The following is a 71,431-nucleotide window of genomic DNA, read 5'->3' on the forward strand; positions in this document are numbered from 1 at the left end:
TGAGTTTTAACTTAATACTAGAATTTAAACCAAGTAATTATTTTTACAATATGTGAGAAAAAACTGCCCTCACCTAGTTAATGGAGTGCACATTTCTGTTATTTTTACTCACAATACAAGTTAAAATAACTACTTATTTTACTATAGAATAATTTTAATTCTTGTTCCAATTCCCATGAACAAAAATCCTGATCTGATTAATTTTATGCAACATCAAAATGAATTCTGCTCAAATACATTTAGCATGAAAAGGACTTTATCCTCAAGCTTTGCAAAATGATGGTTGCATTAAAGTGAACATTTGCTTTAATAACACACAAGAGTCAGATCAATGTAACACAATTCCTTCTCTCTCACGATGCAACACAGGATATAAAAACCTGCTTCTAAACACTGGAAACACTCCTGCATTTTTCTGCTTTCAAATTTTTTAAGTGCTAAACTAAAAACTCTTGTTTATTCAACTCTTGGAGGTTTGACAGAATCAATAAAGAGCTAACACAACTTACTAGTGTAAGTTTATCTTTCATTAATTTACATATTTAGGTAACGAAATCTAAAAGTTGTAAGATTTATTTGACTTAAAGATAGTAGACACAACTAAATGTGGATCAAATGTTTTCATTAAAGCCAGTTTTACCTTTCTGTTCTTCTTTTGCTCGATTTCGACTTGAACTGTGAAACTTTCCCTCACTTGCCTGATGAGGAAATGTTAAAAACCAAATATCTTCTCTTGCTAACCAAAACCCCAGAGGGGAAAAAAACAACACACAGAGCTGCTTTTGACCAAATTAAGTAGTTTTGCAGAGACGAGTGTCACGTTGAGGAAGTTAAAGTGGGTAATGACCTCGTGTGTTTTAGGGAAATAAAAATGGTGAGAAGATCAGAATCTTGCTGAGACAGAGAGCAAAAAAGATAAAGATCAAAGGAATCACGGTAAGAAAATTTTAAATAAATTTTTTAATTAGAAATATATTGAATACTTTTAAGGCAGGAGAAGTTTATGCTTCTGAATTGTGGTTCAACAAAATTTAATTACCTAATGAAACAGGCCAGGAAAAAATGATTCTACCTGTAACTTCATGACTTCCAACAGCTTGACCTGTTTTGAATTTGTCTCCCTCTTGTGGTCATTTATGAGTGTACACCTGGCTTCAGAGAGGCCTCTTTGGTAAGAACACGGAAGAAGCGCCACCCAAGGTCGGAAGTTTCTAAGTAGAAATTTGTGTCTAAAATGGTAGAGTGATCAACATGGGTTTACAACCCACATCCCTCAAAAAACATTAAATGTTCTTTATCTCTGCGCCTAAGTTACTATTGTCTAATCTAAGAAAGGAAGTGTTTTAGATCAAGTAGAAAAATAAATAATTAAATAAATAATCAAAAACAGTACATACATACAGCAAATTTCCTTGTCATTTAGTTATTTTGTAATTATGTTGTTCATTTGTATTGTTTTTCAAATTTTAACATTTAAAATACCAGAATGTGCAAGTAACTTTCTACTTTTGCTAATTTTTGACATAATTTTTAAAAACTAAATCAGGTGTTATGATCAAATAGTTACTCATTGCTTGAGCAGTCTCTTTCTAACATTTACTTTTCATTCTTGAGTAATTTCTTGAGTGATACTTGAGTATTACGTTGTTGAAGTAACGCTACTTCTACTAAACTAGATTTTTGGCGCTTCTACCCCCATCTGTCTGTCTGACTTGGCAGTTTCATTGAAGCCACTGTGTTTTTTTTTGCTCTGAAAAGTGTTTTGGCTGTTTCTGTCTCTGTTTCTGTATCTTGATATATTTGAAAACATATAGTGACATTCAGAATGACCTAATGATGTTTTGCATACATCTATGTATTAATTGGATTGGCTTCATATTTAATTTGATATAATTAGGTATAACATATCCATCCATCCATTTTCTTTACACCCTTGTCCCTTAATGGGGACTGGAGAGGTGCTGGTGCCTCTCCAGCTAACATTCTGGGCGAGAGGCGGGGTCACTCTGGACAGGTCGCCAGTCTGTTGCAGGGCAACACAGAGACAGACAGGACACACACACACACACACCTAGTGGAAATTTAGAGAAATCATTTAACCTGACAGTCATGTTTTTGGACTGTGGGAGGAAGCCAGAGTACCCAGAGAGAACCCATGCATGCACAGGGAGAACATGCAAACTCCATGCAGAAAGACTGCAGGCCAGGAATCAAACCCAGAACTTTCTTGCTGCAAGGCAACAGCTCTACCAACTGCGCCACTGTGCAGCCCCAGATAACATGTATACTCTTGTAAATCCTGACATCTAGTTTCATAACACACTTGTAGACTGTTAATGAATTAATGTTATTTCATTCTAATGTCTAATGTCTCTGCACAGAAATTTCTACGAAGAAAACACACATATTAGCTGGAACATGGGCTTCTGAATCATTGCATTTCTTTTCTCCTTCATGAAGTTCCTCCTTAAATCTTTTCTCTGTAAGAAGTAAAAATGAAACTTTCTCATCTTTTCCTCTTACATTAACATATTTTTCTTCATTTTCATCTAGTTTTTCACCTGCTGCTCTTTCAGTGGTCTTCTTCAAATGTGATCCTCCTGGTTTCTCTAAAATTGTTCCTCTTTCAGTTCTTGTCTTCTCTTTTTTGTCTTGCCTGCATTTTCTGCCACCAAACAAGGTTGATCTCTACTTTTAAATCCTTTTCTCTGCAGTTTGTGAGTCACATTTTCTTTTTAAATTGCTATTTTATAAAAAAAAAAACCTATGACAAAAAGATATCAGACATAATTTAGCACATTCACACAATCACTTTTTGTCATTGTAGCCTATTTATTTCCACAATCTGACAATAAGTGTGTAGCATAGTTTAACTGTGTGACCACATTAATATATTGTTCTTATAAAGACATCGGTAAAGCAGGCCTAATTATTTTTTTTATATTTCAACAATTCTGTTGTGTTGTAAGAATAACTAGGGGAATTTGCTAAAGCTCATAAAAATTATGCTGTCTACAAGCCAATAAGGGACGTATTAAACTATGACTGTATGTCACCTTCAACAGACATTTAATTCATTGCAAACTTAGTTGGACTTTAACTTTGTGTATTAAAACATTACCTGGAGAACTTTGTGTGGCTCAGCTGCTCCAGTCTGCAGGGCTGCAGACAAACTGCCTTATTAATTTCAATGTGACTCAGCAGCGTGTGGGCAGAGACATAACTGAGTTTTATTCAGTACAAAACTTAGTAAAGATAAATTAATTTGAAGGCTATAAGGGACTTCTGGGGAAAAGGAGTTTAGTTTTTATTTATGGTTAAGAATAATTTCTATGACAAAAATTTTTAGGGGTCAACTTTCTAACGTCAGCAGGGCAGTTTCCTTCTTTTCACCCTTTGCAGATCTGCCCCTCTATAAACAAATACAATGTCTTTTTTCAGTTGAACAGATGACAGTAATTTATTTTAGATATCAATAAATGTAACAAATGCCTATTGGTAGCATGTCGTCAATACATCAAATATTTTTATATCCTTATTTTTCTTTTTATGTTCAGTAAGAAGACAAACCATTAACAAACCACCAACATTCAGAGATGAGTTGATAAAAGTGACAAGATGATTTACAAACATGATATGAACAAGCAAACACTCAAGGTTTAAAAAAGTTTTAATAGTTAATAGAGTTCAGTATTTATTCATTTATTTTACCACAGTTAAGTGAGAATTATTTATTTTGAACATGATAGAAGTATAAAATCACACACATGAATAAGGAATGAAAAAGACACATATTTTCATACAATAATAATCTTAACATGTTTGAAATGAAGTAAGAGACTCATGAACTCCTACTCCATAAACTCATAACATATTTTCAGATGGACCCTCATTGTTACATCAAATAATAAAAAATAAACATAGGTTAATAAATGTTCCTTTTTATCTGGGTTTACATGTCTAAACACCCACACACACCTACACACACACACTCACACGCATTAGCCTCGATTTACATAGACACATTTTGCTGTCACCCATTTTTCTATATCTTGTGAAAATGGCCTCCTTATATTTGCTTTTACATTTTATTAAATTTTGACTTTAACTTCTCATTTAACTTGTTCCATAATTTTACACCATGAATTGAAATACAAAAGCTCTTTCTTGTTGTGCGTAAACTATGAATCCTTAAGTTTGAGTCAGTTATATCCCCCGTCTCTTTCATAAAACATGCTCTGTATGAGCTCAGGTCGCCGTTTATTTGACGCCTTAAACAAAGTTTGAGATCTTCCACCAGATCTTCACATTTAAGATTCTAGATTTTAAGAAAAACGGTTTTGTGCTCATTATTACCAACATTATGGATGATTCTAACGGCTTCTGTAGGATAATCAATGGTTGTAAAGAGCTTTGGTAATTAATTCACCACACCTCTGAACAATATGTTAAATATGGCAAAGTCAGAGAATTACATAAAATACGATGTGATTTATTATTCAGAATACGTCGAGCTTTATTCAGGACTGATATGCTTCTACAAATCTTCAGCTTTAAAACATAAAATTACCCACATCCAAAATGAAGCTTCTGTCTGCACTTTGTTAGAAGAAATATATTTTTGGTCAAACTGAAAACGACTTAAAGGAAGTGTAAAGTTGTTTGAGAGAAGCTGTGCTGATATCAGATGAAACAGTGGAACAAAAGCTGTTCTAACACACAACCATCAAGACGAGTCCATGTATGGTGAACAAAAAGGAAACTTTACAGAAGCACACTGTCTATAGCGTACTGTCATTATTAGCAGTGATGTATTGGAAAACATCTTATCTCTATGTTCTTTTAAACAGAACTTCCTGCTATTTGCCTTTGAGCAAAAAAACAAAGAAAGTTTAAAGCAGCAGAATAAAAATGTACACAGGAGTTGATTATTCCTGGTTCTGCTCTGCGTGAATCATTCAGTTCTCCTGCTTCAGCATTATGATGGGCTACAGAGCAAAACAAAGCAAATTAATGACTGAGCATGTTCTCATATATATATAGAAGAAAAAAATAATGAAGAAAAAGACACACATACCAAGGTGTTGAAATGTTCTCTGCACACAGCTTTACTCAGCCAGTAGATCAAGAAGAGCGACATCATACATTCAAACACCAGCAGAGTTATGATGAGGCCAATTATTCCATGAGCTATCCTCAGATGATGCTAAATAATGTGGACAAACAAATACTTAGAATCCCGGAGAGCAACATTTGACACAATGAAACACGTTGATTTCACGCTGTACCTGGTGGTCAAGTTGATAATGTGAATTAAACTTGTTCACGCTCAAACCAAAAGCCACCAGGGACCAGAAGAAGCTGATGATGTTCAGGGAGAATGACAGCTTGGTCTGGAAAGTGGAATAAAGCTGAGTTAGCATGCAAGTAAGTCCAACACAAGATGCATCATAAGCTGCAAAGTTTTACATGAAGTTAAACCACCACAACATTTAGAAACATTACATCAGTTGAATTGAAATTAATGCATTATTCTCATGGAAGCTGTGCCAAAAACAATCACTCTTTGTCTTTTCTTAGAGGAACTGCTTTTTATGTTTTTTCATTATAATTCATCTGACTTACCACATGCATGTTTGGACATTTCCCTGCAGCAAAGGTCACCATGCCAGAGATCAAGAACTAACAAAACAAGACATCATATTAATTGGGTGGAAATATAGCCATATCAGATAAACAAAAATGGCTAAATATGTGGACTTTTCAAATATTTTTTTTACCACAACACTTGGAATTGTGAAATTGAGGATCCCCATTGATGGCAAAATAAACCCAAGAGCGAAAATAAACACACCAGCAATTGCTTGAGCTGCCTAATGAAAAATAAGATAAGAAAAATAAATAAGTAAAGAGAACAAAGGAAAATCTGCAGATTCTTTCGAGAGATGAGCGCAACATCTGATGTTTTTTTTTTTTAGAGAAAAGAATCATGGCTATGATTTAATCTACAGCATAAGTCGGTGAAACTCACCCCCAGAGGTTTTGGCTTTCCTCGAACAACAAACACCTTGAAGTTGTCCCTGAACACACAGTGGAAGTTCTCCGGCATCAGCTGACCCTCCCGAATGTTCTTCAGGCTTCCGATTGGGATGGTGATGATCATTGACTCATTGCAAATGAACGTCTTCCTCATTTTCCTGTAAAGCCATAACATGTTAACACAGCTCATGTTGCTCATAGCACTCAGTTACTAAAGTTTTCACTGATGCCAGTGTCACCTTTCCGTTGTTCCTTTGCCTGTTTTAGACATGAAATTTGCAGCTTTGTCTCATTTGTCCGGAGAGGAAATGACCTCGAAAGTCTCTTCTCTCGTTGACTCTCCACCTTCATGCAACACCCACACCATCTCTCACAACCACATGAAGGTTTGCAACCAAACAGATTTAAACAAACATATATACTTTTTAAAAGGTGAGACTGTTTGTGCAGAATGAGATTATTTCTGTAGAGTTCATCTTTTTCAGTAGGAGAAACATAAAAAAGTGCAGAGTTTGACTAAATGAAGCAGTTTTGCAGAGAGGAGTGTCAGATTGAGGAAGTTAAAGTGGGTAATCACCTCATGTGTGTTTTAGGGAAGTAAAATAATGTCTGCAGAGTGACGCCTTGCTTGAGACAGAGAGCGAAATACAGTGTGCTCGAGTGAAACGCGGTAAGTTGTTTTAAATGGATGTTTTTTTCCTAATAAAACGGCTGAGAGATTTCTTGAACAATTTTATATTACAAGCAGTTTATGAGTATAAAACGTGTATCTTAGTTATTTGTTTGCATGTTTAATTACAAAGCTGTGTTGCAAATTTCGTAACAAAATATTGTAGCATTAACAAGTTTCTTTCTACTGGTTAGGAGTTGTTTTGCTATTGCAGTTTTTAGCACCGTTTTTTTTTTTATTATCAAAAATGAGCTAAACTAGTGTGAGAATTTTAAGCATTCTTCATAATTATCCTTTTAACCAAAGCCAACAATAATATAAATGTCTTCCTAGTTTAAATGTTGTAAGAACTCCTAATGCAAAGACTAAATTTTCTTAGGACTAACTACTTAAAAGAATGTATCATATCAATTTGATTGATTGATTGATTGATTGATTGATTGACTGATTGATTGATTGATTGACTGATTGATTGATATCAGCCTTAAATAACAGGAAACAGAAAGTCACCATTATTATTCACAGTGGCTTTTTTCTAAAATCATACGCAGTCATTCTACGTTCTAGGAATATGTAAACTGGTCAAGTCTTTTTTCTTAAATCTATGTCACGCTGCAGTGAACGACACAGGAACATCTCACTGAACCAGAAAATGTTTGAAAAGTTTGTTGATTTTAATATTTCATTTTAAACAGCGAAACTCTTATATAACATTGATTTATCAGGAAAAGAGTGATATTTATCATGCAGTTTCTCAATTAAAGAGCAAACAAAACATGAAGTTTCATATAGAAATGTTGGCCTACATCTACATTGCTATGTTTGGAGTCTTTCTACTAAGCTGGTATTGGTACTTCTGACCGTCTTTCTGATGAATAAAATCAGTATCTTGAGAGGATTTGTTAGCAAAGTAAAGCATAAAGTCGTCTAAAAATTTCCGGCTGTGCTGATGTTAAACTTGATACGACACAGTGAGCGAAGAGCTGCGGATGACATGACTCTCCCTGACATCACTGACTGTGGAAACTCCACTCTGGATTCAAAGCATCAAGGATCCTGTAGATGTTTTTCACTCTTCTGACAGATTCTGGGACATTGTTTTCCTCATTAAGTCCAACATTTATTTGATCGCCATGGCCGTGGCACTTTTTTTTTTCTTTCCGTGTTTGGATCTGTGAACGTCAAGCTTCTTTAGCAGTGACACTTGTAGATTTGTCTTCTTGCGGAGGCTGTTGTCTCTCTGTCGAGTGTTAAGATTGTTAAGACACAGCATAACATTTCCACCTTTTAAATAATTGTTTTTTTTTCTTTTGTGTAATATTAGTTACATTTTTCACTTTTCAGAAAACATAAACCTCAACATTGACATCACTAAATATACTAAATCGCTCAGTATTTTTTTTAATCTGTCCTAATATGTTTGATTATTTAATTGAATTTCTAATGTTCTATTTTACCGAAGTGAAGGTTTAGCCGCAGTTTTTCAGGCCAATCTAACAACATGTTGAAGTTGCAATTGTCTATTTAGGTACTTCTGGAACAGAAGTACCTAAATAGAGAAATTGGAGGCACTGCGTGGCGTAGCGGTAGAGCGGACCGTATTATTTACAGAGGCTTTGACGAGGCCGTCCTGGGCATCTTCCCCTTTGCCTTTCCTGTCTGGCATCTGTCAAAAAAGTATATATAAGAAAAAAAGAAACACAACTTTTAAAAACAGCACTGTATGTGTAGATAATTATGAGTTTATTTCTTTAGGTTAAAGAAGCACCATGGCCTCTGCTGATGTAGACATGGACATCCACGAGGAAGATGTGCCACTGCAAACGGGAAGGAGACAACCTCCTCCTCTGCCGAGTCAGATCCGATATTACCAGGCTTCAGAGATGCTGCCGGAAGAAAAAGGTCAACTGCACGACCTGCTACAGAAACAACCAGCTGTGTTGGGGGTAAGAGTGTGGAAAATGAGTAAAAAAAAAAAAAAAAGTCTGCTCTTTTTAAATTATAATCACACAGAAACGCCTTGTACAACCATAATCAACTCTGGCAAAATCTGGAAATTTGATAATGTACCATCAACCTCATACACATGGTTTTAAATAGACACTAAAGGTCATCAGCTTCACCTGTGATTTGTGCACTTCTAGTTATCTGGTGAGTATTTAAAAAATAGGACATTTTTCTGGATTCATGACGGACTTCTGCATGTCTCATCCACTGACGTTGAAGGATTTTGAGCCGTCTGGAAAAGAGATATTTCAAAAGTTCTGTGGGAGAAAATAGTTAAACTTTATAAGAAAATGATGTAAAAAAAAAAAAAGTAGAATTTTGATACTAAGCGATGGTGTAGCAACAAATAATGTCATAATAGTCAATAATTTGATAATTTTTCTCAATTTAAAGGCAATAAAGCCAATGGCATAATAACTTCACAGTAATTGTGTTTTTTTTTATCCAATTACATGAGAAACGGCACAGTTACTGTCTAGTATACACTAAGTAAACAAATTATTACTATTCTCAACATCTCAAACTATCAAACATAGTTTATGATAATTATTTGAATTTTATTCCTCTATATATGGAATTATACATGAAAACATTTAAGGAACTACACAATGTTCAAATTAAATTTCTGTAGAAAAATCCATCCGATACTTTATTTAAAGATTCTGTGCTGTAATAATACAATATATAAAGGCAATATATGTAGTTCATAGTAACACAGTGAACATACACTTGTTGAAAGCTTATGTTGACTATGAAAAATAATTAACCATTGTTATATGTGAACTGCAAAAAAAAAAAAAGATTTTCCATTTTATTCCCACATTATCAGCTGAAGTAATTACATAAGCCTTTAGCTCAGCTTTTTAATGTAATAACTTGATACATTACTGGTATTGGTTCAAAATGATCTTATTGGCGGTTATTGCATTATTGGTTACTATTAAAGGTTAGAATAAAAAAAAATGGAAGTGAATTAGCTGCAACTGTCAGAAAAAAATCCCTGGATCTAAAAAAGGAAGAAAACATAAATAACTTTAGGTGACAAGCAGGATTCTAAAGAAATAAGTCTAAATGTTATATTAAGGAGACGCTATGAAAATCGCCTGCATGGTCAGGAGAGGAAGAAGAAAGAACAAAAGCCGTAATTAACCGACACCAAAACAGGCCTCAAAATTGTGAAAAGACCAAAATGTAACTTCATATCTCAAGTCATAAGTCTTTACTAAAGTGCAACCTTTACTATACCATAATACATTTAGGATGATTATTGATAGCTGGGGACATTTGAGCTACAAAAGCACAGAAATCTTAGTCTAAACTGACAGCAAGATGGGACGTACTTGGCAATTCCTGCAAAACAAAGAAGTCAACCTTTCCCTGAGCAAACAAATGAAGGTTTTGTTGTCTGTCCAGCTCAACCTTCTAACGCCTGTTTCCATCAAAACAGTCTAAGAACTTTACCAGTTTTCCAAAAAGTCATCAAGTTGTCATTGATGTCAAAGCAGGCAGTACCAACAACTGCTTATGTATGTTTTTGATCAGGTTTTGATTGGTTGACAACTTACCATGAGCAAGAGAAAGGTTTTTATATCATAATTCATTTTCTCTAAAGTGAAGTGAACTTAGATCATTGAGCTCAGCAGTGAAATGAGTGTTACAAACACCCACAGTCTGACAGCCGATACGTCGCTTACCAGTAACAGCTGGAGGCTTAATTCTCCTACATGTCAGAAGGTCGTTTCTAGGACAACTACATGAGACGAGATCTTCAGATGCGGTATGAAGGCGAGCTCGTTAGGACGTGTGCAGGAGAAGCCTTCAGTCTAAGCTGCAGATCTGCTGCGCCTACTCAGAACCAAGACTTTGTCAAATAGTTCATCTGGCAGTCAACAGTGAGATCAAGATTTAGGCTGAGATAACATGGCGGAGAAAAAAGGAGCACAGATATGTTTTTCTGTACTTCTGGGCAGCAGCAAGAGGAAGTTCTTGGGTTAGGTTATATTGAGTCTCATGTACGTGCAAAGGCTGAAGTTTCACACTTTATAGTCCGTCACTCCACAAGTGCACAACTGCATTTAACAAAAAAAGGAAGAAAAAATAACTTTTGTATTACACAGTTCAGTGAATTTTATTTTTCCCCTAAACTTAGCCCTTTCTGTTTGTTGCTCAGGGTGTGCTGGACTTCTTGTTTCTCACATAAAGGTATCACAAGATTGCAGTAAAAAAAAAAAAAAAAAACCTGAACATCTTATATTAAACATCATGCACACAAAAATTACTTCTACCCCCGTGTCTACAGAAAGATATATAGCTAAAACGAAACTACAACAAGAATCTACAATTTTATATCCATCAATTTTAAAATGTTAACTAAAAGTTGTTCATGTAACAAAGGTAAGAAAAAAAACTATTGGGGCCACAATGAAACTATGCGAGCTCAACTTGACTGCGGAGTTGTGAAACGCATGATGAATTTTTTTCTTTTCTTTACTGCAGTAGCATATTCTCACACTGAAAACTTATCTAAATTATGGGGAAAGAAAAAGGGGATGTTTCGTTTTATAACATCAGCTTTGTCAGAATTAGTAGAAACCATAAACGTTCTCATAAAACAAACACAACTTGCCTACGTCTATCCCTTGTTCACCTGATAATTCAGCTAATTATCAGATGATAATGTTTGTTTTTTATCATTTCACATAATTTCTTTTAAATGCAGAAGTTATTTTTGTATTTTTTTAATGTGACTTTTATTTTTTGCATGCCTGCTATTTTGAACATCATTTTTAAGATGCAGCTCGAACAAAAAAGTCTCATAATGAATTGTCATTTGATCATTCAAAATTAGCAATTTTTAGTTAATTGTTCAACTAAAACAATTACTTGATGGATCTTTAAGTAAAATCCAGTTGAATCTGTGTGTAATTTAATGCCAGGATAGATGAAGGCCTCAGAGAGCAGAGAACAAAAAGTATCATGAATAACCCAACAGTCCAGTTAGAGATAAAGTTTTGGAGATCTTCAAAGCAAGGGTGAGTTAAAACACAGAATCTGAATGTTTTTTTTTATCTGTTCAAGGCCATTATCAGAAAACAGTGTGGCAGTCTTGTAAATCTACCAAAACATGACTGTCCACCTGAAGTGACAGGATGGGCAAGGAGAGCATTTATTGGGGAAGCAGCCAAGAGAAGCATAGTTACTCTGGAGGGGCTGCAGAGATCTACAGCTCAGCTGGAAAGAAAGAGATTATACTTAAGAGAAAAGCTATTGTCAGAAAGTCGTCAGAAGTCTAGTTTGAAGTTACTACAAACAGTGAAGAGGGCATAGGAAATATGTGGAAGAAAATGATTTGGTCAAAAGAGAAATGTCCACACATGCAAAAGTGCAAAAACTACATTTCTCCCTGAACACACCGTCCTCACGCTGAAACATGGTGGTAGCAACATCATGCTGTGGGGCAATTCTAGAAGAAAACTTGTTCAAAAGTGGCAAAACATTAAATAATCTTCAAACCCGCATTTCAGGTCATGATTGTAACATATGATAAGTACAAATTTTAGTTTGTTTCTTTACCTTTACTTATTTATGCATTTAAGTTTTTACTTTTGAACATTATGTGAATTTCCAGTTGTATTTAAATTATCTGATATTTTGCTACTGCATTATAAATAATTTCCGGTGTATCAAAAAAAAAAAATAAAAAATAGTGAAAAAGTTTGGTCCTCATAAAATAATTTGTTCTGCTTTCAAACATATTTAGACGCCAATACTTCTCTGGTCGTAACATTTGGTTATTATTTTTTTTGTGCCTGATTCATAATGAGCGGCTTGCTGCAGAACATCATTCTTTGCCTCACACATCCTTTGCCTTGGTCTGACCAGCAGGTACTGCCATCTCATGACCTCACCACAGTGCAACAAACCGACATGCATACTTCTCAGACACTGTCAGCGGGTTGTTTTTACTTAACACCTCTTAATAAAAATCACAAGGCTATTTACTGCTTGCAAGATAACGCAGAATTGTATTCCCCATTTCTTATTGCACATCTAAATTAAACACGACTCCTACTGTTTGCATCAAAACTGCCTGTTCCTTAAATGCTGAGTATTTTTCCACTGATGTAAACCATCTGCGCAACTCAATGTTATTAATAGTATTACTTGCAGCGATCTACTTTATCTTCAACCTGATCTCATATGTGACAGCTTAGTGTGTCATCTGTTTTTTTTTTACATTCAACTTTTTTCTCTCAGTCTCTGCAGATAATGAGCGGCATCCTCAGTGTCGCAGTGGGCATACTCTTTGCTGCAACGCAGCAAATGCACCAGTCCCTCTTCTGTCTTTTCAGAGTCTCACAGCTGACCGGAGCCCTTGTAAGTCGTTGCTTCAACCAGAACTAAGTCATTAAATAATAAAAAAAAATAAAATGGCAGTAAAGGGAAGTATAACATCTACATTCTCCTCCCCTACAGTTTGTAATAGCCGGACTTGTTTCCAACCTGTTGTTCAAATATCCAGCGTTGCTGATGGTGAGAGTTTAACAACTTTAGTTATCTATTCAGTAGTTATCTTAAAAAAACAAAACAAAAAACAACTATGTGTAACTTTTTGTCATCACAGGTGTCAATCGCAGTTAACTGCGGCTGCATTGTCGTAGCCGTTATTGGTGCCATTCTGATAAGTGTCGACCTGGCTCGGTGGGATCCACAAAATGATCCATTTATGAAAGTAAGAACATCACCAAAACTGATTCCAACACATTTATCAGCAGAATCTCACATAAATACTTCCATTGTGACAATATTGTATATTAATGATGTTTTTTTGTTGTTTTTTTTTGTGTTTGTGACAGATTGAAGTGATGGGGCTGTGCGTGTTGTTACTGGAGGTTTTCCTCTCTGCCGTCCTGTGCTTCTGGTTCTTCAAAGAGAAAAAAGCAAAATGATTAAGCTGCTTGTATTGTTTAAATTAATCGTGTTACGGTGAAGCTATTTGTGCACAGAGGACTGTGGAATTGCATGCTTTTAGAGGAGGCAGTGACACCTTTTATGCTTTCATGTGTGGCTTTGACTCGGTTGCCTGTGCTAGAGCAAAAGCCCCTGCAGCGCAGCCCGGGCTGTGGTCTGTTTTGACATGGACTGTGAAACGCAAGAGCTGCGGTAAGAAAACGTCAGTTTCCCCTCTTGTGAGAGCATAAACCACATTTTACCTCTGCGTCTCTTTGAGTAACGGTGATATCGGGTCTCCCTTTGCATTGTGTCTGTACGCAGAGGGCTCTCTGTGTGGTTTCGCGTTCACACTCCAGCAGTGGAAATATTTTTGTCACTTGTTCTGAGGCATATTCACACATTCACACTTTTATCTTTATTAGCCAGGGTAAAATAAAAAAAATAAAAATAAAAAAAAAATCTTCAGCGGCAGTCTTTAATGTGTTGGAGGAATAGACGCAGAAACAGCTTTAAACTTTTTATTAATCTGTACAAACGTGTAACTCAGAAGTCACGGGAATGCAATGCAGCACTGTCTGAAAGTGTCTTCTACTTTATTTGCAAAATACATCTACAGTATAAACACACAACTATCTCATTGAATCAAATGTACAGACCTCTGACGTACCATGACACGGACATGTAGAAACATAACATCATGCGTTAGTCTAAGTGATTTACAGTATTGTCAGAAAATGCTATTTTTCTGTTTGAGTTTAATTAAAGTCTTAGTGCTCCAAAAGTCAAGTCGTCCTTATTTCCGTCTTCTTTTTCTCTTGTGTGGAACTTGAAAACTTCACAACTGCAAAAAAAAAAAAAAAAAGACAGAAAAGCAAACATAAATAGCTTCAATGATTGTACATCGAAAATACACACAGAAGTAAAACCTCTACTTAAGCGAAACATGCAACGTTGAACATGCTAAACAAGGACAAAGCAGAGATTTTGGAAGCGAAATATCTTGTCAGTCATTTACAAGGTAATGTGATGTTTGAGTGTCTCTCAAAATAAGCTTCATTTGAGGTTGTGCATAAAAAGCATTAATCAGAAAATATTATTATTATTAATAATAGTAAAAGGAATAATTATAAAGCTTTCTCCGCTCTAGATAAGAACAAGTTCCTGTGTTACATAGCAACGATAAACAGCTATAATAAACAATAAACAATTCTGGAGAATTGAAATGAATTTAAATGGAAAACGGTGTGCACTTGTAAGGCGTTTTATCTCGTCTCCAAAGGACTTTTCACTACGTTCAGCAATTCTCAAATTTTCACTCACAAACTCCTACCTTCTGAAACTCCTTCAATCCGCTTAATCTCTTTATTTCTGCTCTTTACTTTTGATTTGAATACTATTTTAAAACGATCTAGTTGTGGAAAATATGTATAAAATACTACAGAACTAACTAAAATTAAAAATAATAAGAATAACATCAAGGAGTGCATATTATATTTTTTATTATTAAGGGGATCAAGGATGAAAATAATAACAAAATGAATAATAAAAAAAATTAACCTAACCTAATATAAATATAAGCCTAAACAGTAAGAAGAAATTATGAATTAAAACAACAAAATAAAAATTCACATGATGATATTTGTGTATTTAAATCAGGGCAAAAACAGGGAAGTTGACTATTTTTAAAAAGTGCATGTACTTTTTAAAAATAGTCAACTTCTCTGTATATAATATATGTATTATATGTATATATAAAACATATATGTATATATTTTTCTTATTGCTCACCCTATTAGGTTGAATGGTTTTATTCAAATACAATACATTTATATGCACTGCAAGGCCATAAAACACAGATGCACAACAGCATGCATGTGTTCAAACATGCAGAACATGAGCTTCTTTTGTAGGTTGTGTTTTCCCCCTGATGTCGGATCCACAGAGAAAAACAGAAGATGAGGCAGCGGAAAGCCAGAAGCTAACAGGAACACACAGCCAGACAGAGGAAGAATCTGCTGAATGGATCTGGACACAACTTCATGCAATACGAACATAGACACCAAAAAAAAAAAAACACTTTTACTTAGATTAGTAGTCAGGTCAGGAGTTAATGTGGTTGGAAAGAGAACAATACAAAATGTTCACTGCTGTGACTGAGGTTACTTACAGGGCTAAACCCCACCAGTCAGACTACTGTGGAGAGGCCGACCGCTACATGACTGGCTGCTCTCTGGTAAAAGCAGAACAGCAATGAAAATAGAAGTGTGAGAATCTAAAGCCTCAACGAGAATCTAACGCCCCAATCTAAACCTCCAGGCGGGAAATTAATTTACAGTAGAGACAGTTATTCTAATAATGACCCAAAACTGTAAGCATAAAATTGTCAAATTATTATTAATAATAGTAATTAAAAACAACAATAAATTTCAACTGCATCCAATTCTCACTTTTAAAATCTTTAATAGTTTGCTACAATCAGTCCTTGGAAAAAAAGGAACAACTCAAAAACATCAATAAAAGCCTTAACTTAAAATCCCTGAATATGATAATGGTGTGTAGCCTTAGTTACAGCCTAAAAAGAAGGAACAAAGAAGCTTCACATATTTAAAACTGTTGAAATTTGAGTCATATGGTTTTTAGTCTTGTTAAATGTTAAAATACTAAAAGTTCTCCTCTGTTCTTTCTTCTGACTTTTTTTTTGTAGCTCTTAAAAGCAAAACTTCTGCCAGGAAACAAAAACGGACAAAAATCGATGACGTGACTTGCAGCGTCATTTAACCGTTTGCTCTTGTGCAAACTCTGCATCCTCGTTTGAAAGACTCATAAAATGAACCTCGAATGACCAGAACGCAACACAAAGTACAAAAATAAAGAACATGAAGGTGTGACAAAAATTTCCCCTGAATTCACAAACTTAGATAATTTGTCTTCATCTTACTGTAAAGAAGATGGATGAGAAACGTTGGATCAACACTTTCATCAAACTGTATTACACTTCAGCCAGTTCAGCAGAGATCTCCAGAGCAGACTGCGACTGCTCAGGCTCCACACTGCGGCTTTATTTTAGCCAAAAATGAACAAATAACGTCACATAAGCTTTCCATTATCTTTCAGTTACAGTTTTTGTTCAAAAATCCAACAGAGAAGTAAAATTAGACACATTTCAAATATCAGAAGCATTTTTCTTTTCTCTAAGCCTCATGTAGGTTTTGCGGCTCTAGACAAATTTTATTTAGTAGCACCAGGGTCAAAAATGTTTCTGTTGGACTGGAGCAAGTCAGAAGACATGAGCCCAACGTTAGAAAAGAAATGTGGTGCCTTTGCAAACTCTCATCTGCGGCACAGAGTGCGACTTCAGATAAAAAGGCCTACAGAAACGACAAACAGTCAGACACTTACTGCTGTGATGAACTTGGTGCCCTGCGGCTGGAGGTCTTCATCTTTGTGGAACATCGGCGTGGAGGTGATGGAGGGAGGAGGAGTGGAGGAGCAGAGGAAATCAGGCGACTCGTTGTTGTTGTTGTTAAACGTCTCCATGACGACGCTGGGAGGTCCAGGGATGGTGAGGGTGCTCAGCCCTGTGACGCTGTCGCTGGAGTTGCACTGGGAGGAGGACGTCTCTGAGCTTTCAGTGACTGGCACAGAAACACACAGAGGAGATCATCCAAGGCAGAAACTATAAAATATTTGAAGGCTAAAGTTTGCTTTTTTCACACCGACTGCGACAGAGCTAAAGCTTCGGCGTGTGTTTGCGTTTGGCAGCTCCTAGTGGTAGCACCAAAGAAGACACTTTGGAGAACAAAAATCTGAAGAACATTATTATATTTTTTTAACCTGTCAGTTTCTTAAAAAGACAAATGCTGTGAGAGTTAAAAAAAAAAAGAGAGAAGAAAACGTAAATCAGAAATAAAAAAAAAAAGAGCACTGTAATCATCTCTAAGATCTAACTTTAAACCATTTTATCTAAACATTCAAATCAAGTATCCACTGACTCATGGAGGGCCTGCTGCTCACGACGTCCTGCTCCAGCTCGTCCTCCTCTATGCAGTCGTACGGCCACTGGGCGAAGGACGCCACGCTGCCCATCGGGTACAGGTGTGGGTGAGGGTGGGACGGCGAGGAGTACAGGTGGAGGTTGAGGGAGCCCAGCAGGGAGGAGGACGACTGGCTGCTGGAGGAGGAGGTGCTGCTGTTGGAGATGGTGGAGTGGGGCCTCTTGAACGCGGCGCAGTGCTCGAACGACGACACCGCGATGGACGCCCGCGTCCGACACTCTGTGGGCAGAAAAGAGAACAGAGACGATGCCTGAATTGAAAAGGCAAAAGTAATTTCCAATGTTGAGAAAGGAAACTAATTTTCTGACATGGATTAGGTAATGTTTTTAAAGATAATTTTGATTTGGCTTTAGTAAAAAAAAACATAAACTGTCCCATAAAGGCTACAAAGGAAAAATAAAGATGAGTAAAATCAGATTAAAAGAGAACAGCTGACCTGTTCCCTTCATGATGTAGTCAATGGCTCTATCACTGATGGCTGCATCGCTGGGCTTAATGTCCATGAAAGGTTTATTTCCAATCCCCATGGAAACCATCTCCTGCATACGGAGCTCTACGGTGAATAAAAACAAAAACAAACAAACAAACAAACAAACATTATTATTTTTCACCTGAAAAGAATCAGGCCGCAATCACAGGGATTCTAAATCATTTTTTGAGACCATCTGTGTGAAAGTTAAAATATACTCCAAGAATATAAATGATCTCAGCACAAGTAGGATGAAATGAATCCATGTGGGATGGAAGAAAATTGCAGAATAACTTCCGGCTTGTGATGGTAGGACAGAAAAAGCGTTTTTGCACATCGCTGGTGGCAACAAATCCACTGTCTACTCCTAACATTGTCTAGTCATAGTGAACAACTTAGCAATGTTTTTTTTTTTCCTTGTTTTTAGCAAATCGGTGTAAAAATAGTCACAGATTTTATGTGCTGTATGGACACTTTTTGTTTGACTTTGTAACCCACCTCTGTTTCTGAGGGCCTGCCTCCAGAGGATCTTCCCAATAATAGCCGTCCACACTGCCTTGACCTCGGCCGAGCTGGCCTGGAGTATGAACGTGTCCTGGGACTTCCTCCGACGGAACCAGATCTCAAAGCGAAGGCCGCTGTCACCAACGTTTTCCGTCATACCTATTTCTGCTGTCTGCACAGGAAAATACAGAAAAGTTTAACCCAAGTCAGTAAACAGTGGCAGAGATACATTTGGAAAAAAAACGAAATCTTACTTTGAAGGACTGCTTGTAGATGTAAATGTCGTATCCTCCCTCTATCTTCTTGGTCTTGCTGAAGAGGATGAGGTCCTCAAACAAGAAGACGTGGCGAAGGTATTTCCTGCGTCCGCACCAAACGATGAACTCATCCTGGCAGCGGAGCTGACCCTGCTCTTTCAGGTTCACCTGGAGAGGAAGCATGGCCGCTCACATGCGTCACAGAGAACAATGCAGTTCCTCGTGGGATGAAAACAAGATGACTTCCATTTCAGAAAATAGCCCTGATGACCCCTCAGTCGCCTTAGTTATAGAGACGTGATCTAATTCAGGGTACTCACGTCGCAGCCACGGATTGCATCCATCGCCAGCAGGTCGTTCCCGTGCCGAAGCTGAAACCGCACCATCTCCTCAGCAGTGCGAAGGTCACTCAGCTCCTGCTCCTGAGAGCAGCTGCACTCCTTTATCAGATCTTTGAGCAGCAGTGCGTATTTGCTCATCCTCTGAATGGGCTTCAGCAGGTAGGACGCCAAATCCATCTTGTCTCCAAGCTCCAGCTGCTTATTCTGGGCAAACAGATAGAGGAAGGCAGTTTAAACTTTTTTTTTTTATCAACGAGTTTCCTTACAGCAGGCCGATGTGACCTGTAGCTCAACTCTGGGGCCATGAGGAATGTGACCAGAGCAGTTTTAAACGCACCTTAAAGAACTCGTGGCCGTGGCTGCTGAGCAGAGCGTCTGACTGCGGCTTATTCTTGCTGTACAGAGCGTACATCCCAAACTGATCCTCCTGCACCCAACGTGAATCGGTTACCATGACTACATCACAGAGCAGCACGCCGTCATTTCAGCCGACAAACACATTAAAAGACCTCAGAGTGTGCTGGGAGGCACATGAATCATAGAAAAATCAGAAACTACTTCTAATTACGTGCTTAAATCCAGTGATGCCTTAAGCAGAATTTTAAAAAGTAAAAAATAAAAACACAGAACCTATACATTTTAATTATTAATTCAAGCTAAAAAGTTAAAGAATTATAGAAATAAAAAATAATGGAAAAAATCAATAAAACCTGAACAATATTGGAAAAATGTAAAACTGAGATAAGGATAAACAACAAGGCAGAAAAAAACCCCCACGCAAATAGAATGTGGGAAATAAAATAAAAATAAATGATAAAATATAAAATAAGGATCACAATCAATAGAAAAACAAAGAACACGACATACAGATTCAATGAATTTGAAAAATAAAAACCAAGTACATAAACTGAAATAATAATGAAAATGTAATTTAATTTAATTTCTATATTTCAACCATTTTCAATTATATATGATATATTGCTTTAAAACGTTCTTCTTCATGCGTGATGTATTTATTTGTTTTGCTTATACACTAGTAATATAGTATGCTGGCGTATTTCAGCTTTCAGTTGTCGGTACATTTATTTCCTAAGATTTTCATCCACTTTAAGAGAGCTTTGACTTCATTTACGTCTCACTCTTGACTTTTACAGAGACCTCCACTTACATGTCGCAGGAAACAGCTGCTGATGCTCAGCGGAGAGTGAGCGCTGGCCTCCAGCTCCTTCAGGAAGTACTGGCTGTGGAAGTCCCACAGTTTTTCCAGGTTCCCAAAAATGATGCTGCGCTTCCCTCGCAGGTCCTGCGGCAAGTCAAGGCGCTCCATCTCGGGGAAATAGTGCTCAATGATGTAGCTGAGGGAGCGAACGTACTCCCTCTCTGTGGAAATCATTTCGTCCATGATGTGCTGAACTTTACTGGGAAACACAAAGATGCGAACGATTAGCACGTAACGCAGCTTACTGTGTTCATGTGAAGTTATTGCCAGAACAACTGGGTTATACCGTCACCTGCTCTGTTTCTTGCCATCTCCGTCGCTGCGTCTGCTGTGTGTCCTTGAAGGTGTGGACATGCTGCGGCTGCGTCCCAGAGCGGGACTGGTCACGTCGGGCCTCAGCAGCTTCTTCTCTGCCGACACGTTGTTGGCAACCTCCAAGCCCTTGATGTAGACCCCCGTGTAGCCGTGAATGTGGCTGACGTCCGAGTGGCCGCCGTCCCTCGGGGTCAGCTCGTAGCTCATGGTCTTCTTCATGATCTTCTTCATCGGGTGCTTCCGCAGCCGAGTGGCCTTGGAGTACACCGGCTCAGAGTGGCAGGAGACGGTCGAGTCGACGGTGCAGTCACTGTCCGTGTCATCGAGAGTGCACGAGCTCTGCCCCAGCTTGTCTTCTCCGTCCACGGGGAACGTGAAGCGCGACGGAGACGAGACGGAGCCGGAGGGGCTCCTCGAAAAAGGCTCAGCAGACAGACTCTTGCTGTCCTCAAATGTAAGCGGGGTAATAGCTCCGGGTAAGTGGAGACACCCATTAGCGGCGGGAAGTTCCGGGGGCACCGCACAGCTTTCTGCAGCCGGTAAGGAATCCCCCGTGCCGACAGCGCTGGGGCTCTGGTCAGACGCCGAGGCTCGAGCCAACGTCGCTTCCAGCTGCCGCTTGGTCTGCTGGCATTTGTGCCACATGGAGTTCCACTGCTGCAGCTGCTGGGGGCACTCCAGCGAGAGCACCATGCTGTTGAGAGTGCTGAAGTTGTCCATGGAGAATTTAGATGCTTCCGCGCAGTAATCCTGCAGGATTTTCACCACAGACGGTGAAAATGTCTGATCGGGGCCGTCCAAATTCAGCTGGTGGAAATAATCCTGACAGTGCTCTATCCACTGCTGCGCCTGAATACGTGAGGGAAAGCATTTCACTTGTAGAGCAAAAGCATAAGCTGAAATGGGTTTATTCAAGTTATGAATGGTTGATGCTGAATTGACAATTTGAAACATTTAACTGTGACAACAAAAAGAGGAAAAAAAAACAAGAAAAAATTCTGTGTACTTTTCATAGCAACGCATAGTGAATTAAATATGAATATATTTTCTTAAAACTGTATGACTAGAAAAAGAAATACCAACATATCACTTGACTTTAGGCAGAATTAAAAAGTGATTTCTGAAACTCACAGAGTCATAGAACTCGTACAGGTTTGTTAGGACTTCTAACTTAGCCTTCCTCTCCTGTACTCTGCTCAAGACGGAGCCCAGACGTTGTTTAAAGTTGCAAGCAGCCAATTCTGGAAGGGAGCTGGGATTCTGATTCAGGAGCCTCATCTGGAACTGTCAGGAAAAAAGAAAAGATTGCATGAGAATGGCGTGTCTGAGAACAGCCTGTAAGAGATAGTTTGGATTTTTCAGGTGGGCTTTCAATGAAAAGACATGAGTAGTCAGTATACTACATGCAGCAGGCAACAGAATTGGAGAATTGGTAAAAAAAAAATTTGCACGGAAGTGTTAAGCTAAAGGCTTCTGGGAGGAAAACTGGGATAGGTTTCAGCTTTTAAGCATTTATTTTCCTTTTCAAGGTGATTCAACAGAACCATTTAGAGGTCGTTTCTTTTGTAGTTTTTATTTACCTCCGACTCCTCCAGAAACTGCTCCAAACTCTCCCTCATCTCTTTTATTTTGTCCGTAGACAAAGTTACAGATTCCAGAGGCAGAAGATGCTTCTCGCCCTCTACGCTAAACCAGCGCTTTATCTAGAAAGAAAAACACATTGTTCATCCAAGTAGTTTGTTTTTTTCTCAACATCAAACAGTATTTAAGGATCTGGTGGAAAGGGATGTCTGAATCTGAACTCACCTGTTGTGTCTGCTCCTCAAACTTGTGAAGCTCCAGCAGATCCTCCAACTCCTTCTGCGACTTGTTGGACAGGTTGACCAGTTTATGAACCTCTTCGTCTACTTGGTTGTAGAGTGCATTCAACATCTCAATTGCATCTCTGAAAAAAGCAAAATCACCACGGTTGGTAATTTACATTTTCACGTCACGGGTCCCGAGCCGTCGTCTAATTGTACCTGTAGTTTTCATTCTCACACGCCTCGTCCTTCCTGATGCGAGCGAGAACAGTCCCTCCCTCCAGACGCAGTCGGTTCAGACTGGTGTCGTCTAGTACGCTCTTCATGAGATGCCTCTGCTGCTCCAACACCTCAGACACCTCCTGAGTGGAAAATTAACGGATTTCGCAAAGGAACGGTCAGAACGTTTTAACATTTACTGATACAAACACAAACTTCTCTACGTTTTGTTGGGATTTTATCAGATAGACTTACACAAAGTTGTTCATAATAGTGAAGTAATATGGTTGTTAGCTATTTACTAATAAAAATCTGACAAGTGTGGTGTGCATTTTTTTATTTAGCTGCTACGAATCAATACTTTGTAAAACCACCGTTTTAGATGCAAAAATGGGAATACTTTAGAATGGCACTGTGTATTAAATAAGAAAGTCAGGGATAAGAAAAAAACATCAGACATCCAAATTTGTCCCCTGAGGGATCACCCAGATGTTTCCCAAGCACACAAAGCTTCTTATTGTATTCGAGCGAGTGCTTTACCTGAGAGGTCTTGAGGTCTACAGAAACACTCAGAGTCCTGATGGACTCCTGGAGGAAGTCGATGGCTGCACTGCAGCTGCTGGCAAAGGGCTCAATTTTCTGAACGGAAAAGAAAACAAACCGAGACAGCCGTGGATTAATAGCATTACCACAGTCAAAACGAAACTATTGCCACACGTGAAACCAATCATGCTTCGACAAGCTCGCAGGCTTTTCGCTGTAATTGTCTGCAACATTACAATGATCTACCTTTGTATTTTTACTTGCAATAAAAAAAAAAAACTAAATAATGCTAACAACAACAAATAAAGGAAAAGAAAGCTTTTTTTTTTTAAAGCTTCTTGAGCCTCGTAAAACAGATGTATTTACGATTCTGGCAACAGAAAAGGTGCCTGCGTCAGACGCACTTGTCTGAAGCTGATCCAGTGGTTGTGGTCGTAATGATAGGTGCCCTCCAGGTCTCGAGTCAGCTGGGCTTGATCGATGTGCTTCAGCAGCGCCTTCAGGGATGAAAGCGTCTCAATCTGTGCAAAGGAGGGAAAAAGAAAAAAAGGGTCTGAGTTAAGAGCATGCCGCTAGTCTTGCCTCAGAGGAACAGCAGATTTAAATGCCTGCAGGTCAATTCCTGCACACAGCTAATCTCAGTCATCAGACCAAGTAGTGAAAAGATGAAAGAGGAACATCCAGACATCTTTCAGACGTATATAAATAAGTAAAACAATTAGACGTCACTTTTACCTGCACGCCAATATCCCTGTCCAGTTTGGCTGATCCATCTTTGTCCACCAAGAACAGGATTGAATAAAGTGCATTCGGTACTAAAGCCTGAAAAAAATCGAGGACAAACTCCAAATGAAAACAATGCCTTTTATTCCCATATAAGTTTCTCACAATGAGAGAAAAAGAAAAAGACAATCTTACATCATGTAGAGAAAAGCCTAACCATAACATGATGATATGTATCGTTTGGCTTTAGCTGCAGCCAACCAGCTCCCAGCCGGTGGTTAAAAACAGACAAGTAAAGACAGGCCTTGGTGCGAGAGCCCTGAGGTCAGACATTTTTTAAAATATGCCTTGGAAGTGCAGGCACTATTCTCTTTAAGGTGTGCCTCCTCAAAAAAACAGCAAACAAAAAAAAAAAAACCCAAAACAAAAACACAAACCACACGGTGTCGGAGTCCGAGAGGCAGAACAATTGCAAACGTGTAGGGAATGAGACGTATCATAGCTCTGGTGCGGAGACATAACATTACAGACATTTTTAGCAAGGCGGAGAGAAAACAAAAAAAAAAAGCATTTGGGTGTGTTGGAGGGTAATTACATACTTTCCACAGCGGGCTCACCTGAAATTCAAACAGAGATGACAACAGAGTTGGGACAGGCTGCTGTCTTCTGCTGTCTATTATAACAGCCAGACCTTGATCACGCCTTTCTTTCCTACAACCAGAGTTACGGTTAGTGTGCTGCCTTGATCCAGCACATGATTGCATGCAGTTACACAGAAATTAATACTCTCTATTCTAAGGCAGCAAAACCCCTTTATATGTGATTATCTTGTGCTGGGTTTAGAGACATTTTATGTTTGCTTGACCAACATCAAAGACATGCACAATGTTCTCCGAGTGGAGGAATGCCGAATGCTGGACAGACGTCTCCAGCAGCAGACTCCATTCATGAACAAAATGCTCCAATATGCTGCTTGAAAGAACCAGTTTGTACAACTTGTGAAACGACAAGTGCAGAGATCATTTATGTTCATCATCTGCAGTTACTATTCCAATTTGGCTGTGTTTAATGGTGCATAATCCTGAACACGTGACACATACCTCAGGGTTGAGTGGTAGTAGCCCAGTAAACATGTTACATCGCTGACTCTGCATGTGTCAAGCGTCCACACCTCGGCTCTGGTGCACACCTGAAGCACCGGTCTCCCTCCACGGTCTCGGTTTCCTGGAAAAAGAGGAAATGCATCTCAGCGCATTTTGTTGGGATTTCAGTGTAATGAAAATGATTTTCCAAAATAACCGTGACACATATTTGCATCCGACCTCCTTTACCCTGACGCCATATATTCAATTGCCTTTAACTAGTCAGTAGAGTTCCCCTGTATTGTCGTTTAACCTAAAGAAGCTGCTCTGTGAAGGTTTAATGGTCTGTTAGAAAACATTAGTGAACAAACAGCATCATGAAGGCTAAAGGACACACAAGACAGGTCAGCAAAAAGCTATGGGAAAATTAAAAGCAGGGCTAGGTAATCAAATTATGTTAAATTTGATTAGTCAAAGGAGAAGATTGCACATTCCATGGATTACATCCTCCCTATGGTGAAACATGTTGGTGGCAGCATCATGCTGTGGGAAGGATTTCCTCATGTGGGACTTAGAACCTAATCTGAAGTGATAGGAAGATGGATGGAGCTAAATACAGGAATGTTATTAAAACTATTAGAAGCTGCGAAATCCAGCTTGCAGCAGTAATTGCAGTGAAATGTTTGTGTTAGGGGTTGAACACAAGGATGTGTCACCATTTGTAGATTTTTATTTGTAAAAAAAAAAAAAAGTAAATTAACCTTTCTCATTGTTATTATCATCTTGCTTATAATTATGCAATATTTTTTAGTTTACTGCAAGAAATCACAATAAAATTCTTTGAAGATTGAAAGCAGTATAATATTTCCAGTGGAACATGTGTCTTCCTCCTGTTTTCTCATCTTTCTTGTCTTTACCAGATGGCAACATGAAAGTTTTTTTTTTTCATTGAAAAGGTAATTGATTGCATTTGAATGTGGCCAGCAGTTTCAGAATAAGTTGGATTTTAAAAAGGTTCGGAGTCCTGCACATCCAAGACAAGGCTTCGACTTTGAAAACCCAGTCTTACGTTCAAAAACCTCAACAATATTGATTTTGTGTGCAACAATAGCACATTCAGATTGTTATCTCCTATAGGTCCAGTTTCCCAAAAGCTGTTTGGGAATAACTTTATTGGTGCTAAGTAGCAAAAATAATTTGAGGAAATAGTGTCATTTCACTTGCTAGTAGTCACAAAGTGCCAAAAAGTATGATTTTAAATGGTTTGATGCTTCACTGATTGAAATTATTTTGAATACAGGACTTATTACTTAATGACTAATTGGTTAAATACTGTATTGAATTCAAAATGCTCAGTTATTGGACCACATAAAAACAGAAAAATCTAAAGAAAATTTCTAAAAGGCCTTCAGAAAGAACAAAAAAAGAAGAAATGGAAAAAATGAAAGAAGCCTAACTAACAAAGTCAAAATTTGAAATGAAATTTGAAATGAAATGAAATTTTATTCGAACATGATACAAATATAAAATAAAATAGTGCACAGTAACAAGAAGTGCATAAGAAAGAAGAGAAAATACAGATTTTTTTGTTTCAGTTAACATATCATGCTCAAAATGGGGTAGGAAGAAGTGAGAACTTATAAACTCCTACCCCTAAATAATTTAAAGAAATACAAGTCGGCATTTGAACAGCACTGCACATGCGAGACGAGCTCACTGGATGCAGAGAGTTTCCTACCTGCTAAGATCACAGCCCTTGAGGTGAGCAGCTCTTGATTGATTTCTGACATCAGTTTGGGAAAGGCCGGATTATAATCACAGGAAGATCTCTGAGCAGAACCTGGACTTAGGGTAATCCCATTTTCAGCTTTGGGACTGTGTGATTCTTCAACACTTGTTTTGTGCCATCTGATGTCACTGCTAACGCCGTCGGTACGCTGACCTGTAGAGGTAAGCGCAAACGGTGAGCACAGCTCTCATAGGCTCCTTACTGAGGTTTACCAGTGTTGAGCTATAGAACTAAATTAGAGGCTTCCCTTTTTACTGTCCCTTGTACCATGGAAGAAGTGGTTATTTGTGGAGAATTAAGATGTTATCTATCAGTGAGTTCACCCTGAGTCATCAATGGGACCAGATGTGTGGTTTTTCTGAGTCACAGGTGAGTCTGGTGTTGTTAGACTTTCATATTTTTACCTTCGCCTTTCAACCCAGTCAACCCGGAGGCTGTGTTTACAGGAGTGACGGTCGAACATTCCCAAGTGATTCCACACATCACAGGCTTAATTCATTTCCAGAGGGAGCAAACAAACTGCAAACACACTCCTGGGTGGCTTACTAAACGGATACTAATGTCAAAACACAAGAATTGTTGAGAAATAAGTTAATCAGTAATGAAACAAATACATCAAATTACTACATGGATTTAATATAGTTAAACATTTCTGTTGTTTTAACACAAGTGTCTCAAGTTATCTGATGTTGGCGTGTAATTTTAATTTAATTAGCCAAACTAAGTGGCTAATTAAATTAGCCACTTAGTTTGGCTAATTACTGAATAATTTCATGATTAATGTTTTTTGGGGTTTTTCATAAATTTTATTAACCTTGTTCTCAACACATCAGGCGTCACACAGTCTCTGAAAACCCCCCTTTCCTTTCTTCTGGTGTCAGACTACTATTTTATGATTGGCTGAAAATTTAACCTTTGGAGAGGTTCAGAGGGAACTCTGAAGTGCTGCACAGCAAGAGAAAACTCTGGCCACTGTGGATTTTTGAGTGTACAATATGAAAAAAAAAAAGTTGTGCGATTCTGAAACTGCAGCTTTTTAAAAACCTTGGTGTGCCTCGATACCAGTAACTCGTGTAAACCTTGTTATAGTATCGTAAATACAAATTTGAAAATTCGAGTAATTGTTCACACATACGTCACCAAACCGTTACTAATAACGTGCTGCACCCACTCTGCGGGTAGCTCTGCATGTCTTTGCCATTTATTTGATGGATGACTGTCATCTGTTGTCTCTTTAACCAGACTGAGGCTTCTGGTATTGTCCTGCTGTGCACCATGACAGTAAACCCCCCCATGAACAGCCTCTATTGTCTTTAAACAGTTTGTGCATTTCCTGTGCGACTGCGTGACCAGGACTGTGTTCGCAGCACGTTTCCTAAAATACTTTGTTTCGAGAGGAAGTGACCGACATAATGCAAAGCCGCCCTTTTATCATCCTGTGTTTTTAGGCAAAAGGTGATCCTAAATCTGCACAGGTTGTTGTATTTGAGATGAAAACCGAGTTTAAGTATTGCAAACATTTCCTGTTATTATGAGAGATTCGGCATCTGGCTGGGTTTTTCTGTTCAAAACAAGCAGAAGTCAATACAGGTAATGTTTCTCAACAACATCACCATGGTTTGAAAGCATTTTTACCCCCCTGGATCCCCAGTGACTGCTTGACTCACAAAGGAAACTTTTGTAAAAGAGGGAACCTATCTGGGATCGTCAGTGCATCCCCCGGCAACCCGAATAGCATTGCAGCGTCATCTCATCGGGGTCCCTGCGGTCAGTTTACAGGGTTTACAGGATCTTTTGTAGGCTTTGAATTACCACTGTGAGAAAACTGGCTCCGCAAAAGCTGAAATACGACCTCGGCAAGAGTGATGAGCTTTTACTACAGTGTTTCAGATGATCGACAGTTATCTTGTCATCAGGAAATGTCTCTCTCAGCGATATTCCAGATATTTAGCAGAGCACACACAGTTTTCAGTGCGCGCTCACAATTCACGGAAGACCCAGCGCCATTTAAAAACAGCACGATTTCCGAGGTGGGACCCTCACATCTCTGTTTTCCTGTGCCACCCATCGCAGACCAACAGAAAACAAAACAGACTCATGGCAGGAAAGAAAACACAGGCTTGAGCTCAAGCGTTTTTTTTCCAGGGTAGGGCCATACATGCCTCCCTGAATGGGCCAAAGAACACATAGCGTGGGCTTTAAAAAAAAGCCAATCACTCATTAATGAGACATTAAAGCCTCAGAGACATAAGCTGTCTCTACTCCTACTGGAGAACCAGCCATTGGATGAACTGTTGTGACTGGTCCTGCTGCAGGGCATTACTGCACACCCTGCTATTAGTTTGAGGTTTGTCAAGCTCAGAGGGTATTAGTTGATGAGTGATAAGTCATCATGTTCCAAATAACGGTAGAGAAAGCAAAACTTGTCAAGCAGTCATTAGAATTTGAAAAGGAGAAATTAAATCCCTTCATTTAGGTCAGAAATGCATCATTTCTTAGTTGAAAACAATTATACAGATTTGGGGAATAGTTAGGCAGTGTGATTGTAGGACAATTTTCTTGTCAGGGATTAATGCACATTTCAGAACAGAAGTATTTGCTGTAAAAGCAAGGCGTACGTGACGATAGCTAAGAAGTACAATAACATGCCAGTGAAGGAACATATCATAATTACTGCTATGCAATAAACTTGTGGTAAACTCAGTTTGTTAGATAACTGTACTGCTGTAATCTTTACCTCATAATTTTGCTAAAGTTTCCTGAAAAAACACTTAGCATTTAGTTACTTGCTTTAACAGAAAGTTCAGCAGCTGTTGTGTTTCACAGCTAAAAACAACTAAACGGGTAAAAAAGTAGAGCGGCCTTAATAAATTTTGTGTTGCTAGGTCATATCTTGTTTACACGGTATTGGGGCACATTATAAGTGCGACATTCAATGTGTTTTATTGGGATTTTATGGCATGAGGTTAATAAATGCTGCACCAGGACATACCTGAGTCCTCTTTGCTGCTCCTCTTCTCATTTCCAGGAAACACAGCCTCCACATCCAGCTTCCCAAAGCGGAGCGTGTAACCGTTCATCAACTTTTTGGGAGACACACTCGTTGAACCTCCAGAGGAGGATCGCTCTCGGTGGCCTTTGACTTGGCCTGCCTTGTTAGTCCTCTCCAGCGACTTGGAGCGCCTGTCTGACCGCCTCTCAGCGCTCCGTAGCCCCTTCTGCAGGTAAAACAGAGGTGTGTTGGGCCTGGAGTCGTCGCTACTGAGCCAACTCCGGCTGCCGAACTTCCAGGTTAAATGCTCTCTGGGAGAGGCGCAGGTGTCGGGGCTGCTGCCCGGTGTCATGGCTCGCTCTCTCGAGCCAGTGCCATGTTCAGGGCTTTCTTCCAGAATGGATTCAGAGCTGGACCCGAGGGTCATTGGGTTCTGCAGGGCCTCCATGTAGGATTCCCTGAAACGTCTCCTGCTGCTTCCATTTGATCCAACAGAGTCTCTCGGGCGGCGTCGGAGGTCTGGTGTACTGAGATCCGTATCGAAGGAGAACCTACTCGACCCTGATTCTCTTTTTCTTCCACCAGCGTCATCATCTGCTGTTTCTTTACCAAACTCCTCTACGTGTCCCTCTATTTTAATGACTGGTGTTACTGGTTTTTCCCTACAAACACGCTGGTTTTCACCACTTGAGTCCTTGTGGTTTGTCTTTGGGGAGGTGGGCTCAGAGAAGATGGAGTCAGCTCCCAGAGAGACCAGGGACTCCCTGGAGCTGCGGTGGCTGTCCAGCGTCCCGGTGGAGCCGCTGGTGCTGCAGGTGCTCAGGTGACCCCTAAAGCTGCCTCTGCTGCTGCAGCGAGCTTGCATGATGGCGTCCGCCGTGCTGCTGACAAACAGCGGGTTGACCACGTTCTTCCACGGCGTCTTGTACACGGCCGTACCGGTGGTGAGCAGGCAGTTCTGTAGAGGGTGCAGGTTTCGATCTCGTGTCACATTCTGCAGGAACTCAGCCGTGAAGACGCTGCCATACATGCTCTCTGGAATGGGGATCTCTGCGATGGCCTGCCCACTGGCAGACAGGCATTTTATCACCAGCTTCGCAGCTTTGCGCCCCAACGGAACGATCTGGAAGTAGAAGTCTCCTTGCTTTAGTCGAACCTTATGCAGCGGTGCAAGTTGCAGGACGACTTTCTCGTGAATGCAGAGGGGCCATCCTTCGTGATAAAACAGCAGGCCTCTGAACTTTACCTAAAAGAACGGAGAGACGTCAATTAATTTTAGATTTCCCGAAACGTATTGTTACCGTTCGTGTTTTATGTCTCCCAGCACTTGCTCTGGCTTTAATTTACATGTGCAAAGCTGCTCAAACACATGTTTAAGTGTAATGGAGGGACAAGATGCTTTTACAGTATGTTCTGGCTGAATCACTCAGAGCGATCACTCGGCTTAAGACAAAAAAAACCTGTCTGATCAGGCCTGGTTTCGAAGCAACCACAACACAAATCTCCGCTGTGACAGCATTAAAAGAAGAAGAAAGGAAAAAAAAAAACAGACCTAAAGATTCAACGCTCAAGGGTTGGTTTCTTTCACTTCTTATGAAAACCGAGGGAAAGACTGAGGAGGTGATCTCCCCCTGAAAGCTCTCATATTGCCTGCAGTACAAAGACTCTCATGCACAGCGATCTGTTCTCAGGGGCCAGGCTTATGTGAGGCTATTGCTCTGTGGCTATCGTCACAGTGCAATCAGCAGAGAGTTGAATACAGAGGAGTAAAGTTTCAGTGCTTTGGTCTTAAGAGTCCTAACTCGAGAGAAAAAGAAATATTGAGTTTCACTTTGTACCCCTTTACCTTTGTTTCCCCCCCCACCAAAAAAATAAATTGTTTCCTTTTGAAGTCATTAATCAACTCTTTCTCAGAGCCACTTTCGCTATTCAGCAAAACCTTTTAGCCTCAACTGTATTGTTCAATGCTCTTTCTCTCAAGTTTCATATTCCCTACAAAAGTTAGGAAGAAACCTGGTTTCATCAAACCTGCAGTAAATCTCTAACTACATTATGCCCCCAAATGGAGGCTGAAATAAATCCCAGCAGACACTCCCAGATTCCTCAATTTGACCGTGTCCAGCGAAGCACTCACGCAGCTCTCCTTTTGGACGATCTGCAGGATCCTCTTGGCAGGAAGCAAGAAGTCGATGAGGCAGCGGAGGCCGTCTCCACGGTACTGCCTCTCCACCACGCTGAAGAGCTGCCACAGCACGGTGGAGGCGGTGGCACTGAAGGGACGGTAAAGCGCAGACAAGGTGCTCTGGATGCAGTTGTCCAAAGACTCTGCGTCCTGAGGGAAAACGAGAGGCACAAATCAGAAAAATATGCTTTTCCCAAGGCATGCACTGAGGTGAAAACTGCTGCTTGCACAGATTTCTGTCATCATCTAAACGTCTCCCATCTGTAATGAAACATATGAAACATTTGGACAACTACAGTCAATGGTTCTGGTTAACCCGAAATAAAGTACAGCTGTTCCTGTTGGGTTTATTTTTGACATTTCCATGGTTGCATACTTTCTCTAAGACCTTTTTGTTTTTTCCAGAGATATTACAACGGACCAAAATTATATAACTGCACAAATGTATCAATCAGAAGGAAGACACTGCAGGAATGTACTGCATGTGAAACAATCTGCTGTATTCTCAAGGCTAAGCAGTACAATTGCAAGACAGAAGCATTTTACTCCAGACAGCATTTTGTTTGGCTAAAATCAACCAAACCCTGGTGGAGAAATGCTTTATAATCTGATGGAAACCAAACTAAACCAGGTCTAAAACGCATGATTAGGACTGAGACAACAATCTACATCACAACACCGTACCAATAGTGAAACATGATGGTGGCAGGACCATGATTTGTGGCTTGGAGGAAAAAAAAAAAGGATTACTTTCAGAGAGACAAATAAAGGCTTTGGTATTTATAATAAAAAAAACAAAACAATGAAAAACAGAAAACTCTTGAAAGACCATCAAAAAAAACCTGGGGCATTATCATTTGCCTCCTTGGCAGCAAACATATTAGAAATTGAGTGTGAGTTAAAACTTTTGCACAGCATATTTATCTACACAGAGCAGATAAATCCAACTAAGCATTCGTCTGTAAGCATGCGAGTGCCTGTGCAGGATTAAGCAGAAGAGTCAGGATGTTAGCGCATCCTAGCGACGGGAAACACCTGGTGAGAGCGACATCACCTCCATCACACACAAACAACCAAGCTGGAAAGTCCAGACTGGTCAGATGTTTTAGGCAGGGTTGTGATTCTGTAATAACAACGAAGTCATCACACATTATTTGACTCGCTCATGACCTCCCCCGACCACCATCCGCCACCGACGGAGGGGAAAATGTCCAATGCTGTTGGCTACAACGTGTCTGACGGTGGGACAGGACATCTGAGAATGCTGAGGTCCTGGATGAGGTTGACCTGCAGTGTAGGTTGCTTTTTGCAGTTCAGGCTGTGCCCTTCCTCTGATTAGTCACAGCCAAGGCCAAACATCGCCCCGCTATCTGTCCTTCCTGAGTGGAACACAACAGTGGAATAAAGACATCTGTCTTCAACGATAAGCATCCAGATCTACGGCCAAACGGCAGGGAAAGTTGGGGCACCATAACAGCCGTGTAGCGCGTTGAAGAATGCAGGGCTTAAGGCCTGTTATGCTACTTTCTTTAGAAGATCTATGCTACATTTACATGACAATATACATGCATAAAATGCCATATGGAAATCAAGAGACACCCTTTAGAGTGTCAACCTGTAGGACAGCCTATGTTTCACCCTTTTACAGGAACGGTCCGGTTCATCTGAGCAGGCTTGGCATCATCAATTAGTGTGAGTACAATTCAGCTCATTTGGATAAAAGCTGCGACCCCTGCAACAAGGCATTCATTGTGCACTCCTCCTCTCTAAGTGGCATGTGCTGTACAGTGTTGGTGCCCAGAAACAAAAACGCCCACTTCCATTAGCAGTCAAACATTGCTTTGGTTGAGACAAACATTTCTCTGGGCATTAGTCACTGTTGCGCCTAAGGGGAGAAGAATAAGGCGGTGTTTTATTAGAGGAGTGCTAACAATGGGAGGAAAGCCCTTGCTAGGACTGACTGGCGAGTTTGTGTTCAGGTTTCAAAGGCATAGCAAAAAAAACTTGCCAGTGACAGAAGCAGGGTTTTGAAGAACAATTACCTAACAGAGCAGAGATTTGAGTTCAGTTGCAGTTCAAAGACAGCTCATCGTGCAGGAGTGGCTCTCCGTGTGATCCGGCGCAATGGTGTTGCAACAAAATGCCACAATGTCGATAAATTTGCATTATCTCATTCCCTCTGCGGATAACAGAGTTCGTGAGAAAATACAGGCTCTTTGGACACAGGCATCACCTGAAAATACTGTCTGCTCCACAAATATAAAACACACACATCTGCATATATCAGCTGGAGGACTAAGCCAAACCACCAAAGCTGGACTTCCCATTCGCTCCGAGCCACAGAGGAATGCAGTTTTGTGTGTCTGGCTGCAGAGCTTTAGCCAGGATGGAAGCAAAGTGGGAAGTCCCACCCTTTTTGATGCCAGGTCTTTGTAAAATGGCTGGCTACGCTGATGGAGGGGCTGAGGTGGTAATTGTTGGGTTTGGGTTCCAGGTGGGACGGTTTCGTCTGAGTGGTGGGTGAAAACAGCTGTTCGTAAGGTGAACACACAGAGTGACGGATGAGACGGGAAAACTTGTAGGGGAAAAATAGAAACTGAGGTTTTATTTGGTTTAAGTTAAAGAAAGTTATCTTAGCGTACTCCATGACTTCAAAATGAATGAAGATTCAAAACCGGTACAAAAGAGTGCAACAGTGAGGCTGCTAAAAGAGAGAGAGACACAGAGAGTCAGAGGGACAGAGGTGGTCACCGACGCATTTAGTGGGTCACGGACACAAAAGACGTTGCCTACCAGGACTCCAGTGGAGCATGAAGTCACCAGGGGAGTGAAACAGGAGAGCCCAGAAGCCCCCATGTAGGCTGCTCACTAACCAACCTGCTAACATCCCTTGAAGGCAGCAGAGTGAATGAAAGGCGGCAGGTTGCTCAGACTTGCCCCACTCTGCCAGGTGCCAGGATGCCAACAAAGGAGCAAGGTTAGACCCCCGCTTTGAGCAGCTGGATTCAGCTGCTTGATCTGCATCAGGGGAAATCTTATCTCATGAGGGACGGTCAGGAAAAGAGAGGCAGTAGGGAGAGGTTTGGCTAATCTTAAACAGATAAGTGAGTCTTGCAAATGTATTAATATTCCTGAAAACATGGTGATGGCAGAATCATGCTGTGGGGGTGCATTGCACTGTTTTCGTATTTCTATTTTCAGGAAATATTCAACACCGTTTAATCTTTTCCTCCCATCTCAGTGAACGGTTTGATATGACAACATGAGAAAAAGTAAAAAGTGGTTTGAGTAGTCTTCAGACTGACGTAAATTGATTGAAGTACTTTTCCCAAAAAGTTCCCACAGGATTTATCAGAAAGAGTTGACTTATATCTTCAGCTTGGAACTAATGACTTTTTCCAACAGGATGTAAACAGCACTGACAGGATACTGTCCCCGCGCTGAGCGCACAGTCCCAGCAGACCCCTATTGATGTTATTAACATCCTGAAAACACACATTTCTTGGATGTCTTTGAAAAAATCCAACTCCTACAAAGAGGTCTAATAATGAATGGGGGTCCCTTTAACGCCGCGGGGACAGCAGAGACAAAGGGAGCTAACAAACTCTGCTGGTACCTCAGCAGGGTAAATATAGAAAGTGTGCACTCCAAAAACAATCGAGAGGCTGATAAAAGAGAGAGAGAAAACAAATTTAGGACTGACTGACTTCCTTTAGTTTCAAATAGGTGAAAAAAGGCTCATCTAAGCACCAAAACTTGTTTAAAGCCACTATTCAGCAGATATCAGATCAAATTAAAGGGATATTCGTCTGTATTGAACAGGAAAGTAACTCAAAATCAGACACGCTGCTGCGCTTCTTTCTGCTTCACGCATTACATGTACGAAAAACCGTAAGGTATGTTTTGGCTACAGCCCTGGCAGTCATAATATTAGCTGCTTGTGCACTGCTACATCAAAAACATCTATCTGTGGAATGTCTACAATCATACCTACAGGTTGTCGTTATCAGACATTTCCCAAAATAGTCTTGTTTTCAGTTGACAGAACAGAAATGAAACAATATACCCGAAAGAGAATTATTGTGATAAAAAAAAAAAAGAGTTTTGAAGCTCATACCTTAATACTCAGGTAGTTATCACAGCTGCGGGACTTTGCCCTGGGGTGCATTTTGCCCTGTGACAGCATTTAGGCACCAGAAGAAGATCCGAAACATCAATAAATAATGTAGTCAAGTCTGAGTTGCTGATCTGACCCTCCACTCTCATGATATCAACTGGTCCAGGTCCAGCTCCATTTTTTTTCCCATCCGCCCCCCTGCCTGCCACTTTCTGTCTCTCCTTCAGCGTGCTGTGCAGTCGGCGACTGGAGCAGACTGACTAAACTCCAGAGCGTGAGAGAGGCAGAGAGCTGGCTTCCCCGTCACTCACCCTCCCTTCTTCTCCCTAAACAACTTCCCCCGCCCTGCTACTGCCGCCGCTCCTGCTCTGCTACTGAAGCCTCCTCCAGCTGGACAAATGCAGCAACTTGCAGCCCATCATTCATAAAATACTCACACTTACCTAGCCTGTTGCTTCCAAGCCCCAACATTCAAACAATGAGCGTGCATCGGACTCTGACCAGCTCTTCTCCAAACTCCCCCCCACACACATAAAATAAAACCCTCGGCACCCCCTGCCTGCAACTAGCAGCTCCCCGCCAGCCCTCTTGCCTCAATGGTCTCCCTTTGTCACCACAATACAAATGGACCAGGGTTTCAGCTTATTCTGCTGCTTTTCAAAAAGAAAAAAGAAAGGAAGACATTAGCACAGGAGCAGCGGCTCAGGTCAGGGTGTATAATAGCATTCCTATTAAATATTGTCACGGTGGAATGTGCAGTTCTCTAGCCGGCTAGAAAATGAAGTTATAATTACCAGCTTAGTTAACATTCCTTAATAATTACATCTGACCAGAAAAAAAAAAAAAAAAAATTTAACAGGCACAGACTCAGAAACCTGGACGAGGGGAGAATGGATCTCATTTCTTTCTAAACAGGAAATCTATGTGCAGTGAGAATGTGAAGATCACATTAAGGTAGCCTGTTTAAAGTAGTGAGGAAAGGTAATTAAGTTGGTTTATATTTAGAGAAATGGTTGGCAACAGACAACAAAATGACCAGAGAGAAACAAGAAGACCCACTGTCACTCAACACTTGTGGGCAAACTCTCTGCACGACTATCCAATAAAATGGACTCTTTTTTTGTGTGTAGCGGAGATATTAAAGGCTGATTCACTACACTATGAAACTATATGGTCTGTGATGTGATGTTAAAGTTTGTCTTGTTTTAGTCTCTACTCTATAATCTTCAATGTAAACAGAGGACGCACATACCTCATGTATATAGTCCTCCTCCCTGCAGCAGTATGCTGTTTGGACAAAGACAGAGCCTATAATTACTACTGAAACTTCTGAAACAGGAACGTTTTCTGTTTTAGTCTCTTTGCAGTCTTCATTCTCATTTGTTCTAGATGAAAATACAAAAACAAGAATCGAGGAGCTTCTGAACTCTAAGCGCAATAAGGAAATGAAAGGAGGTTTCAGGTTTTTTTGAAAAGCTTTAAAGAAACATTAAAACAATTTAAAAAAATAAATTTTTATATAATACGCTGCCTTGGTGTTTCATAGCCTTGTTTAGTGATGAATCTTAAAGCAGATTAATAGCATCTACAATTCAGTTATAAAATGACACCACGGTAACTGTTATCATTTCTTATTTTTGAGAAAAAATGTAAAGCTGGATCTATTTCTCAACAGAAAATCTAATTTATGTATCATTTTAATTGCTGTACTTTTCATCAACCCAAATGCTTTGTATTGTATTGTGAATTTCAGTGTTATCAGTGTGAATGAAGTATAACTTTACCGTCAGTCTTTTAGGCGTATTTTAGGAAATTAAATAAAATTTGTAGATTTTGAATGGAAGATTGAATGAATTTCACACAATAATACAAAACTAAACATGAAAATTAAAGTTTTGTAAAAAAAAAAATAAAATAAAAAATTAACACTAGTCATATAATTATAAACCAAATTGGTCCTATGACAGAACCTAAAGGAAACACCGCCATAAGTGTGGAGAAAAGAAGACTGAACATTTTTAAAACCTCATCTAACTGTATCAGAAACCTTTTTGCTACAGCCATTCAATCAAAAGTTTTGACTGACTGCCTCCCATACAACTAACTACAAAAAGTAATTAAATATTAATAGAAGGAGCCTAACTCCAAAAAACGAAGCAAGTCAGATGAATAACATATATTCAATGCTTCACTTGAGTTTTATCAAAAAAGTATAAACAAACAAGTCAGAATAAATAAAAAACCCACTTAAAAGTTCTGCCTCAATAAAAACGTGGACACAGAGAACCAGAACCAGGAGATGCTAATTTGAACTGATTAGCTTTCATTGCCGTCAGACTTTTCACTGTTACAGAAAATGTTACTTTCTGCTGAATAAGGACCAAAACTAGAAGAAGCAAGGAAAACACAAAACGAGGAACGGCGTCTGTGGACAAATATACAATCATATGCTGTTAACTAATCATAGGACGTGATCCAGAGGGATTACTCGTGCAACAGTGACGAAATTCTACTCAAGTTTGCCTTTGAAAAGATGTGTTTTCGTCAGAGGATCCAGAATAACATCCTTCTGTCTGCGTTTACCCACTTCATACAGTGTGTCTTTTTTAGGAATGTGGACATGTCCTCTGTGGTCACAGGAGACGGCATCAGTGTGTTTTTTTCTCTCGGTGACTGAGGTCAGCAGAGAGCCATGCAACACTGGGATTAACAAACTGCATCCTAAAGGCTGAACTGGTGAGCTCATCTACGTTAATGTACAAGTCAAAAAATAAATGTAATGAATTCAGTCTTCTTCTATGATAGAAACATAGGACTCGCTCAGGCTGAAGTCTCCGCACGACTAACAGTCAAACCTTTCCGGTTGTTTTTCCACTGGCAATCGCAGGTTTAAAATAGCCGTATTTACGCAAGCTTCTGGTAAACATTATTTATGTGATGTGAAAAATCAGATAGAGCCAGTCCTCTGGGGAGGCACGAGATCAGATAAAAGACAAATTAGTCAGATGACACAGGAGCTGCAGCTTCATCGTTTCTCATCTTCATGTGTCACAGATAACAACAAAAAATAAGACTTAAAAGAGGTGGAGGGAGTAAGATGTGTAGTGCAATCCACAATTATTGGCACTTATGTTAAAAAGAAATAAAAAGTCTTGAGATAAATTGCAGTTTTGAAAGCTTTGTGACCCCCAAAATGTTTTGTAGCTCTAGATTTAGCTCCCTTACCATCATACTGATGGTGCATTTGAAGATAAACTCAGGTCCCTGTCCAGCCTAGCTTGTCTCAGTTCAAGTTCTGAACATGAATAAATCATTGCTCTGGAAAGTTTGTGTAAGCATCCATGTTTTTGTTGCCATTTCCTGGCAGGAATGAACAAATACCAGTGTTGTTTATTATGCATAATACATCTCGTCTTTCCCATTTTGAAAAGAGTCAGAAACTGGGCCTCTGTGGTGACAGAACAAATTTATACCTCTGTCGAGTATTTCTACTTAAAAGTTTAAAGTTATTTACATTTTATGAGATGTTTAGGGGTTATACTACTACAACAAAAGATTAATTTACTTTTTTATTTTTTTTTAAACTCATCCCTTTTAGTGGTGCTTATAGAGAGGTGAGAGCCGTAGCTTCCAGGAAGCTCAGTTTGGGAAAACTTTAGACAAAAAGAGCCACATTGTAAACAGACGATAGATTATATTGAGCGATAGATTGACGGTCATTGTGATGAACTAATGCAAACATGCACCAAACTGTGGAATGTGACACCTTCTTTCTACCTCACTTCATACCAGTCCCACAAGGCACTCAGTCCTCGCAAAATTGTGGGGGGAACTTAAACCGTCAACCTTTTTCTTAAAAAGTTGTGGCAGAAAGAACATAAAGCTTATTTTAAAATTTAAATAAAAAGTTAGACATCTGCTGTGTGTATGTTAGAATAACTTACTATATCTTAGTTTCTCTAATTAAGTGTTACGAAACAAAAAAAGTAGCTAATCATAATTTCTCCACAGTGTTCTAAAATAAGATTAAATAATATGCAAAAAGGCTAAAAAGTTGTGAATTTTCCTTATAAAATTCCAGTCAAAGCATCTCCAGGTTAAATTTTCCACCTGTGGGATCAAAGCAGCTGCAACCAACCATGAATGTGCATTTCAATGTTTAAAGAGACATTTAAACCCTTTTAGCTGCTGTAGGAGTCTTTAAGGAGAATAACATAATAGTTTTTGTATTTACAGCCCAGTTTTGGCCTGAGGGAAGGAGGAGGTGAGTAAATACGGTGGACAAAGTGAACTAGTCATCCTCTCTTTCTGACGGCCTCACAAAGACTTGAGAACTCACATCACCATCCAGGTTCAGCCAGATACTGTCCCCTCTGACCTTTCCTGACCAACCGCAGTAGGCAGCTAAAAACAAAATCCATGGGGAAGTTTAGGGAGCTGCTTCTCACAGTTCGGCTTTATTAGCACAGCTACCCAAACAGTAAAGCCACATCACACGTCACATTACGACGTGCAAATCTTTAGTGAAATCTCCCTCACATTAAACATTTAACACGGCCGTGAACCATCCAATATATTTTGACTTAATATTTGAAGTGATCTTCACTGATAGCAAAAGTGTATGAATTTCTTTGGGCTTTTTTTTTATTCCATTTATTTATAGGATCTGTAAATAAAGCACTAAAATACAGAAAGAAACAGGTACCTGACACAGACCTTGAGAGATTTAACATCCTTTAGTTGATCATATATGCCAAGTTTTCAAATATTATCTTTTTTAAGAATAGCAGGCTTCCGAGACATTCAATTGTTCAAAACTACTTAACAGTTTTTACAAAATTTTTGATAGTATAAAACAAATTCCTTGTTTTTGGCTTATAAATTCCACAAATCCAGATTTTGACAGCTTCCGATTCATTGTATGGTGAAGAACTAAAAATAAATAAATAAATAAATAAAAAATCTAATTTCTTTTTTTTTTTAAGATGAGTATTCACTCAACCTGTCTAATCTCAGTCAGCAAAAGGAAAGCTAATCAGAAACTCTCATAAAATTTAAGTTGAGGTAAGGAAAGTCTAAGAAAAAGACTATAGTTTAAAAGAACTCATATTTTTTCTTTGTATCAATGGTTTCTAAACATTTTAAAACAGGTTCCAACTTAATTTATGACCAGTTCATTGAGCAGCATGATAAATAGAGATATTCCAGAACAACTCAGCAGGACTTCCACTTTTTCTTTCCAGTTTCATGTGTTGCCTTATAAAACCAACTAGAACAAAATGTTCCTATCCATTACACCTGGGGATTCAAATTTATTTAGGCATTTCATTTTTACACACAAGTTGGCATTTCTAAGTCTACTGAGGTCACATTTTACAATTTAAAAGGTCACCAACCCTGACCTCAAAATTCAAAATGGCTTTCTTACTTACAAAACTTTAAGAAAGCTACTAAAATTTATTTATCAGAAAATTTGTGTGTGAAAGTGAAACATTGAGTGTTCACCCATAACTGTTTGTGTTTTGGTTTTCTTTTGTGTTCATCTGTAGTTGCATCTGGATTTTTATTAGTGTTGGAAAATATCCTGCCATATTTAGTAGTCATTGATCTCAGTCATAATGCAGTCAAGTCCAGTTATCAGACGGTGAAAGGTTTTCTAACGCAAGATGTTTTTCTAAAGCCTTTTTTTTAAATAATAGAATAAGGAATAACATCAAACACAAACATTTGTTTTTACTGTTATTTTCTTTTCTCCATAATAAAACAATTAACAGAACATTCTATCGCATTTCACACTTTTTGGTGCTGCAATATTAACTTGTCACATTTTTCCCCCCATATTTCCAACTAAAAAAAAAGTAAATCTGAAAAGAACCTGGATCGCAAAAGGATGAAAAAAAAATCAAATTCAAAGTAAACTTTTGACAGACCTTCAAAAAGTAAAGAAATGTCAACAAAAGCCATTCTAAAAGCTCAATAAAGTTCTCTCTCCCAGTAGCAGACCTCAGGAGCGTACTACAGCTGTTCTTCTGACAGCCTAACCAACCGTGCTGCTGCACTTTGCTGCCTGGAGAGTGTGCCACCTGTCACGGCTAACCCCAACGCGGCCCCCTCCTTCCTGCTGTGTGGACATCTCACTCCGACACAAAAGCCAGTGTTTTCCCTGAACGCGCGAACACAGGTGGCTGGAGGAGGCCCGATCGAGTTACTGCGTGGTTCCCAAAGTCAAGGAGAACATGCTGACAAAGTATTAATACACCGAGGAATGTAATGAGAGCGAGACGTATGCTGAGGCAAGGGTTACTCCTTATAATAAACAAGTTACAGCCAGTAATCCTTGTAATTAAAATGTTGTAATAAAACTTGGGCAACAGATTCCCTCCCTTTAACACCACAGGGAGCAACAAGTTGAGTGAGACAAATTATTTCCTAAATAAATACACTAATCTTGGATTTTGTGGCACTATAACACTGACATGTTTGCCTAATAATCTGTTTTTTATAGATTTTTTTTTTTTTATAAGTCAACTGTGAGACTTTGTTTATGTCAAACACAACATCTGGGTGTATTTTTCTGAAAGCATCTGAAATATTCCATGTCTCGCTGACAACATATTACCTCTTTGCTTTTTCCAATCCCTACTTAATTAAGCAACTTTGACGGCAAACCAAAATTGATTCCTGTCAACCTGATTAATTTATTGCCCTCCGCACTCAAAAAAAATCAGAACTCACCTCACTCTGTTCTCCAGATGTGAAGCCTCCAACAGCGCACGGAGGAGTTTCTGACTCTCTGAGCACTGAGGAGCAGGCAGCTGTCTAACCAAAGGAGAGGACCAGCCCCCCGAGTCCGAGTCCTGCAGCAACCTGACGTGTCCCATCTGAGACGCTCTGTTTTGCTGACCGAGGAGGAGGACTCACTCTATTAAGTGAGTCCTCCTCCTCCTAAGTGAGGCAGAAGGTTTCCCAGCCCCCCCTCACGGCATCCCAATTCCTCAGTGGGGCGTAACCCTTTTCATGTTTTATCTGCACCCATCTCCCTCCCGTGTGTGTGTGTGCGTGTGTGTGTGTGTGTGTGTGTGCTCTGTGAGAGGAAACCAAGTGCAGAGCTTTTTAACTCGACCTGCCATGTCAAACAAGAGAGGTTTCAAAACACCGCACTTAACCTGGGTGTCCAAACATTTTGCTCGTTATCTTATTTGTTCTTTTGCAAATGAGTTACCAATCTTCTCACATTTCCCACGAAACAAAAAACTTTAATCATATTTAAGTCCTCTAAGCAGAAGTCCTAAAATAAAGGATTATCGCAAAGAGGAGATCCTCTAGTGCCTTTGATTGCAGCAGACGCCATCCTGCATTGTCATATGGATTACTTGAGCCACTCAGCAAACACCTCCAGGTGTACATTCCACACTGAGAAAAGGGAAAAAGGTGGGAGCTGCTCCTCTGGGTCAAAAAAGGTGTTGCCTTTTTTTTTCTCCTGTGAACTCTGCATATCTGAGCGCAAACAGAGGAGTTAGTTGGTATTGATATGGAGTGAGGAGAAGCGTCTCCTTCCACAGAAGCACGGGATGGTGCGGTAGTGTGTCATTTTTGTGGCCGTAACAAAGACAGAAATATGACAAGTTGCCAGCCAAGCACCTGGTTCCCAGAGAGTCTATGATCTTTGTGGGAATAGGCAGAAATTAGAGGCTGCAACAGTGCATCCTTCACAGCAAACGAAGCTTTTCTTGTGAAACCCAAGGCTGATTACTGTCGGACCAAGAAACCGCTTGGACAGAATCTGCCTGGCAACACGAAGTAAACAATCTCCAAAAGCAACACCTCATCCATTGTTTCGACCCACTGGTCCATGCAGGGTCGCAGAGAAGCTAGTACCTATCTCTATGCTCAAATTTTAATTATGATCCGGTGTAATTGTTTATTCTTCTTATAAAAAAATGGGCTAAAATTACCAGAACTCACAGGATCACGCGCATTGTTGTTTTCGTTGGATCCAGAGAATCTGATCTGATGCATCGCATGAACGCTATCAATGCTGAGCAGGGAAATAACATACCATGTTTAAAAACAATAAATATTTCAATTAGAGTAGAGGAGAATTTAGCGTTTTATGACAATTCATCTATTAATCAAAATATAACGAAGAAGGAAAAAATGACAGCTCATAGTTACAGAATTAGGATTACAGATGAAAGAATAATGTAAAGCTAAAGAAAATGAAAAAAAAAAACATTTAAGAAGATATTTAAAAAAATACAACCATCAATTTGAGCACATGTATTTATTGTGTAGAAAAAAAAAATCCATATTCAGTTTTTTTTTTTTCCAAAAATAAATCCTGCCCACATCAGAGAAAAAATGTAACTAAATAACTTTTAATTAGTAATTAGGTAATTTAGGTTTTCTTGGGGGTATAAATATGATTCAGGTCTATTTTTTTCAGCAACACTTCAATATGGAAAAGACAAGAGAACATGTCATTTCAGTAAGGCAGGAAATGGCCGCAAAGTAACAGATACTCAGCTAAATGGAAAATGATATAACACCAAAATCCAAGTGCTATTATAGGAGTTTCTTATTTAATTTTTGTGTAATTCAATCTTTAATGTTGATGTTTAAAATATTAATTACCAGCCTTAAGACAATCGAGGGATTTGGTTTATGTATAAAACCCTCAAGTCTTCAGTTTTAGGCAGATTGACAAAGTCAACTTTTCCAAACATCTCAACCCTAATTTTCCTGTTTTTTCATCCACCTTCTTCAGAAACAAAAATTGAGGACAACAACTGTGTCCTCGTTCCAGTAAAGGAAACGACATAAGTCACAGTGATAACCATCACTAGACTAATTACAGTGATATGCAGCATCTTGCACCTGATAACTTGTACATGCACATGCAAAGGAGGGGAAAGAGAGACACGGGGGTTAGACGGAGGGTGAAGGGAATGATAGAGAGGGTGAGGTGTTTCCTGTTTCCATGGCTCTAATTATACACGTCTCCTGAGGACAGGAACCATCAGAACGAGGCAACTGGTCATTGAGGAGATCCTCAAAGACAAAAGGAGCTTTATACTTTAGAGTCGTTTCTATATGCCTGCACTGATGTATGTGAATAACATTTTTGTGTCCTGAACGAGGAAAATAATGCTTAAAATACAAAAAGATTAGATTAAATATGGATTAAATACATAAATTAAGCATAAGGAATGTTCTAAGTGTGTGTTTAAACATGAATCTAAATTAAAAATAGCTAATTCTTCTAACATTGCATGTTCGTACGCTTCTTGTCAGGGTTCCTATAAACGAAAAGCTTACTCTACTTGTGGGTTGCTGCCAGAGTAATGATTCCTTCCTGTTTAAAGATGCAGCAGTGATAGACTCCTGAAATCTTGTGGCTTTGGGACTAAATAGTCTGTTGCCGTTAGAGATGTTTCACTGACATTTTTACAAACAGGAACTAATCTGCTCCTAAGAAACAAACAAACCAGATACAAATCCTAAATATGACTTCGTTTAGTTGCCCAAATAGGAGTAAAAGAGATTCATTTACAGCAGAAACGGTTTAGCTCAGTTGATCCTGATTTGGTGTTTTACATTTCGGCTCTTTACCTCTTCTGTGAATGATCTAAGATTTATTGGGTTAATCCAAGTTTACAATATTTTTTGTATGTTTAGGTGCAACATTTATCATTTTCAGTCTAACTAAGCGATAGCTTGAAATTAAAATGTTCAGCTAAAGAATGCCTGTGGTCATTTTGGGACAAAATGCCCTCTGATGTTTTTCTCTTGTGAAAATCAAAGTTCATGACTTATCTATATATTGTTTCTCAGAAAATACCATGATATCTTCATAGCTTTGGGCTTTCTGTCAGCATCTTTATTGAAACAAAACAAAGTTGTCACCCAAAAAAACGCTTCATGTTGACCCCGTGTCGTCTATTTTGAGGTAGCTTTGAAGTTTCATGCCCGCTTTGAGGATTTTAACTGATTTTCTATAAGCTGCTCAAAGCGTACTGTAAGGAAAAGTAATTATGTGCCTTTGATAACTATTATCCAGTAGCAGTATGAATAGTGCCCTGGGCGACCCTCTCCTTCTGCCACCATAAGCCAATAAAAAGGCAGAAAAACATCTAAATTCTTGTGGTGGGACAGAAATCAGAGCAGTGCTACACAAAGCACGTACAATACTTTTCCCATTCTCAGAAGCCAGCAGAGGCACCAACTCTGCTTTTATAAAAGCAACAGACAACAAGGTACAAATGACAAGTTTTTTAACTTGGTATTGCTCCCTTTCTGAAGCGGCCCTGGGCAACTGCCCCATTGCCACTGTCTAGTCGAGAGGGGTCACTCAAACTTCCTTAGATTTCATCAAGGGTAATTTTCTGATCTATCTCAGAAGGGTCAACTAGTCCAAAATAAGAGTCACAGCAAATGAAAATAAGGTGTAAAATGGCCTTAAAAAGTTGCAGGAGACCAGCCCTCGAGGATTAGACTTTGAGACCACTCATGTAAAATAATGCCTTCAGAATTTAATTTACAAAAGAAATTTAATTGCGTGTGAGATTTCAGTATTTCAACAACTATTTACCTTCATAATTTATGCAAGCAAACAATGTGTATCACAAAAGAAAAGATGTGATACACATCACACAGTACATGGGTTACACATCGTTTGTTTCCAGATACAAAACTAGACAAAATGGATGTACAAATTGTCAAAGAGGCAAATTTCCCCAGAGTTCCCATATCATCACAGTATATGCAGCTTTGTATATGATTTGTTTCAGGGGTGCAAAATCTTCTTTTCAGATAAGTAGTAATTTAAAATTTGAAAAGGGAATCAGCGTCTTGGTGTCTGGAAGAAGGGAAGAGAAGCTGGCTGAGCATACACTTTGAATGAGGCCCAGAATTAAGCTTCCCCAGTCAGTAATAAATCTGGAGAGCCATTACATCTCCTGGTGTTTTCACTTCGTGCTTCTCTTCACTGGCAAACTTTATGGAAATACTGCTGCCCACACTCTCAAATGTACCACTACCTGACATACTCACAAAGGAACCACGTCAACATCAAGAGAGTCAACAATGCAGACAAGCTGAAGGTCGCTATTTAACCAACCTGGGCTTCCTTAGCACCTCAAAGTCAGCAGAGCCCCAGGCTGATCGCCTTCTTGTCATGTCACATTAATGTTCATTCAAAGAGAGCCCTGAACAGCAAGCGATTATACTCCACAGAAAAATGGACAATCCTTCAAGTAGGTTGACATCTCTGTATCAAAGATAATTTTTTTGGTCTCGTGAAATATTTTCATTTTATTCAGGAATGGATCTTTTGATGTTCACTAGCTGATAGCTGGCAAAGCTCTAAGGCAGACTCAGACCAACAAAAGCTGACACACTTCTGGGTTTTTAACTTTTCAGCACACTGTCTTCCTCTAGTGGCCAACAATTATGCATAAACTTCTGAATCACACTAATGCATATTACGCCATGTAAGGCGATAACTAGACTACCTGAGCATTAGAAAATACCTGACTGACATGTACAAGCATCTGCAATAATACTGGTTATCAGAATGAAAACGCTGGACTATGGTTACCTTTATATCCTCAGATCCATTAATATGCAAACAAAGTAAGCTGAGAGAAGAGCCAGAGGATATCCAGTCGGAGTGACAGAGGGGGGAAAGCCTGCGGGGCAGAAAGAAGCTTTTACCCAGCAGCTCTCATTGCCCAGCAACCTCACCACTGAACAGAGAATGCGTAGTGCTCTCTGCAGACTGCCACTGCTTACTCTCACCAACAGAGGTAATTACTTACAAATTAAGGGGAAAAACAGCTGTGAAAAATTAATGTCAAGTGCTAAAACTGCACTGTTTGCAACGTACAAGCAGCAGGTCAGCAAAACCGTTAGGAATCATTCGTGTAAACGTTTCACTTAAAAAGAAAATTCCCAGAAATGCCAAGAAATGTAATATAAAGCGCAACCAAAAAGAGTCATGTTATCACAGTAGACATGTCTCGCCTCTTAAAGGGATGCTTCGGAAATTGCACACCTCAGTGTGCAGCAGTACTTTTGGTTGACAAGATGTTTTTTTTATTTTTTATCTCAGCACGTCTGACTAAAATTAAAGGCAGGAAAAAGTTGTTTCCCCTTTTCACATCAGACTTGAGGGTCATCATTAGTGAGTCATTTTCCCTCCAGATTCAACTCTAGGCAGCTTAGGGCTTAATCAAGTGGAAATCTGGAAAAAGGGGGGGTCATAGGGGTGGTCAGGGTTGGGGTGCGACACAGAATGGGGCAATTGTTCAGATAAAGGCCTCACATTGAGTCTGCTTTCATGTCTCCCTGTGGGATGTGATGGGACTTTACAGTAGCATTTCACTCCCAGTAGGTTTTTGTTCACCCCTACAGAAAAGATGCAGCCATAAAAGGTGATCTCAAATTTACAATCATGTAGTAAAAATAACTCAAAGCAATTGGAGAACAGATTCAAAGAGAGGGAACATTTAGGGGCCGTGATGTAGTTGTATTTTTTTCTTGCTTGTTTTACGTGTCACAAACACACATTTTGAAGGTCTTCATAGAAATCAGGGAAGACGTTCAAGTTGTTGGGTAAGTCTCTGAAGAAGCCAAAAATCTGAAAACTTAAAAATAATGATGTTATATAGCTCCACTTTTTTTGATTAACTGTTTATACTAAGAATATCAAATATGACAATAGCCAGCTTTAAAAATGCTCCTATCTTACTTCCATCATTTTGGTGTTTTTGAAGTGACTGGATTAGGATCCTGGGTGTCAAGTTTACACTGTTCTGCTGTGTCTTGTTTTATTTTCTAGTCATGAATCAACTAACCAGGCTGCACAGTGGTGCAGTTGGTAGAGCTGTTGCCTTGTAGCAAGAAGGTTCTGGGTTCGATTCCTGGCCTGGGGCTTTCTGCATGGAGTTTGCATGTTCTCCCTGTGCATGCGTGGGTTTTCTCTGGGTGCTCTGGTTTCTTCCCACAGTCCAAAAACATGTTAGGTTAATTGGCCTCTCCAAATTGCCCCTATGTGTGAGTGTGTGTATGCATGGTTGTTTGTCTCTGTGTTGCCCTGTGACAGACTGGTGACCTATCCAGGGTGTACCACGCCTCTCGCCCGGAACGTTAGCTGGAGATAGGCACCAGCACCCCTCCCGACCCCACTGAGGGACAAGGATGTTAGAAGATGGATGGATGAATCAACTAACCATCTGGGAATTTAATTTCAACGCTACATGTACATTCCTAAGAAGTCAGCTAATGATTACCTCAGTAAGAAGTTCAACTTTAAGTTTCAATTATTGGACAGGCTGAGATGAGTGTCACATTATCTGTGTAAATATTATAGGGTAACAGAAGTTAATTTTATTATTGGCTCTGTGCTGCAGTATTTGAGCTACATAGATTATGGAGCAGTGAGTGCATGGGTTTCATATGTGAAAGCTGCTAATGCAGTTGAGCATTTTTAACTGTCTAAAAATTAAGATGTCTGTGAATAACAGGTTAGTGTTGAGGTGTTTCTAAACTTCCATAATTTTAATTATTATTTTTTTTCTTTAAAAACATTTTTGTAATGCCCTCTTTAGGAGATGGAGAGAACTAGAAATCAACCAGGAAAAGAATAGTACATGAAAAGTCTTGAACAGTATACATGAATGTCAATTTATTCTTTGCATCCATGGAAGAAATGCAAGAAGGCGAGGCACCAAAACTGGCAACAGCCCAGGGGCCCACATCATCCTAAATCCGGCCCTGATTAAACTGTTGTCGCACACTCAACATTCCCAACACTAAAATGAGATTCCCTTCAGTTTTCCTCACAAACAGACAGGCTCCCACTGATCTATTATGCACCAAAGCCTTTCTCATGCGTGTTTTGAATGAAAGCTAGCGTATTGATGGGTTCAGATAATCACGTTTTCTCTAGACAGGCTTAGTGTCACTAAATAAGCTGCAGAGAGAAACGAAAAAGAGGGGAGGGAAGGGGAGAAAAAAAAACCTTCTGAATAATGAGAGAATTTCTTTGAGAATCTTAAACAGAAGAAAATGTGCTTTTGCTAGATGCTAAACTTGTCATAAACTTGTAATGGCGCTTAAAAGAGAGGGTTAGCGTAAACTGTTTAACAAATATAAAGTACTTACAGGCTGGTTGGCTGCCTTACCTTTATTATAACGGACTGTGGTCCATCAGCAGGTGCATTTGGCACATTTCAGTGATGCCTCCAGGTTCCGCTGGAAAGTTTTCCACTTGTCTCGGTTTCAATGAAATTCTCCAGACCTATTGCTTGGTGAAAACGACCCAAAATACGAACTTTTTTTTTTTTTTTTTTAAGTCTTCTTCGTCACCTATCCTCACAGTTTTTGGTGGAATGTGGTTGTTGTCAGTGCATGTTCTCCTCCAAGCCGAATAAAAGTGGATATTTGCATCAGAGTGACCCTCCCCTCGCCTTTCTTAGCTGCCATTGTTAGTCACAGTCGGGGCTCGGATTCAGCCCTCCCTCGCCAAATCCCTCCCGAACGGAGCGAGGAGCAGCTTTTATTCTCTGAGCCCAGGCTGGCAATTACTAAAAGCCACAAAGAAACTATTATACAAACCCTTAAAAAAAATTGAACGTCTATACATAACAACTGGTCAAGTTTAAATTACTTTTGCTTTGGCGAAGTTCTTTAACTCTGTTTTGTCACATCACAGACATGTTGAGCAGAAGCGACAGGAAGTGTCTTCCTTCGCTGAGTAAATACCTAGAATAACTCCTCTTTAAACTGCTGAGTAATCTTCAATCTAATCAAAAATGTGTTTTTGATTAGATTGAATTTACGTAGCAAAATCCATACTTGTCATAAACAGTGGCCTGAGAAATAGTTGCTTCCTATAAATTAATCTGTATTTTTTCCATCTATGATTCAGATCATGATATTTTATGTCAAAGATAACCTGAATAAATAATAATTTAAACTGTCCAAACTGTCAATGAGTACTTTCCATTGATATATGGGAATTTTGGCCCACTCTTCCTGACAGACTTATTTAAATTCAGACACATGGTGGAGCTTCCAACTCTGAACAGCCTTTTTAAGGTCAAATCACATCATCTCATTTGGATTTAAGTTGAAGCTTTGACTAGGCCATCTTAAAATCTTTTATATACACAATTAGATTTGGGTCATTTCTACTGGAGAGCAGAAGTCATGATTTCCATTATGCACACAGCAAGTAGCAGCCTTTGGCCATCAGCCTTCTGCCACCATGTGTGACTGTTAGTATGATGTGTTGTTTGTGAAAAGTTGAGTGACTTTTGCATTTGACACATCACAATGTTCCACTTTTGTTTCCTGTGTCCACAGAGCATTTTTGAGTTGTCGATGTGCTCCAGTAGTGATTTTGGTTGAAATCCATGACACTCTGTAGTGCAAACTAATGCCAATGACACATCCCTCTGATATTTACATAACTATGAGGTATATATTTACTCTTAACATCTTATTTCTCATTGTATCCTGTGAAAGATGTTCAATAAAGGCTGATCAGAACAGATTATCTTGCTCATGCCTACCATACAACAAATCCAAGGAGGCAGATCATTGCACACTTCAGTCTGGTGAGGCCCTTTTTCAGTCTCTTCTTGGAAACAAAACAAACAGGGTCATTTTTTTATTTTTATTTTTATTTTTTTTAAAACTCTTGTTTGGTTAAAGCTCCCAGCTTCTGTCAAAGTGACAAAGATAAAGCAGAAGATTTCATAGTGTACAAATACAGCTGTTGACATTGACCGTAGTTTTCCTTGTTTGGCAGACTGGTGTTATTTTTTTGATTTCCTTTTGACGTGTCATGAGTTTCCTCGAATAAAAAGCTCCATTACTGCTGCAAATGAACCTTGATGTTGTTTAGTTGACAGTAAACCAAACTGGCTGGTTTAGTTTGAGACAGGACATCTTAATAGGAGAGGGAAAAGTGTTTAGATGCTGCCAAGTGATGCGTTTTATTTATGTTCATTTGCAGTGAAAATTGGTGCTATCCTGTTTACAGGTATTTTTACATCAGCAGATTTTATAAAGGCTGCAAGACAGAAAAGCTTTCTTTTCAGAACACATCTAACATTTGAGTAGGGCCATTTGAAATCATTTAAAATGTTCTCTGAAACACAACATTTTAATTAGGATTTAAAGATGGTTTAAGGTTCCTTTTTGATAGAATTTAATTCTTCTATGACAACTCTAATTTATAAGAAATATAATCCTAAATGCAGTGTTTGGGTTTATATCCCAGCACAAGTGTTTTCAACAGCCTCATCTGCAGCTGCGATATCCAAGTGTATACCTATGAATGACCAATTATCGCCACCTAGAGGATAAAAACAAATGTCAATTGTTTTTCACTAATTTTACTGCTTAATTTTTACTAACTCTTGGTTGATCTCCAATTAATTGCAAAAAGTAATAGAAGATTTTATGATCAGGGGAGCCAAAAACAAATCTTCATCATACAATTTAAACTTCAGGGTGTCCAAAAAAGCCCAGTTAGCACCAGGAGCCACGTTCCAAAGAGGTTTGGGTCGCTAACAGGGCAGAGCTTGCTGATATGGCAGCAAGTAGGTGTGAGTGTTTCAAGCCACACAATGTGGCAAAGCTGCTTTTAGGTAACAGCTTTGTGTCAACAAGGGGCAGCAAAAAGGACACTTTTCTGCAAGAAAATGTCAACCGAAGACACACTGATAATTTGCAGGAATGGCTAGAATTGGACTGCAGAGGACAGAGGCACACTGAGACTTTACAGTGCATCACCAATGGATCAATGGAATCATGCATGGTAATAAATAAATCGCACACATGCCTGGAAAAAAAGAAAAAGAAAGAAAGACCTCTCTGCATTTGTATAAATGAACTATATAATGTTTATTAAAATATATAAAATACAAAATACATATATGCATAATTAGATCCAGGATGAAATATGCATATAGAGCATAATTATTATACAGTAAAATGTGTTTACATATATAGATTTTTTAATACATATAGGAAGATATTTTTGCATTAAAACTGGCAGTGGTGATTTCATATTCCCTCTCCCCTCTCCTCCCTCCCTCGCACACACAAACAGGAAGCCTCCTGGCCCCACAGCACCGGTCCCAGGAAAGCGGGGCCTCTCTGGAAAGCTCGCGAGCAGCAGCACCTTTACACCTGAGATCTGCATTTGTGAAAAAGTCTCACACGGAACAACAACTATTTGGACACATACTGTAGCTTTATAGGACTTTGATTGAAGAGACTGAGTGACAACATCAGAAGTCGTCTGATTTGATTTCTTCTTTACTGAACCCCTTAAAAAATATATGTGTAAGGAGAGCAGTCTTTCAAGTACAACACCGGGAGAAAATACTGGAAAAACTGCGCCATTTCTCTCTTATTACATGCCGAGGTCCTGCTAAGCAGACACCATTTACCATCAGTGTACTTGGCAGCTCAGTACAGTGTTTCTTAGTATATCTGTAGAGTTTGCAGGAAGCTTTGAAGATCCAGGATGGAGAGTGCTTCCACTGGATTAGTCCTTCAGAATAGCGTGGTTTGGTCCTGTAATGGTTCCAGTCACTCGTATGTATTTATACGTAAAGCTGTCATGTCTGGTGGTAGTGGTGGTAGTGGTGGTGGTGGTGGTGTTCATGGTGATGGTGATGCTCGTGGCGCTGCACCACAGGAACAACAATCCCCGGGCTCCCGGGGGGACCGGATGCCTGCTCCCTCTCCATGCCGGGCAGCATGGACGGCATGGCGGGCTGCTGTTGGTGGTGGGGCTGCGGAGTCAGGGGGGTTTTGGTCGGTGACATGGAATCGCGAGCTCTGGCCTTCAGCCGTTTGCTGTGACTGTGCTGCAGAGGGTGCTGGTGGTGGGCTGAGGGTGGAGCTTGGTGTGGCAGGTGGTACACATCCTGACCCCCGTGGCCTGCGGCGTTGCCACCGTGCAGCATCGTTTGGATGGGAGGGTGGTAACCGTGGCATTTGTTGGATTTGCCACCTCCGTTATTACCTCCACTTCCCTTGTAGGCTCCTTTAGGGGATTTGAGGAACTGAGCACCTTTGGCTCGGGGCTCTGCAGGGTTGTAGCTTTCACCGATGACCTGCGAGCGTCGGTGGTGAACAACTTGGGCTTCTGGCTCGTGGGAGCGAGAGCGACTCTGGCTTTGCGAGCTACGAACTTGAGTCTCCTGAGCGGGACAGTCTGGGTTCGTTCCTGAAAGACAGCATAGAAAAAAGCAGTGGTATATTTCAATGAAGGTAACTGGATATTTTTCGCAGTAAAACTGAAATAAACAATTGAAATGTTGCAGTGAAGCTAACAAAAAGAAGCCTGGACACATTTCCCCTTGAAGACAAAACATCAAACCTATCACATTGACTGTATCAATCCAAGTCAATGTGAAAAGGGGGACTGAGACACAGTCTGGAAACCTGTAGCTTCTGAGATGATACAGACCCAAAGAAAGTTTATGGCCGACTCAAAATCCAACCTGAAACTGAACTTGGAAACCATGATGCCAGACTGTAGGAATAGTTGAAGTTTACAGCTTGCACTTGGTGAACTTTTACCCTCTTGTTATTTCTTTAGCTTTGCCGCCCCACAGTGAACACTACCATGCAGATGCATGTCGGTAACTGCAGCAACTGTAGCTGTGGCACAGATTGACAGCAGCTGGAGAGCTCCAGTGACCCTGACTGCTTGTTTTTACTCTGCCACGCTGAAGCATTTGAACAAGTTAGTGGAGGAACGTTTTACATATTTTTTCCTCAGGTATACATCCTGGGATATAACTGCAATTCCAATATCAAAAGTTATTTTTGCTCCCCATGCAAGACTTTGCTGACTTAAAGCTATCACCATGTTATTTAAAAAGGTGAGATTCAGATTGATATTTTCATTATATTCAGAGATGAGAGCATACATTTATAATTTTCACACAAGTTTAAGTGATCACCATCACAACAAAATGCAGGCTTTGAAACTCACTGAAATGAAACTACTCGATTATTTTTACTTGAAAAATTAGAATGAAAAATGTGTAGTAAGAGATCTTTTTAAATATTTTATTTACAAGAATAAATAAATATTTATGAATTTGGTATCTGAGGAAAATGATGGCAACAGACGAGCGTTTCAGAAGAAAAAGCATTTGAAGTTTTTTAGAAGTTATAAATGTAACTTGAGTCCTCGTATTGACTAAATAAAATGGAAAATATGTCAAATGTTTTAATTATGAATAAAGCTCACAGTGTTCTTCCATCTTTTATAGCCAAAGTATTTAAGTTATTCCTGATTTAGTTAAATCTTAGTTTGAATGTGTGGTGATAATACGTGTATGCTGAAATAAAAATGGTTAAATAAAGTCGAACTGAACCGACCTTCAAATCTGGAAGTGTAGTTCTCAATACCAGCCAGGTCCAGGTAGTGGTTCCTCCTCTCTGTGTTCTCGTCCACGCAGTAATGCTGACCCTCGGCGGCCGGAGGCTCACTGCTCTGTCCCTTGCTACTGCAGGAGAGTAAAATGAAAAGTCATATGTGTGGCTTGAACACATTTTTCATCAAAAAGGTTTCAAACAGACTAACCTGAGGTACGAGGAGAGACGCTTGTCAGCTGACCGGTTCTCATCGTGGTGACAGCGCTCTGAAAAAGAACAGTTGAAGTTAATGACTGAATGAACATGCTCTTTGAAAGCTGATAAACCTGTTGTATGTTATGATTTAGTCTCAATGCATGTCAATCTACTTCTTCTAAACTAAAAAAAGGGAGTATAAATACATTTAAGAGGGTTTAGGAGCTAAAAAAAAAAAAAACATGTGAAATGCCACTGTTTGATTTCTCAATAAATCTGTATATAACCCAAAACCAATTTGGCAAAATTTGAAAATTTAATTACAAATCAAATATAAATGATTTCATATTAATATAAATTAATGAAAAACATACTTTCATTTTTTTTTATTTAATTTTATTTTTTAGAATTAATTATTCCAATAATGGAGNAAGGAATAAAACACAAACAAAAATAACAACAAAATCAAGTTTCAGATTTTTTTCAGTCTCTTTTTAAGACCGAGTAGGAAACCTGAGTGGTTGGTTCATTTTTCAGTCACCTGCTCCCGTGTCTCGTCTGTGGCTCCTCGGCTCCGGGGTAACGGTCAGCTTCACGCGCAGAGTCTTGCTTTTGTTATGACAGGAGTGATTCACAGAGGCATCCACCACATCGTAGATGGTGTGCATCAAACTCGACATGTCCTTTAGAGATCAAAATACATAGTTTGCAAATTTGATTAAAATAAAAAAAAAACTACTAAAAAGATGCGTCTGAATAAATGTTAGACGGGAAGTTTTGGAAACATTACAAAAACAACAGCTCAGCAGCCAGAGGCAAAACCAGCCCACATACTTCTTTGGTGACTTTCCCACTGTTGTCAAAGTCGTAAAGAGTGAAGATCCACTCCTGACGGTTGTCATCTTCCAAAGAGACATCACACTCCACATCCTGAAAAAAAATAAAATAAAAAAAAACATTTGTCCCTCTTTCATACACACAAACACTCAGACAGTTCAGTGTAGCTCTTTATCCTCCTCCTCATCACTGTGATTATGCTCCAAAGGCATGCCAACGGCAAGACACATCCGCATTTAAAACAGCAGGGGGCAGCAAAGTACAGCTTGTTCTGGTTTTCAGTAAACGTGCATTGCAGAATAAGAAAGATTGGCTAACTCTGCAAAATCGAGATAGAAGTTTTCTTATGCATTCACATTTTAAAAAGACCAGAACAGAGACACATAATCACCAAATTTTAATTACGGAAAAATGCAGAGCAATTCTTAGTTTTTTTTCAGCTGCAATCTCACTTACTGGGATGAGAAACAGTGTGTGATTGTGATCCAAAAATTATATCAAACAAGGCAAAAATGCTGCCAGATCACATTAACTCTTACATTGACGCTAATGCGTTTCTTCCCGGATGTTTTGGTGGCGTCTCTGAGAGGTTCCTTCTCTCCGTCCTCTGAGTGCAGGTACTGCAGGTAGCTTTCACAACCCTCAGCCTTCTCCTGGGGAAGAATCACTGTCGATGCAAAAGAAAAGCAATAAATAAGAGTCAGAAACAACCTTTTGTTCTCTGCAAGACAATCTTTGACTCTCACAATATCAATCTAATTGCTATGACTGACTAGCTATAATGTCTGTGATGCCTATCTACTTTTATTGGTAAGATTTCTTTTTAAGTGTGCTTTTTGCAGTCCATGAGGCATTGTGTGCTCGTCTCAAAGTGAGCAGTTTAGGATTAAAACACAACTTTACAATTTTTGTTCAACTATGTGGGACAAGCCAACAAAAAAAAAAAATGGTACAATCTGTCATAAAACATCTGACAGGCTAACTGTCTTCTTCGCCTACCCTCAAGGGGACAGTGTTGGTCTGTGAATTGTCCTTCCTTCAGCTCAGCGTTCGGAAACTCCTGGGAAAGAGAAAAGAGGAGAGAAAGACACAGAGGATGGTAGAGAGGGGAAGGAGAGAGGGGGTTAGAGATGTAAGCGAATCTGCAGTTCAGACCACAGACACAGAGAAAACAAACAGTTCCAGCTAAAGCATTTCCTACTCAGATGAGCTGCAGAGGGCTCCAGGCTCCAGCGCGGCCAAACACTTTGAACATCTGCACGCTTATTGTGTTTCACTGTCTGGGACGCAGCGAGCGCGGCCACAGCCAAGCTTTCAAGATTCCTCCGAGCCCTTCAAATGGGTCCCTCACATCCATCAAAAAGCTTGTGATGCACTTCATCATCTGAGCATCCTCTCCCTCTCCCTCCCTCCCTCTCTCTCGCTTTCTCAGCCAACCTGTTTATTCTCATCCTGTTTGACATGAGAGACCCACTGAGATGTGTTTGATGGGAACCCAGAGTTTAGGAAAAAAAGTTCTGTTGTAGTGCTTTTTTTTTTTTTTTTTTTTAAGCAGCTCAACTCTGAAAAGTTTGGCTTATGAGCAACAAGCCACAGAATGAGGTCTGGGCGGCATTTTTGCTGAATGCCAGATGGAAATTTTCTTGCAGATAGGATGAAACTGACTAATTACACCAGTACAGAAAGAAGAGAGGGATGGAAAGAAAAGCTGGTCTTCTTCCATTTGTGAATAATTCGCATCTCGCATAAAACTGGACCGCAAAGCATTCCACACATGTGCGAATGCATAAGCGCGCAGAGGGAGCAGCAGCACACACACGCTCAGGCTTTTTTTAATTACAAGTGCATTGTGGAAACAATGAAAATTAAGTGCAGCACAGGCCCTAAACCACAAATATTTAAACAACAAATGATTCAACTTATTTACGTCATTCCCTGTTCCTCTAAGCTGCTCAGCGGGCTTTGAAATAAAATCGCACCAGATTGAATCAAGGAGGCCCACTGAATTGAGACAAATAAAAAACAGACAGGGCGTTCGAAAACAAAAGAACTCCGTGTACCTTTTGACGGAGCCGAGGTTCATGAGAGCACGAACATCTGCATGCGTTTAGGTGAGCGAGCCCCCTCCCCGTTTACCCCCTCTGCCTCTCAGAGTAATCACAGCGCCAGGGCCTGTTGTGGTTCTGCTTAAGAGTCTCAAAGACTGATTACTGTGGACTTCAGAGGACGACACGTCAGGACGTAATCTGGTCGTGACCTTCGCAGCTAAATGGGAGGCAGCCTGATAAGTCTCGGAGGTCAAGGCCCGGATGGCCACCAAGCACCCCTGGGAGACGAGGAAGGAGGAAGGAGATAGGGGAAGGAGGGAAGGGAAGTTCAGAGGAACAAAGTCGAGAAAGGAGCAAGGCTGATAAGAGAAGGGCAGAGGAGGATGCTAGTTAGGAGACGGGACCAATCTGTTGGCGTTTTCAGACGTATGGCGCTCGGTGGAAAGCCTGGGAGAAATGGAAACTGGTTTTTTTTTTGTTGTTGTTGTTGTTGTTGTTGTTTTCTGTCATAAACAAGAAAACCCAAAATCATAAAGCACACATTCTTGAAACAAAATGAAAGAAAACGTGTATTTATATACACAAAACTCACAGCATCCATCTTTTGTGGTTTCCTCAGACAAGTTGTTGTTTTCCTTCTGATCTGGAAGCTTTTATCCCCTCCCTTTTATCCTGCAGTCCCCCCTAATGAAGGCCAGTATGTAAGGACTCGGAGGAACATCAAAAACAGCCATTGATTCCTCCCTTCCTCATTTCCCATAAGATGGCAGAGCAAACTGTTCACAGCTGAATTAAAGACATGAGCTTCCAGAGGTGGACCGATCCTGCGTTTTTCTGGCCAAAGAATCGTCATGTCTGCCATTCTTTGATATCTGAGCTGATGATTTAGATTTTAACTGACACAGATTTTTTTTTCTTTCTTTTACAGATCATAACATATAAATGAGGGGTGAAAACATGCTGTAGGTGTTTTGACATAGGCAGTGATTTTGAATCCAACAGAAAATGAAGGATTATTCATCAACTTTTATTTGGTTTTCATTAAATTGCTGCATTAAAGATGGAGGGATTCTCTGCAAAAGTAGGAGATGCAGAAGTTGTCTTTGCTCGCCACACACTATTTTAAGGGGGCCGACAGGGTTTGTTTCAAACACATGTTGTCCCCATACCAATAGCACCAGCCCCACCTCTGTGCTCATTACATCCATTGGTGGAGCTAATGAGAAAGCAGCCTGTACCTAACCGCAGTCTGCAGCTCACCATCTAAACACATCTCCCTCCACATCGCCCACGGTGTCGGGATCAAATCTGCCCTCCACATGTGCAATTAACTGCTTTCTGGCATTGAGCAGCTTTCATTTTTTTCACTATCAGATCACAACCGACTCTTTGGGACGCAAATCTCTATCCTACAACAAAAGGGTTGTTTTATGTTTTTTTCTTTTCTTTTCTTAACAGATGTGTATGGTTAAAATCATTGCTAACAGTGATGTGAAAGAAACATTTTAAATCTGCACATGTTAAGGGAGATACTTCAAGAAAAGCATTAGGTATTGGATCCCCATTGTCTTATGTTTTTTTTAAGCATTGGAAATATGCAGTGACAGCATTCTGTGTCAACAATCTGCCTCTCCGACGCCTCGACATAAGAGAGAGGAAGAAAGGTGAGTGATGTTTGTTCCTGTTTAATGCCGCCGTTCTGCCAAGCTTCCCTAAAGCCTCAGTCTTCTGCCAGACTTTTATGTGGGATAGGGTAACCAGGGGAAGCTTTCATAGCTCCCTACCAGGTGACATCAGACATCCCCCAGCAGTCTGTCCTCCCACCTCTCCTCCGCCACCCCCTCCCTGCCTACCACCCATCCTCCCTCTGGAAAACACTGCACATCTTTGTTCTCACATCTCCCCCTCTGGTCCACCCCCTAAAAATAAGTGCACACACTTCTTTAGGGCCACGCTCCAGACCTTATGATGCAACTTGAAAATTGTGCTTTTAAAAACAGCGAAGGCTAACATTAATATTGTTTACACAGCTCCTCTTCCCTCGGGTAAGGAAATATGGCAGCTCGATCGGATGTCTTAACGCGTGTCGAAGTACAAACACATGCTGGAAAGACACGAAAACAGGATCCGACCTTCTTCTGTGTGGTGTTTTGAATTTGTGGGTCTTTTTTTCCCCCTGCTTGGTTTTGAGCATGGGTAAAGGTTGCTCTTCATTTATTTTGTCAAAATATATCGGCACGTTTTTATTTTTCTAGGAAAACCAGGTCAACAATCTAAGCTCCCTGTTGCATTTGATGTTAAAGGGAGCATTGGGAGGTAAATGCTAAGAAGCTATTAGTGGGAGTTTTCTTACATTTCAGAGGGCGCCACCGGAAAAGGCTTCAAGACCACCAGCCAGCAGACCAGCATTCCTTCTCAACCCCAATATTAACTGGAAATTATTGTGGCGTTCCTTGTGAAGAAAAATCAGAACCTCAAATGTTATTACTACAAAGAAAGGAAAACCCGTTCGTAAACAAGCGTCATTTTCTTGTGCATTCCTGAGATTGAAACTGGAGAGGGAAGGGGGCCATTGAGAAATGAAAGCCCTCCGTTCCAGCTGAAACCAACCTGGCCTCGACTCAAAACCAGATGTGAGCGGTTCTGCTGGAAAGAGGCAGAGCAAACGAGAAGGAGATGATGGGTGGATGGAGGGGGAAGGGGCCATTGCCTAAAATATTTTGGGCTCTGAAGCAAGAAGAGTAGACGAACAACTCGTGGCAACTTCTGCCTCTTCCCCAGCAAGAGAGCTAAAGTACAAACTGCTTACGTTACAACCAAAACCCCATCCTCTCTGTCATTTTTCTATCTCTGTCCGTCTGTGGTGTAGTTTTCATATTTTTGGCTTAAAAGTTCCTTACTTTTTGTGGACAAAGATGCTTGGGATTTTCAGATGATCTCTGGAAACAGCAAGAACTGAATGTACCTGGTCATTTACAGTATTAGTATTCCAAATTTTTAAATATTAGCATAATATGTAATACTGTGGTGTGTGGTACTGGCTGGTTTTCAGCTTGAACGGTGAACGCTCGGTCAAGATTTTTAATCTTTCTATTTTGTAACTTTAATGTAAAGATTCCACAATGTGACCTGTTTTTTTAACACTGAGTTGTTTGACAATAAAGTCACAAAAAGCACAAATTTACATATATGCATCTATTACCAAGTCATGTCCATCACATCAGGGATTTATTCATTATGTTACCAGGTTTGTTCTAATGAGATGAAAGACTGAGTTTACACAGAAGCAACGCAGTTCCGTTACAAAGAGAGTTGGACTTCAGCAGACAACAGGAAGGCTGAAAATATTTTAAAATGGTTTCATCTTTTTGAGTTTTTAACCCGTTTGTCTTGGAACACATTGAGTCTGAAAACCTCTGGGTATGATACAGTACAGCAGGTTCTATTCTACAGGAAATAAGCATAGAGTCAGCAAACCTCTGCAACTCAAGTTAAAAAAAACAAAAAACAAGATGGATCTAGCTTACCTGAACGGTTAAAACATTAAACTAACAAGCAGCCAACATGCCTAGCTTTTATATATAAACAATCCGAAATGTCCTCCGTTTGTTTAAACAGGTGGCTTGCTCACATTTTGATTTTTAAAATAAAAAAAAACTACATAAATTGGAGTTTCAGATTGGACAAATAAAATTCAATCGGATGTGTATCTGACCTTTTATACCTGTGGACAGGAGGTCACTCCAGAAGGCCGTCTGTGTCACGCAGCAGATGCTGCCCAGACATGGCCGCCTTTTCGGGACTCTTTCAGGAAGCTCTCTAAGGTCAAACAGGAGGCAGAACCTCTCCCTTGGCAGAACATGAATCACTAAAACGAAGCCTCTACAGTCCTACTATAACAACAGCTGTGGTGAGAGACGAACATGCTTGCCTGTCTATGTAAGAGCAGCGTGCACGCCGCTAAAAGTCAGCCGCTCCCCTTCAGTCAGGGGAGGAGTGAGCCTCCTCTTCACTCTTTGTCCCGTCACTGATCTTTCTTCCACTTTGATTGTGACCTCCCGAAAGCCCTAAACAAAGATTAGCATCACTGGCTGACAGCCTTGCATCTGTCACCATTGCTGTAATCAGCCTGCCTTCATTAAAATGAGCTTTGATAGGAGCCTGATGTAATGGAGCATAGCACCGTGCCCTCAGATGTCTCACATTCAGCTACCGTAGGAATCATGCCCTTCATACCAATGACTCCACAAAACTCACCAGTCTAGATGAGGCAAATGTATGAAGCTATGGCAGCATGAAAGATCACTCGCATATTTCATCAACTGATATAAAAAGGAAGCTGTGGCTGCCTTTGCTGTATTAATTTTCAAAAAAAAAAAAAAATGGCTTCACTGAGAATACACCTAAATTTTTGATGCATTTTATGAAGTACTTGTACAAAAGACTGACAGGTTTATTAACATCACTTCAGAGGCTAAATTATATTGAAATAACTCAGGTATGTTCCAGCTTACTGAATGCTAATGCTACAGCAACAAACAAATCTGCTAAATATGCATTATTTTTGGAAATGGATGAGATTGGATGGTTGTTGCACATTTGGTGGCAACAACTGCCACCAAGTGTTTTGTGTGATAGCTAGCAGTGAGTGTTTGACATCGCTGTGGAGGTCTTTTGGCTCACTTCTTTCCTAAGTTGTTTTAATTGAACCACAGCGGAGGGCATTTGGAGCATAAAGGACCTGTTTAAGGTCAGACTGTGCCATCTCAGTTGGATTTAAGCATCGACTTTGACAAGGCCACTTCAAGACCTTCATTTTTTTCTTTGTAAGCCCTTCAGGGGTGAACGTGCTGGTCTGCTTTGGCTCATGCATAACCCAATTGCCCTTTAGCTTTACACAGTGATGGCTGGAAGGTTTTTTTTTTTTTTGTTTGTTTTTTCAGAACTTTCCAATTTCGAGCAGAAGTCATGCTTCCACTGATTAGAGTAAGTCATCCAGATCTGGAAGCGCCAAAGCACCCTCCGCCATCTGTGATGTTCTTGTACTGAAGTGCTGTTTCAGCTTCACATCAGATGTAATATGATGTGCACCTTAAAAAAAACTTGAGTTTTGTCTTGCTTCACCAGTCCCCATAATATTTTCCCAACATTTTAGGGATCATCAAGGTGTTCTTTTTTTTGGCAATGTGAGATTGGCCTTTGTGGGTTTTTTTTTTTTTTTTGGTTTGTTTTTGGTTGGCTAGTTTTCAAGTTGGAGCTCTTCCATGGATGTTATTTTTGCCAAGGCTCTTTCTTTATTGTTGAATCTGAATCACTGATTTTAATGTCAACCTTCTGGAAGACTTATTAATCCACTCTTGGCATAATTTCAGTAGGCCATGCTCTCTGGAATGTGACTGGCTCTTACTGTGGTTTGGTGGAGACCCTAAGCCATAGAAATGTCCCTTTCTAGTCCGATATGTGTCAATTTCTTAGTTCCTCATCTGCTTTTGCAACAAGACGTGTTATTTTTGAAATACTAATGTCTTCAGACAGGTTCTTTTTAGGTGATTTCTTCATTCTTCAAATCTGGTATTAATCGGGTATGGGAGTGGCTAGTGAAAGTGAACAAAAAACAGTGGCTATTTAGAGTTAATTGATAATTCAACAAGGGGGGCAATAGTAGTTCCAAATAGGTTCAGGTTGGTTTGGATATATTTTGTCTTTCAATAAATGAAATCATCTTTTGAAAAATGCTTATCTTTGTCATTTAAGTGAAAAAAATTTTTTTTTAAGAATGCAAATACTCTACACACATTTATACATTTATTTATTTTTTCTGCGATAACACTCTTTTACAGCACCGCACAACAGGGATTCATCAAAACCAAACAAAAGATGCATGCCCAACCAACCATGAGCGCACTCACAACCTGACAGCAAGAAAAGAGGTGAGTGGCACAAGCTGATGGCATATCGAAGCCCGCATTGGGACCCAAAAAGGATGTCCCTCTGTTTCTGGCCTCCACGTGAAATTCTGTGAGCCTCCCGGCTCTCAGTGGCAGCCAATGGGGAGTGCGGCCGGGCCGATAAAGCTGAGGGGATTTGTTCCACATTCCACAGGCCCTTTAAACAACATAGGGGATGCCAGGTTGCCAGGCTGTGGGTGAGGTGGCTATAACCCAATCCTGTTACGGTCCAAAAGTAGTTACTTTCCGCACACATTCATCTGAGAAATGAAAGGGATCAGATCCCACGTTGGCAGAGGTTTAGCATAAACCAACAGTTTGAACTGTCACGGTCAACAGGCTTGATAAACACTGCTTTGTCTACTTCCATAACGTATAAACCATTTCAACGCGTCGCTCTCACCCGTTGGACCGCTTTTTTCTCTCGGCTGTCGTCAGTATCGGGTTTCCAGCTGCCCGTCGAGCATCGCGATGTCAGTTGTAATTGTTCTCACCTGTGAGATAAGCCCTGACACCACAGTTTTCACCACTCATTTTGTTGGGCTGCGAGAGATTCGAGTCAGAGCTTTGAAAAGCAGCCGTGGCGGATCATAGGGGCGAGGCCCCGCGGTCGGAGGTTGGAGGGAGCTAGAGGCGTTACACAGCTCCTGTGGGTGACTGAGAAATGTAAACAAACCATGTTGGGGAAGGACAGCTGCACGTCAGCGTGGAAGAGTGGCGACAAGTCTTAGAATTTATAAGCGGTGCCATTTTAACCCAGGTACCCGCGTAATACTAAATGACAGGGTCAAGTGAGGCTGCTCTTTTGTATATGTTAGAGAAAGTTTAATAGAGAATCTGTTTTCAATAATGTTCTTTTGAGATTTTTTTTTTTACTCTTTTATTTGTAACAAGTGGTTAGTTTCCTCTCTGACCTAGAAATCCTGGGTATTTATGGAAATGTTGTGAAGGCATAGACATTTCCTCACTAATATTTTGGTATTACATGGGCTGTGCATGTTATTCTCTATTAATAACATTCAATAGTAATAGACTAACTACTTTTAGTCATTCATATACGCTGATGATGGCAAGCTACTGGTTGTAGCCATAGCTGCTCTGGGGTACACTGATAGAGGTGAGGCTGCCACCAGGCTGGCATCACCAGGCCCTTTGATTACTACCCAGCAGGCAAGGTGCGTCAAGTGTCAGAACTCCCACCGTCGCCACCATCGTCCCTAACAAAACAACCATATGCACATTCATGTAAGGGCTATTTAGGGAGTCCACTTAAGCTAACATGCATATTTCAACTATGGGAGAATGCCGGAGTACCCAGAGATAATTCACACATTCACAGGGAGAAAATACTAGCTCCATGTCGAAAGGCCATGGCAAGGAACCTTCAACAGAGCAAATGACTGCAACACCTAGCAGCCCAGCTATTTATGCATCTTGTTAATTCAAAATATAAAATTGGGTATATTACAAAATCAACTTGTGAGCTTTGTTGTAATGTTATCCCCTCAACGAAAGCATGGTTAGAATGTTTAAAGTGTTTAGTGCAGAGGTGTCCCTCTTAGCAGACGTTCAGGGAATCTAAAAAAACCATCAAGTGGACATGAACTCTTGAGATGTTATTCAGATGGAGAGAGAATCATCAGATTGTGATTTTACAAAACTAAAAAGAGACATCCATTGTTATAAATGTTTCAATAATATGCTTTTTTTTTTTTTTTTTAGCTCTGCTCACAGACTCAGGATCTGTTTGGAGCTGTAGGTTCTACTCCTGGAAGAAATGTTTGGATTGAGAGCCTCATCGAACAGGAAATGTTATGACACTATAAGCTGTTTAAGTGCAAAAAATGCCTAAATACATGAAGTCGTCTTAAGGCAACAATATCAACAAAACCTCAAAATCACTCTAAGATGTGTAGATGCAAACAATCCCAGTTTGCTTTTTGTGTTTGTTCAGCTAACTAACAAACCACAACTATGGCTGTTGTTAGGGGCTTAGGAATGGTTTGTAATTTTAAAAATACATGAGCTTTTGTTGCATCATTGCAAAAAAACAAAACAAAACAAAAAACACTGGGATAAGAACTGCCTAACAACTTGGTATTTCCCTTCCAAGAAAACATACCAACATACCAATTTGTCACATGTGACTGACACACTGACCGTTTCAGTCACATGTGGTGAAATGTGACTGAAACATGATTGAAAATTCATGAGGTTATAAGTTGAATTTCGATTCATTATTTGGCCAACATGAATAATTGATTATTGTTTAGCACTCACTCATATGTTGGGTTGCTAAAACGGTGTCATCTGCCTGTGTGTGTGAGTGAGTTTGGTAACACTTTATTTGAAGGAGTGTGCATAAGTCTGGCATAACACCATCATAAACATGACATACCAGCTGTTATGAACATGAAAAGAGTCTACATGGATGTCTATGACTGTTGTCATGAAGGGTCATTCGGTAAATAATGACACTTTTAGTGCAAAACTGAAGCTTTTAATGGACTTTCAGTGCAACTTTTACTACAACTTTGCATTAAAAGTGTCATTTACCGAATGACAATTCATGACAACAGTCATGAACATTCATGAAGACTCCTTCGTGTTCATAACAGATGTTATGTCATGTTGATGACAGTGTCACGTCAGTCTTATGCACACCCCTTCAAATAAAGTGTTACCATAAGCTTTAGTCTCCTCACTTTGAAACATACCCATGTTACTGAAAGATCTCAGACTGATTTCCCCAGCATGTTTTAAAACAAGAGAGGGACATATTCAGGTTTAAAACCACAACTCTCCATTCCACCAGTTACTGCTCCCTATGGATGGCCAACCTGCGGAAGTGCAGATGCATATAAGTAACCACAAAAAGGGGAGCTTATAGAGCCAAAACCAATGAGCCACCAATCTAGCATGAACTCTCAACACATTCGTCTAAGAGTTATGTTGGAGAAACACAGATGAATGACTCTTATAGTGTACTATTATTGAATCGAACCCTTAAGGAGATTCAGGGCTGCAGAACAGAAGCAGCCAAAATACACAGTGCAGTTCAGTAGGATGCAGCACATAAAGGAAGCAGAGCCTCTAATAACTCATCTGCTATAGCCTAACTATGACCAGCAATGTCTGCCAAAACCTCAGGTCCCCAGACACCGCTTGTTTGCATAAATGGTACTGCTCCTCTATATTACGAAGAATTTGAGGCTTGTGGCCATCCTGTTCGGGGTAAAAATGTCTTGGCTTCCTAGACTGTGGCATAGTTTTTGACACTGAATATCTAGACTCTGGCATAAAGAGGGAAAAAAAAGCTGTGTCTGCCTGTTCAAAGCGTCTGCATACCTTTAATCTCCTTTCTCTCTTTGCTGTTGTGTAACTCTCCCTGACAAGTCAGGTACTTCTGTCTCCTCCAGCCAACAGGCGTTGTCAGTCTCGGAGACCACGAGAATTCCTAACACTGGAAGAACAGGCTTAATTCCAGGCTGTGAAGTTCCTCACACGCCTGGAACTGGACAGCAGGTCATCACAGGGTCAACACCAAGTGTTTTCCTGAGGATTCCTAAAAATACACCCCCGCTGTGCTCAGGAAGCAGAGGAGACTTCACGTTTTTTTTAACTAATGCGAAGGCAGCCAGGATATGTAAGATGGAGCATGCTACGGTGTTTTATGTGCAACCTCCCATGAAAGGGGGACAGAGTTAAAAGCTGAAGAGGAACAGATGAGATGGAGGGTAAAATGCATGTAACTACTTGAAGCCTTACAATATTCACAAAAGAAGTGAGGACATGAGTGTGAAGCCGTGGATGCGATAAATTACTTCAGAAATTGTGGAAAGTGAAAAATCTTTAAATGTTTATAATGCAAAACATTACATTTACTTTACAGGTGCAACACTACACGTGATTTTTGTTCTAAAACTTTTCATTCAAAAAGACACCATTGTGACATTGTGTTCAGTGAAAACTTATTTGTACCTTGCTAATATGTTAACGAGAAAGGCCATTTTATAGATTTTTTTTTTTCAAATTCAGAAGTTTTCTTTTTTTTTTTCTTTGTCATTGGTATAATTGTCTTTTAAACTTTATAATTTGTGTGAAATGCTACAAGTTTTCTTCCACAACCTTTTGACAATAGCTTGCTAGAATTTTGCCCCCTTTCTCCTAACAAAACTGGCGTAGACGAGCCAGGCTTGCAGGCCTTCTAGTTCACACAAGCACCTTTTCTGCTTTGCCCACAAATGTTCTATGGGACTGAGGATCAGAACTTTGAGATCCTGCAGAACATTGACTTTATTGTCCTTACATCACTTTGTTCCTAATTTAGAATTATAAGAGAGGTTATTGTCCATCTGGAAGACCCATTTGTACCCAAGCTTTAACTTCCTAGCTGATGTCTTGAGATGTTGCTTCATTATTTCCACATGGTGTTCTTTCCTTTTGGTTCCATCTGTTTTTAGGAAGTGCAGCGATCCCTCAAGAAGCTAAATATCCCCACAATTATGCTGCTGCCTCCCCAAGTACTTCTGACGTGGGATGGGATTTTCAGATTTGCAAGATATCTTCTCCAAATATGAAGTTGGTCATTATGACCAAACACTTAACTGTTGGTTTCATAGGAAATGTCTGCAAAAAAAACTGTTTTGTCCCTAAAACAAAATCATGCTTTGGGGGGTTTTGACTTCTTCCAGTCTGAATGACATTTCAACACATAAAGGTACAGGTTTGATGACGGAAATCTTCAACCAACTTCAGCCATCATCTGTGTCTCCACATTCATCTCTGGGACAAAGAATCATATCTTTCCTAAACATTACGACGGAGGAACACTCTCATGGTGTTTAGTCCTGAGTAAAATTGTTCGAATATATAAAGGTGGCATCAGGAAATGATTCGTAAAGATTAACTAGACCCGTGAAAGTCCACAGTTCTCTTCCTCATATGGCTGACTGGCTGATTTTTATGTTTTCCTATGATATCACACAAGGAAGTAGTGTTTGAGATTTGGCCTTAAAATATATGCCTCCATTTAACTCAAAATGTTTAACTTAATCTATTGCAGGCTTACAAAAGCCATTAGATCACCTTCTGGGCTTTCCCAAAAGAGCTTAAGGACATCGTTATCAAAGCGTACGTAAACTTCTGAATTTGAAGAAAGTAATAAAAGTCGCTGAGAAAAGAAAAATCTACGTGCTTGTTCTCTTCAGATCGAGGCTCAAATGTGAGCACTTCAGGAAAGCTGACAGACTAGCTGCATATCTGAAACACTGCTCCCCAGTGTGAAATTCTGAAACGTAATTCATCCATGGCGCAAGCAGGATCAAAAGGCTACGGCGCGGAGGGAAGCGCAGCCCAGCCCAGTTGCAGTTCATTTTTTTTTTTTTTTGTTTTTTTTTTTGCAGCAAAGCAAGCAGCAAAACGGTTGCTTTGGCAGCCATAATTATGGAAACCAAGTCTACAAGTCTGGGAAAGAGTCCAGGCTTAAACACGGGTTGCAATACATTTGCGTCGGTTTCCTTCTGCACCCTATCTTATCTCTCGCGCAGAGCAAAAAAGCCTGGCAGAGCCCATTCAGAGAGTCTCTGAGCGCTCCACTTGGGGGGACCCTTGATATCAGATAAGAAGTTATTGAAAGAGGATTTAGGGATCAAAAAAAAAGAAGAGAGTGCTGATGTGCAATAAGACCTTTCAGAGTTATGAGATAATCAGGTGCCACCAGGAGTTCTCAAAGCAAAGCATGTGACAGTGGGGGTAAAAGTTCAAATACTCTGATACACTGGCACCTTTGAAGCGATAGGATCAGCCAGGCCCCTATCAACACAAAGAAGTGGGTGCTGGTAATAAAGGAAAATCTTGCTGAGCAACAATACAAGTGAATTTTGCTGTCGCTATGAGAAAGTTTCAAGCTCGCTCAGGGTTTTTGTTTATTTTAAGCCTTTTCTCCATAGTAGTCACCTTCTCTGCAATATGATAATAGAATGGCAAGCTTTAAAAGACCGGGTCCTTATTGTGATGTATCTCCTGTAACCATATGGTGTCTCTGAAAGGCTCCCAGTGAGGTGGGGGGGGGGAGCATCTCAAGGAGAGGCGCTGTTTATTTGAAATGAGCCTTTAGGTAAACATGTTACACAGCACACAGGGCCAGGTCAGCTTTTTGAAGTGGATGGGGCTCAGGAAAGAAATGGGAGGGTGGAAGAAAAGAGGGCTGCCTTCAGAGGAAATGAGAACAGAGGCCTCTTTCAGGAACGTTTCATCCTCTCCCTCCCTTCCTGTCACATATAGAAAGAACACAAAAGGTGTTGGGCTATGAAATCATCACAGATTATCAGAACAATTTTCTTTTCTTCTGAGCACAGATCATTAAATCATTAAAATTTTCCTGCAGCTCACCATGCATGACAAAAAAAAAAAAAAACCCACTTCCGCCGCAGTGGAAACCCATTGAAGGTTTTGATGGAGAGAACAGGTTTGTGTAACAAAAGCAAGGTTTTTTATTTGCAGCCGTACCCAAGCTGTGGGGAATTGTTTTGTGCCTGAGGAAGTCCCAGTCTGCGCTGTCTGCAGAAGTCGAGGTCCAAACTTTGAAGCACCTAGCAGTGTGTTTCAGCAGCTAACCACTTTCAGATGTGACTGTATCGTTTTATGAGCTGAGTAACAGCGATACCTACACATGTGCGGCGCTTGGGGTCCCAAAGAGGGAAAGGAT

General features: G+C 39.9%; 3 protein-coding genes across 5 annotated transcripts in view; all 3 read right to left on the reverse strand.

Annotated features, from left to right (window-relative positions):
* Window positions 1-4,084: 4,084 nt before the first annotated feature.
* On the reverse strand, window positions 4,085-6,368 carry LOC106939598 (uncharacterized). The gene is made up of 7 exons (XM_015022051.1): window positions 6,279-6,368; window positions 6,032-6,197; window positions 5,781-5,873; window positions 5,626-5,682; window positions 5,289-5,393; window positions 5,078-5,206; window positions 4,085-4,988 (listed from the first exon to the last, which is right to left on the reverse strand). Exons 1-7 carry the CDS (start codon window positions 6,308-6,310, stop codon window positions 4,959-4,961), a joined length of 612 nt encoding a protein of 203 aa, XP_014877537.1. The 5' UTR covers window positions 6,311-6,368; the 3' UTR covers window positions 4,085-4,958.
* A 7,805-nt stretch (window positions 6,369-14,173) lies between these two features.
* plekhg4b (pleckstrin homology domain containing, family G (with RhoGef domain) member 4B) lies at window positions 14,174-36,535 on the reverse strand. Of its 2 annotated transcripts, XM_015022038.1 has the most exons (24): window positions 36,279-36,535; window positions 32,114-32,311; window positions 29,980-31,225; window positions 26,937-27,140; window positions 25,217-25,340; window positions 24,734-24,827; window positions 24,129-24,215; window positions 23,798-23,914; window positions 23,391-23,489; window positions 22,851-22,993; window positions 22,636-22,774; window positions 22,410-22,532; window positions 21,961-22,113; window positions 20,807-21,678; window positions 20,464-20,713; window positions 19,633-19,722; window positions 19,275-19,499; window positions 18,952-19,122; window positions 18,692-18,869; window positions 18,161-18,277; window positions 17,662-17,943; window positions 17,069-17,304; window positions 15,837-15,899; window positions 14,174-14,510 (listed from the first exon to the last, which is right to left on the reverse strand). In XM_015022038.1, the coding sequence occupies exons 1-23, from the start codon at window positions 36,345-36,347 to the stop codon at window positions 15,855-15,857; spliced, it is 5,262 nt and encodes a 1,753-aa protein (XP_014877524.1). In that variant the 5' UTR covers window positions 36,348-36,535; the 3' UTR covers window positions 14,174-14,510; window positions 15,837-15,854. The 2 variants fall into 2 exon arrangements, with proteins under 2 accessions (XP_014877524.1, XP_014877531.1); XM_015022045.1 differs by lacking the exon at window positions 15,837-15,899.
* A 16,645-nt stretch (window positions 36,536-53,180) lies between these two features.
* nkd2b (NKD inhibitor of WNT signaling pathway 2b) overlaps window positions 53,181-71,431 on the reverse strand; it is a 36,422-nt gene continuing 18,171 nt past the window's right edge. The window contains exons 4-10 of one of the 2 annotated variants that reach the window (XM_015022081.1): window positions 57,726-57,786; window positions 57,266-57,393; window positions 56,724-56,819; window positions 56,431-56,572; window positions 55,903-55,960; window positions 55,698-55,822; window positions 53,181-54,531 (exon numbers count right to left, since the gene is read on the reverse strand). In XM_015022081.1, the coding sequence (XP_014877567.1) occupies window positions 53,918-54,531; window positions 55,698-55,822; window positions 55,903-55,960; window positions 56,431-56,572; window positions 56,724-56,819; window positions 57,266-57,393; window positions 57,726-57,786 (1,224 nt within the window). In that variant the 3' untranslated portion in view covers window positions 53,181-53,917. Of the gene's footprint in view, window positions 54,532-55,697; window positions 55,826-55,902; window positions 55,961-56,430; window positions 56,573-56,723; window positions 56,820-57,265; window positions 57,394-57,725; window positions 57,787-71,431 lie in introns of both variants that reach the window. The other variant, XM_015022072.1, reaches the window with a different exon arrangement.

Source organism: Poecilia latipinna, unplaced genomic scaffold, assembly GCF_001443285.1.
Source record: "Poecilia latipinna isolate Pla-1442-1.1 unplaced genomic scaffold, P_latipinna-1.0 Scaffold86, whole genome shotgun sequence".
NCBI lineage: Eukaryota > Metazoa > Chordata > Actinopteri > Cyprinodontiformes > Poeciliidae > Poecilia > Poecilia latipinna.

Coding starts and splice junctions, on each gene's coding strand:
- plekhg4b (XM_015022038.1), bottom strand. CDS start 36,347: ATGCTGTCACAGGGCAAAATGCACCCCAGGGCAAAGTCCCGCAGCTGT. Junction 24,828..25,216: donor TACTACCACTCAACCCTGAG/GTATGTGTCACG, acceptor CTCTGGTTGTAG/GAAAGAAAGGCGTGATCAAG. Junction 22,533..22,635: donor TTGAGGAGCAGACACAACAG/GTGAGTTCAGAT, acceptor TTTTCTTTCTAG/ATAAAGCGCTGGTTTAGCGT.
- LOC106939598 (XM_015022051.1), bottom strand. CDS start 6,310: ATGTCTAAAACAGGCAAAGGAACAACGGAAAG. Junction 6,198..6,278: donor GGCAAAGGAACAACGGAAAG/GTGACACTGGCA, acceptor ATGGCTTTACAG/GAAAATGAGGAAGACGTTCA. Junction 5,207..5,288: donor ATTATCAACTTGACCACCAG/GTACAGCGTGAA, acceptor CACATTATTTAG/CATCATCTGAGGATAGCTCA.